A 70,862-nucleotide genomic window follows, 5' to 3' on the forward strand; every position below is an offset into this window, starting at 1 on the left:
TCTGTCTACCTTGCCCCCACCCAAATAAGGAAGAAATGAAATCTCTTATTAGTTCCAAGTATTAGGGCTTCTATCATGAAAAAAAATTTAATGCCCTGTAGAATTCAGAAGTAAAGATTTTGCTTAAAGAAATATATGTTAAATTATAACTTTACACAAATTTCCTTAAATACTAATATTGTTAAAATTTAAAACCTTTTAGTTACTTTTCAGAACGTATTCAGTCTTGCATTTCAGTCAGCTTGGACAATGAAAGTAGTGTTTTTTTATTTAACTTGTATCATGCACTGCCAGTGTTACAGTTTTTGTGGTGAAAATACTGGGTTGGGGAGGAGTGTATTTAGACTGAAACTGATGGAAGAAAATATTTCTGTTTAAGTGTATTTAAAAGTAGATTTATAAACCTGAATTTTGGGCTTAATGTAAATGACATCCCTCTAAACATTATATGCATCAGTAATCCATCCCATTTATCATTTGGGATTTACATGTCTCCTATTTGAGATCATCATGTATTTTGAATGTAGCTTTCCTTTTGGCATGCGCATTTGTTTCTTTGTTTTGTGCAAATGACTCAGTTGGGAAACCACACTGACTTTTCATGTCCTTTTTAATGCTTGTAATTCTTTGCTTTACATATCTCTCACTTCCTAAACTACTACTTGGGAGGATGTTATAGCTGTATATTTTGTAAGCTAAATCTAATGGTAAAATTAAAGATTTACAGGAGAAAATGTATTGGTCTGATTTAGGCATCACCCAAAAAAGCCCTAGGATCCTTGCTCTTTGTCGACTTCTGAAGACGGGAGGAAAATAAATAATTTGTTTAAATGAAAGACTTGAACATTTTTTTTACAGCAAACACCAAGCAGCTGTCTTATGATGATGTTGTAAATCAGTCAAGCCCAAGCAACTGTACTGTATATTGTGGTGGTGTTACTTCAGGACTAACAGGTATGGCATCTTTTAAATTTTGGGTTTTCCTCATAAAATGTATCTAAAAATCAGAAGTACTCCCTAATTTTGATTGTCTACCTTTTCTACACTGCAGAACAGCTAATGCGCCAGACCTTTTCTCCATTTGGGCAGATAATGGAAATTCGAGTCTTCCCAGATAAAGGGTACTCTTTTATACGGTAGGTTACATTTTGCTCACTTTTAAAAACGTTATTTTTACCTATCCCTTGAAAACACGTTAAGCACTGGTGTCAGAATGTTTCTAGTAGGAAACGAGCTTAGACAGACTTAGACTATCCTTCAGTGTCTACAGTTTAAACTATAGTCTCATCTGGTTTGTATGGTAATGTCGATCTGAGTTAACAAAGACATACTACTTTTCTTTTTATAATTTCATAGTTGTAAGTCTTGGATATGATTCCTGCAGATTCAGAATCATATTTTTAAATGCAATTTCTTAGATTCTTTTCAGACAGCACTGTAGATAATAAAAAATGCAGCTTAACACAATTTCACATTTTACCTTTCATATGTGCTACTTACTTTTTGCAGCTTGCTGTAGGTGAGACAGTGAAACTAGATAGGTCAGTTTTGCTTTCTGAATCTTCTGTACTACTACAATGCTGCAGTATTTGAGTTCCCTTGCAAAGACTAGTTTCTCCTGCAAACAATTATTTTCATTTTTTTTCTTCTTTTTGTAATCAAACTTGGAAACTCTTAAAACTTCTTTAAGTGCAGGCACACTTTTAGGTTGACAGTCTCCTTTTAAGTGTCTTGTCTGTAGGTGTATGGAAAGTGGGTTTATATTGATGTTCCTTTTGTATCTTAACAGGTTCAATTCTCATGAAAGTGCTGCACATGCAATTGTTTCTGTCAATGGAACTACTATAGAAGGGCATGTTGTGAAGTGCTATTGGGGTAAAGAAACACCAGATATGATCAATCCAGTCCAGCAGGTCAGAGAACAAACTTACACTAACTTGTAAGATGATGATTAATGTGATCTTATTAATGAAATTCTTAACAGATTTCTATCATGGAAATACATATTAGTTTCAAGGTGGTGGGTTGTAGATTTCAGGGTCACTTTGCACGTCACCTCCCAAATTAATTCTTTCTTCCATGATATCTGCCTTTTAAGATACTTGATCAAAATTAAACTGTTTGGAACTTGTGGAAACCTGCTTTGGTCAATGATAGAGAGTGGGAAGAACTTCACTTTTCTGTCAGAATTTCAACTTTGCTCTTTCCTGCAGTGCTCTCTGGAAGAGTTATCTCTAATATTCGACTGCTGTACTCCAGAGAATAATCAGCAAAATATGCGTGTGCAGGAGGTGGGGTGATTTTTCATATATATAGTGTTAAGAGGGAGTTGCCCAGCTAAATTTTATAATTTTTAAAATGAGGTATTAGAATATAAGCCCTCTTGAGTTCTTGATTAAAGGCTAGCTTGATAGGTAGGCGTTTCTGCATCAATAGATAAATATACTTGTGTGTAGTGTATTCAATATTTCAACTTTCTTTGCAGAATCAAATTGGATATCCACAGGCTTATGGCCAGTGGGGCCAGTGGTATGGAAATGCACAGCAAATTGGTCAGTACATGCCTAATGGTTGGCAAGTCCCTGCATATGGAATGTATGGACAGGCATGGAATCAGCAGGGATTTAAGTGAGTAGGCATGCTACTGATCTGTGTGCTATAAATAAATTGTGAAGAATGATGCTTCATTGGGGGAATCATCAGATGAATTTGGGATTCATTGAAGTACAAGGAAGTTGTACCATTGTAAACTGGTGTAAGAAGATCGGGTCCCATATCTATCTGAAAGTACAAGAGGAATTTTAGGTTGTCAGAATAATTACCATACTTGAAATATTTTCAGGGTGTAAGGGACTACTGTCCTTGCAAAAATGCCAAAACTACCTTTTAGAGTAGGGGGTGTATACGGCGGTGTCCTGGTTAAAGTAGTACTCTCTTTACTAATGGTCATCTTGAACTTCTTGTAAGTATAGGCACATTTTGTTCCTTTGTCCTAGCCAAGTTCTAACTCTGGTAATTACACTATGCCTACTTACAATTCCTTTTGAATTTTAAATTTAAATCAGTATTTAGTTATTTCAAACAGCTGCTATTACTTCCCAGTTGTGGATGTGATGTCTGTGCATGTGCACTCATGTACCTGAAAATTTGATTTCTTACGCAGAATACTTCAGAGTTTAAATGTTGGATCCATTAACCAGTAGTAAAACTCAGATATACTATAGTGACCTAAATCCATTTAGCTACCCCTTCTGAGGGGTCTGGTGGCAAGAAGCTACTTGAGCTCTACTCTTTCCTCCCCTCTGTTCCCATGCCAGCCCAGATATAACTACAGATGTTTATAAAACAATCTGGCCCTCTTTAAAATTCAGCTACATACAGCAGCAGTGAATTCCTGCGTGGATTTTTGTTTTTTTCACTTGCTGCCCTTAGTTGTCAACAGTTTTCCTCTTTTGCTTATACTTATATCTGCACTTTATAAACATTTAAGTAACGCCAGTCTAACTGACAAGTGTCAGGAGGGATTTTATTTCCACTGAACTTGTCTGTTTTCCCATCTGTAATGGGCCTGCATTTTTTTCAGAAGTGCTGAGCATCTATAGTTCCAATTGACTTCGGTGGTGCTTAGCATGTCTTAAAGTAAGGTCCTAAATGATTTGTCGAAAGCCATAACATCAGTGTCAGAGCTGGGGTTACCTGTAGGAATTTTTCTGTTTACTAGGCAAGATTATGTTGGCCAACACTTGGAAAGTATCTGATTAGCTTTCAGTGTAGTTCTTATCCTCTCCAATCTCTTCATGTAAATTCAGTCTTTTGGAACTATACATTTTCTGTAATCACCTCTCTTCCCCCTCCCTCCACAACAGTCAGACACAGTCTTCTGCCGCATGGATGGGTGCAAATTACGGAGTTCCACCACCGCAGGGGCAGAATGGAAGTGTGTTAACTAATCAAACTGGATATCGCATGGCAGGTTTCGAAACTCAGTGAGAGAAAAGGACTCTGGAACCTAACACCAGTGACTTGAGGCAACAAGGAGTGCTGTAAAGCCTTTGTTTACTTAGTTTTATCAAGTCAGTGCAAATGTCAGATACAGTGTATTTATTTAAAGAAATCATTTTAATCATGAAACTATTGGTCATCCACATTGTTTAAAAAAGCAAACAAACAGGAAAAACTAGATGCTGGATGTCTGCCAACTTTTGCCTTCTTTTCCTTCTTTTGATGTGTGTTTCTTAAGATCCTTGTTTGAAACACAACAAATGCAGGGATTACTGCCACTGTTAAATTGGGGCAGAAAATTGCACAAAGTCAAACTTTTTTTTTCTTTTGAAGTAATGTGCAGTTTTAGTTTGCATTCCTAATGGTTTAAAATGTATTATAAACAGTTGTACAAAAAAGCCAAAACTGTGTGAATTCTGAAGGTTCTTTACAATCTTCAGCCTGTGCACAAATTTGTTTTAAAAATAGCCTATTGTATAAAGTGTCCATCTCTCCACTTTTGTTTATACCAGGGTTTTCAAATATAAATTATTTTACATGATTTTGTATCTAGACATTTTTCAAACAGTTGTCTTTGCCTTATGTCATGAGGAAAGTGTGATGCTCAGCATAAAATTGTGTGCACAACTCTCAGATGGATCTAACTGAAGTCACATTGTGTTCTACGTGAGAAGGTGTCTAGAGAAATCCCTGTTGGATTTGTTCTATAGGATTTTTATCTTCAGAGATAAACTTTGATGTGTACTAGGGAATATAAAATCCTATTACAAATACCACAGTGTGACAAATTCCTAAGAACCAGCTTTTTTCTTTCAGTCTACATTTACACTTATCCATTATCATGTAAAATATTTTAGCAAACTAATATTTTGCACAAAAGTTAGAAAACTTTGTATGTTTCCTTATTTAAAGGTAGGATGCATTGTCCTTTCACGTGATTTATGCGTAAGATTTTTAAGGGGTTTTTTTTGGTCTTGCATGTGAATATCAAATATACACTTTGGTAGTCTTTGAATACAAAGTCATCCGCTCTTTTTTAAAGAAACTGTAAAAGACACAAAGTTGTATGTAGAAAACAAATCAGTCTTGCTGTTTACTGATAGTAAATTTTACTCAAATAGAGTAAGTTGACTTGATTTTAACATGTACAATTAGAGCTGTGAAAACTGTAGCATTGTATGTGTAAGCATCAGGCAGGGGGGTATGTGGAATGCTCCAGTTTAGCCTGAAGGACCAGCTGGGCAAAGCATTTTTAAATGTTCAAAGGCCAAAAAACTTTCTATCCTACCTCCTTGACCAGCCTTCAAAGAGCAAAAACTTCTTCATTGTGTAATGTTATTTATTATTCCTATTAAGCTTTGGCTTCTGGAGTTCCCATATTTCTTCTCTCCCCCCTTCCCTCCCCCCTAATCAGTTGCAGTTGGGCAACTCAGAGTATCAAGGGATTAAACTTCTGCTACATTTGACAGTCATGTGACAATGTATTTCCGGGTCCTGTATGAAGTAATAACAGAGGATAGTGGGGAGTGGGACAGGAATGAGGTAAGGCTCCCCTTCCCCCCAATTAAGGATATAATATTGGACTGTTTTAAAATTTTTTGAACATTTTTATTAGAAAATGGGAGGAGTGGGGAGAGGGGGAAGGCAGGCATAGAGCAAATCTCTTAGGAGATTGTGTTGGCCTGTATCTTGTAACCAATGTTCTATAAAGAGTGGAGGACCTGAGTCTTTGAGACTCCCTGGAGAACTTTTCTATGCAGCTGTTTTTAAAACTTGGCTTTAAAGATAGGTGACTACAAACCAACTTTTTTACTTGGAAGTGTTTTCCTCCCTGTAACTCTTGCAAATAGGACTCGCAACAAAAACGAAAAAACAGTTTAAAAGTGAAATGCTTCACAAAGTAGATCAGTATCTTAACTTCTATGGATTATTCTAGGTTAGGGCTCTATTCTGACTTTAATTATGCAAACATACATTTTTACTTTCTGCTTGACCAGCTGTGCTGTATCATATTTTGCCCAAAGAACATCCATATCTGTGAGTAGGCTCTGGAGTTTAGCTCAATGCTGTATTTGAATACAGATTTTAAAACCAATATATGCATAATGTGTATTTTTACCTCTTTTATTTTGACTGCATGAACAGCATCTGTCTAAATTTAAAAAATGTATCGTGATTCCTGTCATTAAAATGTACACATTACTGCTTGGTTTAATTAAAAGCAGAGTGGGGGAGGGCTGCTTGTGCTGATTGCTAAGAACTGAAATACCTCTTGAATTATAGGCTCCAAGAGACAGACACACCTTTTTTTTTAATGAAACAAATTGAGAGGTCACATGCAATATGGAAAATCTAATCTGTAGATATAAAGAGGTATCTTTTTCTTCTCTGAGGCCTAGAGTTGTGAAGAGTATTGTCAGAATGAGACACATCTTGAATTCTCATAATGCACTGGCTCTTTCCTTGCAATGGCCTTGGTGTAAACAGCTCTATAAAAAGCTTGCTAAATGTACATTACAGAAGTTACACCATTCTATTTGTTATCAACCAATGTTTAGAAGAAACCTACTAAGTGAAATAACTTGTGACATGCTCTCTCACAAGTCTTCTGTTGGGAACCAGAGAGGGCTGTAAATGATATTTGTATTAGTGTTTGTATCCCTTTTGTCCTCACCCACTCCACAAAACACCTAAAGCAATTTTGAGGTGACAATCATTTGAACACATTCCTCTGCCCTACCAGTGCTCTCCTTTCTTCCTCACCCTTTTTTGTTCTGAATATTTGCACTTTTGTCAGGCTTTGGTGTTTACAGAAATGACGCAGCTGCCTTGCTATGTAAGGTATGCGTTCTAGAATCCCAAACACACAACAGAAAAGGATAAAATGGCTTATTTCCAAGGTAGCAACCTGGACTGTTTTTGCATTAGCAGCCCACTTCATATTTGTATGAAACATTAAATTTCACTTGAATGAATGTATTTTGATATTTGTGGTTAGGGGTATAAGACTCAACTCCACAACTGGTGACTTTTTTTTTTTTTTTTTTTTTTTTTTAACTGTTAAGGATGTTAATAAAACTGTGTGAACTTGCATATTCCCAACCTTATCAGTTTTTTTTTATTTTGCTTGTCACAGTGGAGGTTCCAGTATTTCAGGGGAAAAGCAGGCACTAAGAGGATGCTTCCCTTATCATAAGCCTTATGTCAGAATGCAGTAAGGATGTATATACTGGCAGTGAGTGATTTTCCTGTTTCCTCCGAGGGAGATCATACTGGCTCTGAATTTGTTTGTGCTTAAAGGTGTAGCCCGGGTTCTGTGTTCATACATATAATTTTCATGATTTCATATTTGTGTTCCCTTTGGCCCAGCATGCCTGACCAGTACTCTTGTTACATGGCTCACCGATAGCTATATGCAGCATTTTAGTAATTCAGTACATCCTATGGGATGGAATTAAATTCTACTCTTCAAACAAAATATTTGTTTATGCAGTGATATTAGTAAAGCATGCTGCCCAATCCTTTAGGAGTGCCATACCAAAGGTGTGGTGAGCTTGATGTCACTTACACAACTTGTTAGCTTTTAGTTGGATTGTTCTCTCTTGTGAATCAATTAATGGTTTGTGCATGTGTCCAGGGTAGAGGTCATGGATAAACTAATTTAGGTATTTCTAGCATCCCAAGATGTCTTTTAGAGTCAGAAGTCTTCGAATAACCGGTTTGTCACTTACCTTCCTCTCCAAGTAACATAAAATCAGCTTATGAGCACTACTTACTAATTTTAATATAGAAAATCTATAATAGAATTTACATTAAAGCAATTAATAGTCTCTGCTTCTGTATTCACAAAAGATGCAATCCCCTTACCAATGTAAGTGGCATTGGCTGACAATGCTTAGCCCCTAGCATGCCCAAGCATCTACTGATGAGCTCTAACTGTTGTCACATACTAGGAGCCTGATCTGGCATTCCTTTTGCAGGCATAATTCCCGTTTGACAATAAGAATGGAGCCTGTGTTTCACTGTCACCAGACTAGAGTAGACTCTGCTAGGATCTAGCAAGTAAAATAGCTCATCAGCACCGCTGGCTAACAGGGATATATCATTGGCACACTATTTTAATAATTGGCAGTTAGGGGAATTAGAAGTAGGGATTTTTTCAACCTGAAACTTTTCTAACACCATAAGAACTTAGAGGCTCTTGATCATGCCTGGGTACTTTTTAAGTCTCAGGGCCATGTTCTGTTACCAACTTAATATAACTTAACTCTCATTCCAATCCTACACTTGCAGTAGTTTTGCCGCTCCCTGTAGGGTAAGTATGTAGCTGGATAATTGTTTCTTCATTTATCCACAGGAATTTTTGTGAATGACTTCCTATAACAATATACCTGAGGACCAGATCAAGACAGTGATGCATTGGAGACTTATACAGGAAAAACCCACATTCCCATGTAATGTTTACAATCTAAACACTGCACCATGGTGTTACTGCTTTAGAAAAGGTCACACTCTTGCCACCTCTCATGACTGTACCAGGAGTCTTGCTTTGTTTTTCTTGAAACTATAGCTCTTGGAATCCTCAGCTTTCATTGTGTGTGTGTGTGTGGGGGGGAATTCTAGCCCTCAGGGTTAGAGAAAAGCGTGACTGAGCTCTACCAGTAAGCTTCACAGTTAGATGTCAAATGAAAAGAACACCTTTTATTTTTAAGATATTAGTTTTAAGCTAACCTCATGATTTTTAGGGGTACCTGCCATGATTTTTGGGTAGTTGGGGTTGTCAATACTTGTGAATACCTAGGCCCAGATTCACAAAGTTCTTTAGGCTCCTTACTTCTGGTGAAATCAATAGAAGTTAGGAGCCTAAATGGTTTTGAAGATCTGGCCCTGAGTCCACTGTGAATGTGTAATTCACGAACACACAAACTCATTAAAAGCACACTTTCACTTTTCTTACTAAACGCAGGTGCAATCCTGGACTCGTTGGGGAAAGTTACATGGCTGTAAAGTGAATTTAAAGCCCCATGTCACTATAAGTGTGCCTATGTATATCCTTATTCAGATATGAGCATGTGGGGGTGGTCTTTAGTTCAACTGACCTTGAAAGGCAATTAAGCTAAGTTGCAAAAAGTCACTTATTCTGGAACAAGTGTTCATGCATGTTTTATAGAAGTAGATCTAGGTGGCTTAATTATGTTGAGACAGTATCATAAATGGTAAAAGATTTCTTGTTTAGACAAGCCCAAATACACATCTGCACACCCACTGTGACATAATTATTAATTCACACTCAACTACACTCCCACCTGTTAACTTACTGGCAAAGTTACCTCTATACTTAAGAGCATTACCACTGTAGCTGTTTGAGTGTCAGTATAGGTCAGGGGTTGCAGCCTTTCAGAAGTGCTGTGCCAAGTCTTCATTTATTCACTCTGAGTTAAGGTTTTGCATGCTAGTAATACATTTTAACGTTTTTAGAAGGTCTCTTTCTGTAAGTTTATAATATATTACTAAACTATTTATGTAAAATAAATAAGGCTTTTAAAATGTTTAAGAAGCTTCATTTAAAATTAAATTAAAATGCAGAGTCCTGGGGCAGTGTGCCATAGGTTGCCTATCCCTGTTATAGATGCTGTCAGGAGGGGTTCTCCGATTAGTACAAGTAATCCACCTCCCCCAAAGGTGGGAGCTAGTTTCATGAAAGAATTTTTCCATTGACCTAGCACTGTCTAAGCTGGTGGTATGCCTATGCATCTTGGGGGCGTGGATTTCACCCCGAGAGACATAGCTATGCCAGTGAACTTTATATCATAGCCCAGCTATCATTCGCATTAAGTATAGCCATGCTGCATCAATCCATTGAGCCCAGTATCCTATCTTCCTACTGTGGCCAGATGCTTCAGGGTCAGTGAACAGAACAGGACAATTTCTAGTGACCTTGTCTAGTCCCAGCCTCTGCTAGGTTTAGGGCAGGGGTTCTCAAACTGGGGGTTGTGAGGTTATTACATGGGGGGTGGGGGAGAGTCACGAGCTGTCAGCCTCCACTCTAAACCTTGTGTTGGCTCCAGCATTTATAGTGGTGTTAAATATATTAAAAGGTGTTTTTAATTCAGAAGGGTGGGGGTTTGCAGTCAGAGGCTTGCTATGCGAAAGGGGTCACCAGTAGAAAAGTTTGAGAACTGCTGGTTTAGGGATACTCTGGAGTTAGGTCCCTGATCATACTAGCTCATTGATCCTGTCATTTGCTAGTTACACTTGCACCCATTAACTCACGGGCATGCTAATTCACGCTCATTAACTAGATTAATTATACTCCCACGCATTACTGAGCTCTAGCCATAGCAGGCTCGCCTCAGCGCGTTAGTCAATTACAAGCGAGCTACCCTGCCAGCAGCTGCCGGGCGGAACTACACCTCCCGTCATGCTCAGCCTGCCTACCACGTGACGGAGGACCGCCCAATGGGGACTGCCGTTACAGCCGAGGCCCGCTGGCCGTTTGTAAGGAGCCATGGCGGAGGCCGCTCGCTGACTCCCCTCGCAGGCGGCCCGGCTGGGACCCGAGGCTCGGGGAGGCTGCCCAGGTAAGGGCGATGCGAGTCCGAAGTCTCGCTCAGAAGTGGCCCGGCTGTGGCCCCCCCGGAACAGGAAATGACATAAGGGAGGCCGAAGAGGATCCTGGGAAATAATGGGGGGTCCTTAGGCCCCTTTCTCCAGACCCTGGTGTTGGGAGGGGTGATGACATCAGAATGTGTTATGGATGCTATTGCAAGCACCCTCCTTACACCACTGCGGCACGTGCACTAATGTGACATCAGCGACGCTGTCGCTGTGACAGAACCAGGGTAACCGTGGTGCTACGGCGCATGCATCCATGTGATGTCATCGATGTCGCTGTGACACAACCGGGGTAACCATGGTGCTACGGTGCATATGTCCATGTGATGTCATCGATGTCGCTGTGACACAACTGGGGTAACCATGGTGCTGCGGCCCATGCGCCTGTGTGATGTCATCAGTGCCATAGTGACACAGAAGTGTAACCATGGTGCTGTGATACTGCTTGTGTGATGTCATTAATGTCACTGTGACACTGGTGTAGCCATGGTGCTGTGACACACATACCCGTGTGACATTATGCTGTATCATCTCTGCAGTCACTGTGACACCACAGTGTAAAGATGCTGCAGTGCATGTGGCTGCGTTTGGTAGACCAAGTGATGCCATGAAGTCACCATGGTATGACATCAGTGTCACATCACGGTGTTTGGCCTCTTGATGCGATGATGTAGAGGTGCATATGACCAGATTGTGGGTCCTTTATTATCTTCATGGCATCATTGTATTGTGATGTCGTATTATTTGGCATAGTGAGGGCATGAAGCCTTGAAGACAATTTGCATCTTTATGGTAACTTCACAACAGCTCTGTGCATTTTTGCTACATTGTAAACGTCAAAACACTTGGGAAATCGCAAATCTTTGTATCATGATGTGGTATTACCATGAAATGCCACTATTGGGTCAACCTGTGCTGTAATGTGACATCCTCCAACCATCAGTGGCTGTGACTAACCAAGGGTTTTGGGGGCAGGAGAACTGGCAAAACTTGCTCATTTTTATTTAAAGTGATGCAGATCTGTGACAGTTTTAGTACGGATAGACAAATCACCTGTGGTCGCTTTAAGCATTGTGGTGTCTAACCTTAATTTGAGCACCTGCCAAATGATAGGGTTTTAAAAACACCGGGAGCCTTGTCTACATTAATGTCTTTACTGTTAACACCAGCACTCCCAGTGTTAGCAACAGTCAGGGTTTTTTTTTGTTTGTTGTTGTTGTTGCCAGAAATGCTAGGGTGGCCATTGACTTACCATGACGTTATGATACAGCATTCTACACAACAGCTTCTTCAATATTTGGTAATGTGATGGTGCAGAGGTTGTTATATAACAATATTGTTGCCTCACGTTCATGTAATCAATTCATAGTGGCAGAGCAAAAGGAACTTTATCCTGAAGAATGCTGGATCAGGATATCATGTGCTTTAACTCATCTGATGTACCAACCACCCTTTTGTATTAGAGGCTGGATGCAAGCTGCTTCATGATTAGGCTAAACAGGGACAGCCCTCAGGCTCCTGGCATATTGACAGTGCAGCAAAATTTGGACTCATTTAATTTAGGAAGATCTAAAAGCTGTTAATGATTTGGATCAATCTGTTCAGTCTAGCTTGTAAATTATCTTTTTATTTTATTCAAGCCCTGTGTGACTAAGGAAGGAAAGACACCTAGCAAACAACTGCATTCAGACACACTGCTTACACAGTACTGCTGTGCTCTTCCTCTGCATCTGTTCAATATAAATCAAGGAACAAAGACCAAATAATCCTTCCAAAGAATCTTTCAAACTATATGATATTTTCTCCAGTATTTTCTGAGCTCTTATTATCTCTGTGTATTAGCTACATGCTGTTTTTTTTTGTTTTTTTACATGGAAATAACAAAAGAGAGAGATTCCTCTGAATCTGTAACATTATAAGATTACTTTACCAGAGCCAAGTTTGTACATGTTTGGTAGCTATTCTTCAAAGTTCCATAACTTCTCATTCAGTCCTTGGTGAATGTGTCATATTGCCAGCCTTATTCCATTAAAATCGTTCCTCACCCCATCTCTTTGAATGCCCACAAATGAGTTGACAATATTACCATACAAGTAAAAACAAAAATCCAACTTATTTCTTCATCTGGTTCCCAGTGTTGACTCTGTCTTGCGTAGATTGGAAGCTCATTGACTCAGGAAATGGCTTTATTTTTGGGTCTCATCTTTTGTCATAGAATCATAGACTATCAGGGTTGGAAAGGACCTCAGGAGGTCATCTAGTCCAACCCTCTCCTCTAAGCAGGACCAATCCCCAACTAAATCATCCACATGCACATTGCTGGCACTGAATGGACAAATAATAACACTTATGACAAGGTCCACATCCTGTGAAATAAATTGACATCATCCTTTGCTCCATCATAAGATAGTTCTGAGCACAAATAGGTGAATGGGTCTCAGTGCACAGAGTTTGTGTAGTTAGCGAGGACTCAGTTCAATTTCCCACCTACAAAACATTGTAAGAAAACTGAAATCTGCCAAAGTTCATTGGGCTATTGCTAATGGTCTCAGTAAGGACTTTGTTCTCTGACCTAGTCATTTTGGCTATATTTAGACTTGAAACAATGAGATTTTTTTTGGTAACTATCAGTTAATGTCGATTTCACTGTGCACTGAAGTCAATACAAAAATATATTCATTGATGATCAAAATGTACAGATAGGCAAAGTAAGAAAAGAACTATTTGAGACTTACTAGAGTTTGACTTAAGGGTATTTACTTTGTGTATTTTGACATATGACGTTGACTGTTTGTGTTTAACGGTTATAAAACTTTAACTTTTAATCTCAACAGTTACTGTCATTAAATCATTTTGGTCTTCCCCCCCACCACATAATTTCCTGCAACTGTGACAATTTAAATAGATAAAAATTCAAAAAGCTTGCAATGAATCATTGATATTACCAGTCAAAATTATAAATAAAATTTGATTCTGCCTAGCCTAGTTTATTTCATTTTCTATAGTAAAAGCCATTAGATCACTTGGTCCTCTCATTTTTTTGCCAAAGTCCTAGCACACATAATTCATTTAAATCCTAGCCTTATACATTCTACTCCTGGATGTCCAGTGTGTTCCAGAGGTCACTTTCTGCTGCATTAATTGTAGATGCAGGTTTCACCCTCCGTTCAGCTCTGCTCTGTTGTGCTCGCACAGCAACAGCATGACAGTCTGCCACCAACAGATCAAATGGAATTTCTTCATTATGACATCTAAAATGTAGAGGGTAGACACTGGTCAGAATTCCAGGAAGACTTGAAAGCATCAGATCTCACCTTTTCCCATCCCCCTCAGACACAGAGCCCACATGAGACATTCTTAGCTGAAGATGTGAGTACAACTTATGGCCTATGTTGCTTTTCCTCTGAAGGAAGCATCACCAGTGTTATTGGGTGACATTGTGGTGGTGTTGGTGGAGGCAGAGATGGACTTATAAGCCTGTTGTATATAATGTTGGCTTTTTTGTCTGCACCTCCCAGCATACTGGGAACTCCAGCTGTAATGACCACAGATTATATATAAAATGAAATATGGAAAATAGTTGATCACCCCATATCTTCACCTTCAGGGCTCTGCACAACTGTTCCCTCATCTCACTGATTTTTTAAATCTCGTTTTCCTGCTCTCATATTCACCTTATCTTTCATGTCATACCCCTATTCACTCCTACACATGGGACTGACTCACACTCTCTTAATAACCGCTAAGGACGTACCCTTACATTTCTAACTGCCTTTCCTCCTCCCAATTCAGTTTGCCATTGACTACTTCTTGCAAGCCACATGAGGAACTCTCATTGTCAGCCCCACGCAGGCAGGGGAAGCTACCATCATGGCAGGAGGCCAGCTGTCATACAGAGAACCAGTGCACGACACACTCTGCAGCAGTGGGGAGCGAGCAGGTTTTGGCAAAGAGCAAACTCTTACACTTCAAAAGCTGCTGGGAGATTGTTAATGTCCATGCAGAGGAGAAAGGAGATTTTATATATATTTAAAAGACACATTAAAAAGACCCCTTATAACAAGCTGTATAGAAGTCAGTGTTTCTGTCTTAGAAGAGCTGAGACAACTCTGCCCACATTTGACACCTGGGCCCAGATCATCAAAGATATTTAGATACACCTCTACCCCAATATAACGTGACCTGATATAACACGAATTCGGAGATAACGCAGTAAAGCAGCGCTCCGGGTGGGCGAGGCTGTGCGCTCCGGCAGATCAAAGCAAGTTCGATATTATACAGTTTCACCTATAACATGGTAAGATTTTTTGACGCCAGAGGACAGCGTTATATTGGGGTAGAGGTGTATCTACCTGCATTACAATCCCATTTAGACGCCTATATACTTTTGAGGGGCCTGATGCTTAGAGTACTATCCAGATTGCTAGCAAGGGGTCAAGACTCTGATCCTTGCAGCCTTAACTCTGAGTTGTCTTGTGGGGCCTGATTTGCTTCTAACACTGTTTTACGCTGGTGTAATTCCATTGACATTGATGGAGATAAACCTGATTTACACCCGGATGGGGGAGGCTCTGTGTCTTTAGCAGACCTACTTCTGAGTTAGGGCTGAAAGATGAGATCCCTACATAGTAAGAATATCATAGCAATGCCATTCTGATCAGAGTTTTAAGTTCAGAGCTTGTCTACACACAGAAGTTACACTACTTTCATTACACGGGTATAGATAATACAGTACCACCCTCCTCATGTGGATGCATTTATACCAGTATAAAAATGCTTATACTGGTGTAGCTTTTTCCCATATGGGACAGAGGGAACAGGAGTCAGCTATATTGGTATAAGGCACCTTTATGTTAATGTAAGACCGGGTATAATTGATAAAACTCACACACCTCTAATAAAAATAATTATACCGGTATAAAATGGTGTGTAGACCAGGCCTCAAGGTGGGTGGAGTAGTAGTAGGGATATATAGGCTCCTTTGTTTTCAGTTTAAACTGGTTTTTACTGAAAAAATCTTGGTTTTTTTTCCGGATTTTTACCCTACTTTTGTATCATTCAAATGTATAGAAAGTAACTTGCTTTATTAGGAAAATAGATATGTCGCACGCATTGCATCATATTATGATAATACATTAGTCTGTGTGTATATTCCAAGCATCCTGTGGTAGTAACGCTAGAAGATACACACAATAAACAAACAGGCACCCATGCAAGCCCTGAAGTGCCTGCGCATCTGAACATACCAATGAATTTCACGCCGACCACAGACACATTTCAAGCTGTTAGCAGGGAACAGATTAAAGATCTGACCCACTAAAATGGGAAGAAAATGAAAATTGGTATCAGAATGTGTTTCAGCACACAAGGAAAGTTAAAAACAAAAAACAGGAGGAAAGGATGAAGTGAAGTGTATGCACTACAAATCATGTGGCTCAATTCTTAAATGTCAGTATTTATTGGCTAATAGTTCTGTGTTTACAACAGCAAACTGTTTATTCCAATGAAAAGTTTTATTTGAAGATTAGAGCGATATTGTTTTCTTAAACTCAAAGGAGAAATTGTGTTTTGAGTTCTGTTTTAGTTCTGCAGAAAACCACATTAAATTCCATTCATCAAAGTATTAATCTACTGCATACTTTTCCCCCGATCCTTCCATCCACTCAGAAAAATTATTAATAGTTTTTTCCACCCATTTTCACCTCTTTTTTGTTGTAGTAAAAACACCAATAAATTCCCAGGGAAAATTAAATAAAATAAAAACAAAAATGAAGGGCCCTATTGAGATGGTAAGTGTCTTTGAACTTCTCTTTCTCCTGGCCTGAAGAGATTTAAAATAACGTATAGTCTGAACATGATGCCGTGTGTGAGACAGAGAGAGAGCATTGTCTCCCCGGAGCTTTCTTTGAAAGAGCTCCCATCATCACCTCCAGCTAAAGAAGCACTAGGATCAATCGGTCACCACTATTTTAACCAACGTGACTGAGATTTTCAGAGCTGCCTAAGGGATTTGGACACCCAGTGCTCAAGGAAATGGAGGGGAATAGGGCATCCAGATCCCTGACATGGCTTTGAAAACAGCACCCCACCTTCAGTGCTGCTCTTAGGGTTAGATGACATGGTGAGGAACATGCTGGTGGCTGCCCCTCTTCACGCAGTCCAAGTCTCTCAGCTTGGAAAGTGGCTATGTATGCATGAGACTGACTGCATCCTTGGGGCCCCTTTGTAGATTTAGTCCTAAATTCTTTTCAGTTCTTTGATTAAGAGAAGCTGTGATGAACAACACAGGTAAGGACACTCTTTGAAATATAATTTTTAATTCTTGGATTCTGTTTCTAGCTTTGCCACTGACCCGCCGTGTGATTTTGGGCAAAAAAATCACTTCCCCTCTCTCTCTGCCTCTGTTTCCCACCTTTTGTCTGCTTTGTCTGTTGATCTGCCGAGGAAAGGGGCTGTCTCTCACTATGTGTTTATACAGCTCCTAGCACACTGGGGCATTGAGCTCCATTGCAGCCTCTAGGTGCAATTGTCATACAAATAGTAATAATATGAGCAGCTAGGGAGCGAAGCAGGAGATCCAGTTTGATTGACTTCTTGACTTCCCTGATGTTTCAGGCTCCCTGGAGGATGGACCCGAACTCAGTGAGGACTAAAGTCCCAGCCTTCTTATCAGACTTGGGAAAAGCTACGCTCAGGGGAATAAGGAAATGTCCCCGCTGTGGCACTTATAACGGCACCAGAGGGCTGAGCTGCAAGAACAAAACCTGCGGGACGATTTTTCGCTACGGCGCTCGGAAGCAGCCTGGCGTCGACGCTGTGAAGATCATCACGGGCTCGGATCTGCAGATCTACTCGGTACGGCAGAGAGACCGGGGGCCAGACTACCGGTGCTTTGTGGAGCTGGGGGTTTCAGAGACAACCATCCAGACTGTGGATGGAACCATCATCACGCAGCTCAGCTCCGGACGCTGCTACGTCCCATCATGTTTGAAGGCAGCCACTCAAGGCGTGGTGGAAAACCAGTGCCAGCACATCAAGCTGGCTGTGAACTGTCAGACCGAGGCCACCCCTTTGACCTTGAAAAGCTCCATCTTAAACTCTATGCAGGCCTCCCCCGAAACTAAGCAAACCATCTGGCAGCTGGCAACAGAGCCCACCGGCCCCCTGGTTCAAAGGATTACCAAGAACATCCTGGTAGTGAAGTGCAAGGCCAGTCAGAAGCACAGCTTGGGGTATCTCCATGCCTCCTTTGCTCAGAAGATGAGCAATAAGAATGTGCCAGAGCACAGGTTTCTCTGCTCCTGCCAGACTCTGAAATCCAGCAAGGCCAGCTCTGCCAAGGAAGAGGCTGCCCAGAGATGTATTCACTTCTTCGCCTGCATCTCTGCCTTTGCCAGCGACGAGACTCTGGCGCAGGAGTTCTCGGACTTCCTCAGTTACGATTCCAACGGTAAGCGGGGCTAGGGCTGGGGTGGACCTGCAGGGAGGTTTAGAATGACGAAGCGAGTGAAAGAAGATGGCGGGGCAGGTGGGGGAAATGAGAGAGCGCAGGGTTTGGTCAGCAGTATTCCAACTGATGGGGAGTGTCTGCACAGGGGTGGATTGCCTGAACGCTACTGTCCATTCCCCTATTTGATGACTGCTAAACCATGCTGGCTGCAGAGCATTTCTGTCTCCGGCTCAGAAAACAAATGTGGCCTGCAGCAGATCAGAACCACAGGGGGCTGTCGCCCCCTTCCCAGGCTTGATTACCTACCTCAGGGGTAGGCAACCGAAGGCGGCACGCGAGCTAATTTTCAGTGGCACTCGCACTGCCCAGGTCCTGGCCACTGGCCCGGGGAGCTCTGCAGTTTTATTTAATTTTAAATGAAACTTCTTAAACATTTTTAAAACCTTATTTACTTTACATACAACAGTAATTTAGTTATACATCATAGACTTTTATAGAAAGAGCCCTTCTAAAAACTCTCCAATGTATTACTGGCACGCCAAACCTTAAATTAGAGTGAATAAATGAAGACTCAGCACAGCACTTCTGAAAGGTTGCCAACCCCTGACCTACCTCGTCCCCATGTACGTAACTTACTTTAGAAGAGAAAGCAGAAACCTTACATGGGTGGTCTGGGTGGGAGTACTGAGTCAGAGGCAGTGGCACAGTGGATCATTGCTGGCTGGCTTCCTTTCTGCTGGGCTGTCTTATGTGGAAGAAAATCAAGAACCTAGGAGTGGGAGGCAGATGAGTGTTTCTCTTGGGGTAGCTAAACTGGGAGGGAGCGTCTCTCCATTCAAGGATTACGGGTACACAAGTCTAATGGGCTTTAAAGGGTTTTTTTGGGTAGGGAGGTGGATTTGGGCCTGTAAGTGGTGTACATTAAGAGATGACTTGTCTAATCAACCCTGCTTAAATACGGCACTATGCTGTTTTGGCCAATGCTTCTAACTATATAGTCACTAGAACATAGTATAAAAGTGGATATATGTTTGTATTTGTATTTTGGAGGTAATCTACATCAAGTGGCCTTTGGACTAATAAAAAAACACTTATGTGGAAGCTGAGTAAACTAATTATTTCCAACATCTAGCTAATCCAGATTGGCTACGTGAACATTAAGGGCTTGATTTTGCTTGCTATTTAGGGACCTAAAGATAGATCATGGGAGTTAGGCACCACGGTGCTCTTTAAAATTTCAGTTGGCATCTAGCATAAATACCCTTACTAAATGTAGGTCCCTAAATACCTTTCAGAATGTTGGCCCTACGGGACTAATTCTGGTTTATGCCAGTGTAATTAAGATCAGGAACAAAACTACGCATTGGCGCTACACAAGTGTAAATTATTATCTGTATTGGGGAGCAGGGGAGAGCCCCCATCACGGATCAAGGTCGCATTGTGCTAGGTGGTGTGAAATTGGTGTATGATCGGAACCAGGCTCTAACTGGCCAAACTCTATTAACATGCATTAACGCTGCTGCTGACTTGCTGCGTGACCCTAGGTAAGTCACTTAACCCGTCAGTGCCTCACTTTCCCCATCTATAAAATAGAACTGATCATACCTAGGAACTTTGGGGGCTTAAGTGATTAGTGAAGTGGTTTGAGATCTTTGGGTGAGAAGTGCAAAGTATTATGGTTTTGTTCAGCCATTATCATGTCCATTTTCACCACCATTTTGCCAACATGTACATACTGGGCCTGGTTAATCTCTCATGTAACACCGTTTAACCTGGTGGGACTACCCCATGAGAGGAATTGGCCTATTGAGTTCATTCCCTCTTAAATTACAAAGCAATCCCTTCAGCCGTATTTTGGAAATCTGCTAACCCTGGTGCAAGCAGGTACAGTTCCTACTGAAGTCAGAGTTGTACCTGTTTGCTCTGGAAATGAATGAATCTTGCCTTGAATGCAGTAGCTGTTGTGCCGGCCATACAGAGGTGTGTTGTGGTTTGATATTAGTTAGGATCACTAATATGGAAGCAAAAGCTGCTGCACAGAGAAGGAATGGAGACCCAAGCTTACGCTGACATCTTACCTAGGGTTACCTAGGGAGGTGGGGGAATTTCCTTCCTTAGAGGTTTTTAAGGCCTGGCTTGAGAGAGCCCTGACTGGGATGATTTAGTTGGGGATTGGTCCTGCTTTGAGCAGGGGGTTGGACTAGATGACCTCCTGAGGTCCCTTCCAACCCTGATATTCTATGATTCTAATCCATGTCTGCATTCCTTTTGATTTGCCCCTCCACCGTCACCCCCCGCCACCTCTAACATCCTAGCATTTCCTTAGTAGCAAGTGTTATTGTTAAAATGGCAAAATGCTTTTAGTTATGATTCCTTCCCCTCCATCCCTCACCCTATTTTCACTTTTAACTTGTCAAACAATTCCCTTTTGGGGATGATCAAAGTTGTTTTTGTTTGTTTGTTTTAATTCTAACAGTCATGTACACATGGGAAGGAAGCTCTTTTCTCACTCTAAAAGCAGTTACATATTTTTTTCACACCTGTAACTCAAGGTAGCTGGACTCTGGATATGTGGCTTATTGGCAGTCCGAGATCCTTACTTGTGTGGTGAGTAAGGATTTGCAGAAACAGGCCCCTTATTAACATGGAGAGAGAGAAGTGAACATTTGAAAATACAGACTAAGTTTAGATCTTGCGCTTTCAGGTAAGGAACCTCACACGTGGGTAGCCCCACTGAGTTTAGTTGGATTATGCACGTCTGTCAATTTAAGCATACACATACGTGTTTGCAGGATGGTGGCCGGGATGTTGCATTAACCTCGCGCTTAATTATAATTGCTTAGTTATAAAGACTCAGTGGTTGTTTTTTCCAGGTCTTAAAGGGATCAGAGTGCCCCAGTTAGTTTGCCATCCTGAATCCACCATGCAGGCTGGCGAGCCCACTGCTTCCAAGCCAAAAAAGAGGAAAAAAGATGAAGCATCTGGTAAGGGACCATTTCAGTTCTTTAATAGGGGTTTCAGTGGGTATCTGTAGATTTGACCAGGTCATTGCTGATCAGGAGGACCATTTGAATCTTCTAACCGGCGTGTGATTTTTTAATGGGATTCAATGAAACTAGATGTTTCCTCTGTCTTGTCTCTGAGTGCACTTAGAGTGCTGGCTGTTAGAGGTGGAAAGCACTTTGTCAATTCCATCCCTGTGCAAGGATGGAGCCCCTGGGGATCTCAGTTGTTAAACTTGACGATCAGACGCTACTATTCTAGCTCTGCAGGTTACAAAAAGTGTGTCGCTAAAGCTTGGAAACTAAAGCTTTTTTAAATTGAACCTAAGGTACACAAGGAAATAGTCCACTCCTGGCTCAAGATCCAGCCAACTGCAATCTGAGGAAAAGTGGACTGAAAAAGCCAGCTGTTGCGTCTTCACTAAAAAGGCAAGGTAAGTTTCATTTCTGCGGTCTCTTTCGCTCAGCCATAAGAGCACCAGAAATACAAAAATACCTAGTGTGTGGGGGAAAAAATCCTGCAAACCAAGGGCCAGATCCTTAGCTGTGGTAAATTAACATAGCTCTATAGCAGTCAGTGGAGCCTTGGATATTTACACCAGCTGGTGATTTGGCTCAAAATTGTTATAACCCATGTGAACAGGGCTGGTGCAAGGATGTTTCGCGCCCTAGGCAAAACTTCCACCTTGAGCCCTCCCTGAGCTCTGCGGTGGCTCCTGCCCCCCCTTCCCCTGCACTGAGGCACCCCCCCGTGGCAGCTCCCCCTCCGCCCTGAGACGCCCCCCCTCCGGGACCTCCTCCCCCCGCCCCAGCTTCCCCCTGCTCCGTGCACGAGCACAAGCACCCTGAGCACACTGTCGCTGCTTCACTTCTCCCGCCTCCCAGGCTTGTGGCGCCTAAGCTGATTGGCACCGCAAGCCTGGGAGGCGGGAGAAGTGAAGCAGCTCACCCCTGCTTCGCCTCCTCTCTGAGCATGCCATCGCCGCTTCACTAAGCCAGTCAGCTTAGGTGCCACAAGCCTGGGAGGCAGGAGAAGTGAAGCAGCCAGGGCATGCTCGGGGAGGACGTGGGGCAGGGGTGAGCTGGGGTGGGGAGTTCCCTTGTGTGCCGCCCCTCGCCCCTTACTTGCTGCAGGCAGCCCTCCCCGTGCTCCCCTTCCCCAGCTCCCTCCGCCTAAATGCTGGCGGCGACCGGGGCGGCCAAAGGTCCGGCCGCCGCAGTCACTGCCAAAGAAAATGGTGCCCCCCAAATCCCCTAGGTGGCCTAAATGGTTGCACTGGCCCTGGCTAGTTCTACATCTAGGGAAATGCATCCTAGATGGAGCTACTGTAAGGTGGGTGCAAAACTGGTTGGGAAACTGTTCCCAGAGAGTCATTATCAGTGATTCACAGTCATGCTGGAAGGGTATAATGAGTGGGGTCCTGCAGAGATCAGTTCTGGGTCCAGTTCTGTCAATATTTTCATCAATGATTTAGATAATGGCATAGAGAGTACACTTATGAAGTTTGTGGATGATACCAAGCTGGAAGGGGTTGCAAGTGCATTGGAGGATAGGATTAAAATTCAAAATGATCTGGAGAAATGGTCTGAAGTAAATAGGATGAAATTAATTAAGGACAAAGGCAAAGTACTCCATTTAGGAAGGAAGAATCAGTTGCACACATACAAAATGGCAAATGACTGCCTAGGAAGGAGTACTGCAGAAAGGGATCTGCGGGACATAGTGGATCACAAGCTAAATATGATATGAGTCCACAGTGTAACAGTGTTGCAAAAAAAGCAAACATCATTCTGGGATGTATTAGCATGAGTGTTGTAAGCAAGACATGAGAAGTAATTCTTCCGCTCTACTCCATGCTGATTAGGCCTCAACTGGAGTATTGTGTCCAGTTCTGGGTGCCACATTTCAGTAAATATATGGACAAACTGGAGAAACTCCAGAAGAGAGCAACAAAAATGTTAAAGGTCTAGAAAACATGACTTATGAGGGAAGATTGAAAAAATTGAGTTTGTTTAGTCTGGAAAAGAGAAGACTGAGAGAGGACATGATAACAGTTTTCAAGTACATAAAAGGTTGTTACAAGGAGGAGGGATAAATATTGTTTTTCTTAACCTCTGAGGATAGGACAATGGGCTTACATTGCAGCAAGGAAGGTTTAGGGTGGACATCAGGAAAAACTTCCTAACTGTCAGAGTGGTTAAGCACTAGAATAAATTGCCTAAGGAGGTTGTGGAATCTCTGTCATTGGAGATTTTTAAGAGCAGGTTAGACAAACACCTATCAGGGATAGTCTAGATAATACTTAGTTCTTCCAGGAGTGCAAGGAACTGGATTAGACCTCTCAAGGTCCCTTCCAGTCCTATGATTCTACACAGTGGACTTAGATTCAGTATTGCAACAGTTGACATTTAGGCACTCTGCCACCCAGTGGACTCCACGGCCCTTAGTTAGGTACCCAGGCTCCCTGTACAATTCACAAGGAGAGTTTAGTGCCTGGGAGAGATATTAATGGAAGGCAGCAAGCTGATCAGGGAGAGGCTTAAGCTAACCATTAAGAAATGTCTATGTCCCACCCCCTCAAAGGGAGTTGGATGTCTCCTTCCACTCAAGATTCACAGTTATGAACCAAGGCAGTCCTTTGTAGCGAAAAACTGAGGGGGAAGAGGAGTGCCCTGCCACATACTCAGCACTCAAATACGTATCCTTACCATTCATTCATTGGGCCAGAGAGTGAAAAATTACTCGATAGCCTGCTAGTTAGGGCACTGATGTGGGGGACCCAGATTCAAGTTCTTATTGCTTTTTCAATGCATATTTAACTGTTTCATGCAAAGTTATACAGCTTCAATGGGAGACACTGAGAGAGCTCCAACCCTAGAATACCCCGTAGCCCATTGGTTGGGAGTAGATCTGGTGCAAACACTTGTTCTCACCCATCTTGGGTGAATGCTCTAACAACTCTTCAGCTTTGCCTTGTGCAGGGCCCAATCCTGTAAGCATGTTCTTAGGCAGCCTCTGAGGATGTTCAACAGCCAGCTTACAATTCCTGCTCAGCTGATACAATTTTAATCTCTGGGACAGCCTCTGGAAGTTCCAGGATTCCTGTCCTGAGGGTCAGGTTCAGGAGTTTGGTACCCTGGTAGAGGAAGGGATCACGGCAGCCAGATGTCCCCTGCAGAAGGCATGGGACTCAGCGGCAAGGGTGGTCTTAGTGGTGGTGGTGATGAGTCGCAGCTCCTGGGTCCAGATGGCAGGCCTATCGCAGGAGAGGCAGGCCTCAATTCAAGATCCCCCTTTGATGGAGTAGGGCTCTTCTCCGATCAAACGGATGCCAGGCTACGTGGATAGAAGGACACTAAGGCCACCCTTCACTCGTTGGGCATGCATACCCTGCAGTCTCTCAGAAAGCCATTCTGGCCTTTGCTGCCATCGAGGCCTTGTGGCAAGCCCGGCAAGGATCTTCAAGGAGAAAGGTCACCGGGTTTAGCCATCACCGTCCTTCCCCCTCTCGCTCGCTAGCCCAGCCTGGATCCACTAAGCACCATGTCTGTGTGTATGTGTAAAAGTGATTGTTTTGAGGGTGCACTCGAGAGTGATGCTCCAGTCAGCCGGCTGGANCTCCTTACTTGCTGCAGGCGGCCCTCCCCATGCCCCCCTGCCCCAGCTCCTTCCGCCTAAATGCCGGCGGTGACCAGGGCAGCCGAAGATCCAACCACCGCGGTCGCCGCCGAAGAAAATGCCACCCCCCAAATCCTAGCGCCAGTCGCCTAATAGGTTGCACCAGCCCTGCATGTGAAAGAAACATTATGGGCCTGATTCTCCTCTCGCCTATGCTGGTGTAACTCCAGTGGAATAACTCCAGGTTTGCAATGAAGTGAGATGAAAATCAGACCCTATATCACTACGCTTTCTTATTGCAACTGATGGTTCCGTGCCGCTCTCCTGCATATTGGCAAAACTATACACTTGAATAACAGTGTCTGTCTGAAAGATGGTGCTGACTCTCTCGTGTAGCTGCTTGGGTTTGTGCCTTGTCATACCGAGTTTAAAAAAAACCAAACGTAGCGGGGTTAGTGTTGTGTTTATAGAAAATAAAAAAATTGTTGAAGATGAAACTGAACCGTTTGGCCAAATGGGAATAGAAAACTGACTTGAGCTTTTATTCTGGCCTTTGGCATTGTCTTTGGCCATGGCTACATTGAAGAGTTGCAGCGCTGGTGGTGGGTTTATAGCGCTGCAACTTATTCTGCGTCCACACTTGCAAGGCACAGCCAGCGCTGCAACTCCCTGCAACTAACTATTTCAGTGCTGGTGATGGAGCGCTGCTCGTCAAGTGTGGCCACCAAAAGCGCTGTTATTGGCCTCCAGGGTATTAGGAGGTATCCCAGAATGCCTGTTTGCAACAAACCGGAAGAGTGGCTGAACTCACGGGCTCCCCGGAGCTGCTTATCTAAAAAACAAACACAGCTCCTGTTTGCTCGAGCGAGCAAATGGAGGCAGGCAGGGGAATTGCTTTGGAATGTTCACAGCTGTTTGCTTGAAGAGAAGAGCCACACGGTGGAGGGGGAGAGGGGAGTCCGTGCTGAGCAGCTGCTTATGTGGTCTGAAGGCTATTTAGGAGTGCATAATTTGCATTTAGTGAATGAGAGAGGGGTGGGGGAAGGGGTTGAAACTTTTGAAATGATTGAAGGTTGGTGCTGTGTATCTTCCAGTCCTTAGAACTTGCAAGGCAGGGAGCTGACAACAGTGTCAGCTCCAAAAATCCACTCTCTCTGTCTCCCCTACGCTCCCTGTCACACTCCACCCCACCCTCCTCTTTTGAAAAGCACGTTGCAGCCACTTGAACACTGGGATAGCTGCCCACAATGCACCACTCCCAACAGCGCTGCAAATGCTGCAAATGTGGCCACAGTGCAGCGCTGGTAGGTGTCAGTGTGGCCACACTGCAGTGCTGTCCCTACACAGCTGTATGAAGACAGCTGTAACTCCCAGCGCTGTACAGCTGCAAGTGTAGCCATACCGTTTGTGTCATCTCCCAGCTGCATGTCTGTGTGAGATGATTCTTTACCAGAATCAGTGAACAGAGGCATTTTACAACCACACGGTGGCAAATATTTGTGCAAAAAGACAAGCCAAGTTCTGTCTCCTGATCTTCTAAAGTCTGGGGGCCTGATTCTCCTCTCCTTTACTCTTGAGTTACTGCATCAAAGCCAGAAGAATTACACCAATGTATTCTATGTAACAGAGAGCCAACGCTGTCGTTCTGGCTGGGGACATGCCAAGTGCAAACGGCACTAACTCAAATAACTCCTGGCTTTCTTTGGGTTATTTATACATGTATATTTTAGAACTGTTTATTTACCTCTCATTTTAGGATCGTTTATTTCTCTCTATATTTAGGATTATTTCTGTTTACCATGATAGAGAGTTAAGGCTCAATCCAATTCCCATGGAAACCTGTGAGACATTAATGGCATTTGGATCAGGGTCTTAATAAATAGGAAAAGAAAATATTTATTTTATCATTTTCCTTATTCACCTGAAATTCATGATTGCCAGAGGTTTGTTAGATTTTTCTTAGCACTCTGGCTCTTTCCTAGAAAATGTAATGAGAGAAAAGACCGAACAAATCAGTTTTCCTTGTCTCTGCTTAAAAGCAGTTACTGCAATCTCTGACTCCCTCTTGTATCTCATCAGCTCTCAGCTGAAAATATCTTTGTTCCTTGTCTGTGCAGCTTACTCTTTCCTATTTGGGGGCCTGATCCTGCTTCAGTTCAATGGGATTATGAGCAGAAGTAAGAGGAGTTTGCCCATTTTTGACCCGATCGGCCCGTTAGAATTCAGGGCCCTGGGAATGTTCCAGCTGGAAATAGACATTGATGGAGTCTAGTGTTTTCACTGATGTAATCTTGTGTATTCACAAGGGATGAACAGCGTCCTGCTCCTGTGAATGCAAGAGGAACCAAGAACAAAAGGAGCAGTTTCTTAGCTTATAGTCCTCAAGCCTCTTGGGCCAACACTAGACCCAAAAGGGTCACGCTGTTCATAGAGGCTCCTACTTGGTTATCTTGCTTTTTGCCTCTGCGCTTGTCTGTTCTCAGTTTGTGTGTGTTACGCACACCCACCCACCCACCCTACTCGAAACAATACTCAGCCAAAATAGGAGTTACTGGGCAGGTTTACACACACTTTTTGTCATAGGTGGAGGCTTATGATTACAGTTGTGTTTACTGAAGTGTGAATTTGCACCTATCAGTCTCAATGGGGTTTTAATTCAACCGTGGCAGGGTTTCTCCCAGCTCATAACAGGTGCTTACCCTTTACTGAAAGTGCTTTCAACTCTGGATTGGATACAGCAATTTGTTTAATAGCACACAGTGACACTACGCAGCCATTTAGGACAAGAAGCAAAAAGCACTGTAGCCAATTGACGTTTCAGGGAGGATTTAGTTGAGCAAAATGTAATGATGTCCCCAATCCTGCAAAGACTTACACGCTTGTCTAACTTTATGCACTGTGTATAGTTCCACTGAATTCAGTACAATTTCTCACAGCATGTAAAATGAACCACATGCACAAGTCTGTGCCGGTTTGAGTTCCGACTCTCATTTTGGGATATAGTTGATATGAAAGTTCATACGCAATATGAAAGGCCTGATTTTTTCTGTGGAGTGGAGCACCTGCAGCTCCCATTGAGTTGAGCTCGGCACTTCTGAAAGTCAGGTGTCAAGTTGCAGGTGTGTGTGTGTGTGTGTGTGTGTGTGAGTTACACAAACACTTGGCTGTACATGCCAACTGTCAGACCCCAATGACTTTTAATAGTAGAGCTGAGTGAATAATGGCTTTTTAGGCTGGGGGCTGCCCCAAAAAATCTGAAAAAGAAATCTGGTTTGATTGGAGCCAAAGTCAGGGGCGGCTCCAGGCCCCAGCACGCCAAGCACGTGCTTGGGGCGGCTTGCCTGCGGAGAGTCCGCTGGTCCCGCAGCTTCGGCGGACCCTCCCCAGGCAAGCTGCGCCTGCCTGCCGTGCTTCGGGTGGCAAAATGCCTAGAGCCATCCCTGGCCAAAGTGAATTTTTTCCTCAAATTGACCCAAAATGTCTTGAGTTCTTTGTTTCATTTTGGGTGTTTTCCACCTTTTTTTAAAGTTTGTTTGTTTTTTTAAAGCCGACAACATTTTGATTTTAAATTCAATCTTGAAATGAACCTGTTGAAACAGAATGTTTCTGAATTTTCTTCCCCAGCCGAAGCTATTCATCAAATTCAACCCCAATTCAGAAATAGTTTTGGATCCTGAAAAAAAATAATTTCAGCAAAAAAACAATTAGTCAAAAAACATTCACTCAACTGTAATTATTACCCCCTGAAAATGGGATGCATACTGAATACAATGTCGTCTTCATCATAGCAGAAATGTTGCTGTTCCTTGCTCTCACATACTCTGCACCCTATATTTCTGCTTTGCATTTCGTGAAGGGCGTCAAGTTCTGGAAACTGTCTGATAACTGTAATGCTGAATATACTTTGGTATATATGTATGCACACAGAGAGCTTCTGGTGTGAATCCAGCATGTATGTGGCCTTTCATTGCTCATTGTTTCCTTTGGGAACCGCATTGGGGAAGTGAAGAACGCTCATCTTCTCTGTTTAAAGAGAGCAATTGTATTTAATGAAGGGTTTCCTTTTCTTTTAGCCTGTAATCAGCTGCTGGATGAGTCACAGGTGACTTTGTCCTTCCAAGAATGGCTGGCCAGCGTCACCGAACGCATCCATCAAACCATGCATTACCAATTTGATGGTGAGTGTTGTCTGGGAGCCACCTCGTGAGAGCCTAGAATCTTGTCTTCTTGCTGCTTCATTCTTACAGCAGCAACAGTAGTTAAGCAGCGTAAGTTGTGATCAGCTTTAAATATCTGCTGGGTCAAAGGGAGAAGAGCATGTGGCTGGGGTGGGGCAAGCGTTTCATTCAATTTGGGTGTTTTCTTCAGTCTTGATTTTTCTCTGCAGTGAGTCTCAAACTTTCCAGACGACTGTACCCCTTTCGGGAGTCTGATTCGTTTTGTGTACCGCAAGTTCCACCTCACTTTAAAACGACTTGCCTACAAAATCAGACGCAAAAATACAAAAGTGTCAGCGCCACACTAGTACTGAAACATTGCTGACTTTCTCCTTTTTACCATAGAACTACAAATCAGCTGGAATATAAATATTGTACTTACATGTCAGTATGGTACTTGAGCCTGTGTTTCACTTGGGAGCCTTGTCTGAAGCCGGAGCCTTGTGTGGCAGGGCTGAAGCCCGAGCCCTGCTGCCCAGGGCTGAAGCATGTAATGTAGCTTCATGGGGGTCCCTGTGGCACAAGGCCCTGGGCAATTGCCTTGCTTGCCACCCCCTAACACCAGCCTTGCACTTGCGATTCCCCTAAACCCATCCTGTGACACCCCCCCTCCCGGGAGTCACAGTCCCCTGGACACTGAGCTAGATGAGTTGAGTACCCCCTAGAAAACCTCTGTGTACCCCTAGTTGAGAACCACGGCTGTAAACATCAAATATGGTCTGAATTGTTGCATGAGGCTTTGTTAGGGTGACAAGATGTCCTGATTTTTGGGTCTTTTTCTTATATAGGCTCATATTACCCCCACCCCCATCCTGATTTTTCACACTTGCTGTCTGGTTACCTGAGGCTTTGTGCTGGCCTTCTGCACTGGGATGAGTTTTGCCCTTAAGGCTAGATTGTGTCTTTAGGTGCATTAACTGCAGGATGCATTGTTCCGTGGAGACATCTCTGACACACTGTTCCTCCCCTGTCCTCCTCTTGTTCTGGAAGGTATGTCTGGAATAAAGAACACTGCTGCAGTCCTTACAAGGGTGCATTTAGCTGTTCCTCTGACACCTGGCAGTGCGATTGGGGCGGGTGAAGATGAGCTGAAGCTCCATCCAGTCCTAGCTCTTCTCTGTCCTCTCCCCACCCATGGGATCACAGGGATATGCTCTGCACCTAACTTGGACCCAAAATCTGGGTATCCTTTATTGGCTGTGCAGGGCAGCGAGTGGTCCGCTCAGGAAGCACTAGGGACAATCTAACCATTCATGATTTGGGATCTTAGACATTATGATCTTTGGAAACCAAAGATTTTCCAGTACTGAGGAAATTCAAGTTTGGGGAACGCCAACCTTATCGCTGATTTTCTTCCTGAAAAGTCTGGGTGGGGTTGGGTGAAAGATCTGCTTCAGCTCAGTTTTTATAAGACAGTTCACTGGCTGAATAACTTCCTCTGGCCAGCAAGAGTTCTAGATTTTTTAAACCAAAAATCCTTTACTGGCACATCATTTGTAGTCTGTACAGCTCCATTGTTGCCAATGCACCCTGGGTAGTCAGGGTCTGCTGCAGCAAATGTTAATGAGAACTAGATCACTTCAGTATATAGTGCATGTCATTCGGATAGGTCTCAAAGTCCTTTACAAACCTTTGCTGTTCACGCTTGGTACGTGGGTTCATAAGTGGTGTTAGAAGCATGCTACAGACGGATATAAAAGCCGGTCGATAGAAGGTCATTGTAGTTGGTTATAAGCAACATTTTGGACTCTGCAGTTATTGATTAACTGTTTATTACACCTTTGTTAACTCTTTGTAAAGGGAATCTTATTGTAAAGTGGGACCCACTCACTGATCCTCAGTGTAGACTGAAATCAGTGGACTTGCTGATTTACACTTGCTGAAGATCTGCCCTCGTAACCATGAATCATTTAACCTACTGAAAGTGGACGTGGCAGCTTCATTAATAGCACACAGCAATGCTACACTGCCATTTAGGGCAAGAAGCAAAAAGCTCCATAGCCCATTGAAATTGCAGTAGCAATTTAGTTAGGCAAAATGTAATTCTCCAAGTAGGAATTTGGCCAGTACCCCCTAATTCCATGCTCAGACACTGGTTTGATACTGACGCAGAGGGTATGTTCCTTCCTGCAGCACCTAGTGTTAGCTGGGGAGGTCTGCCATCCAGTTACTGACTGGGCCTGACCCTGCTTAGCTTGTGAGATCTGACAAGACCTTAAAGGGAAAACAAAACTGATCATCTCTTGTGCTAGTGAAACCAAATCCTTGTAGAAGCACTTAAGAATATTTATTCATATCCTGTCCCGTACCACCTGTTTTCAGTCAAACTGCTCCTTTTTTTAACCTCTTGGTTTAATGTGCAGGCAAACCAGAGCCACTGGTGTTCCATATACCGCAGTCTTTCTTTGATGCCCTGCAGCAGAGGATTTCCATAGGAAGCACAAAGAAACGGCTGCCTAATTCCACTACAGGTACAAGATCTTATGATCTCATAAGCACAAAGTTTTGGAAATCTGAACATTGGGAAATCTCTGATGGTTTCCATGCAGAAATCTGTTTAGTTTAGTGTTTTTAGGCCCTACATAGGGAGTGTGAGTATAAAAGCTATGGGTGAGGTTGGGTGTACACTGTTGGCCGGGTTACAATGCATGATGGTTCCTTCAGGTTACAAAGAAAATGAAAGGACCGCTGGCTATCTCTGGGGATTGGTGGTGGGATATGGAGCCATTGGATATAGAACAGCAGTGGCCCTACATCTGTAATATGGTCTTCCTGTTCACAGCTTTTGTCCAGAAAGATGCCCTGCCCTTGGGTACCTTCTCCAAATACACCTGGCACATTACCAACATCTTGCAGGTCAAGCAAATATTTGACACTCCTGAGGTAAGGCCTGTTTGTTCTCCTCGTTCCTCTCTAAAGACCAAGCATGGAGCCCAGTTGGTTAGGTCAGCAGGCTGGAGAGGAGACAGGGCAGAGTTAGATACTGCTCCGGCAAACACACGCATTGAGTTCAACGGGGCTACTCACCTGGGTAAAGTCAGATCTACGCAACCAAGTTTTATCCGCATGGCTTTGTCATGTAGCATCCTGAAACCCCCCTATGTAGACTCAGCTTATACCAGCAAGTGTCTTTTTGCTGGTATAGGTTGTGTCATTCAGGCAGGGGAGGTGGCTTAAGTATACCTGGAAAAGGACTGCATCTCCACTAGAGGGTGCTGCTGGTTTCGTTATACTGGCAAAGCCTTGGTAGTGCAGACAAGCCTGTAGAGCAGTGGTCCCTAACTTTTTCGTCTGGCAGGTGCCAGATGAAGGACCGTGGCGGCGGTGGAGCACCTGCCGAAATGCTGCCGAATTTCTGCAGCATTTCGGCGGTGATGCCTCTCGATGACATCACTTGTCGGCGGCAAGCAGCATCATCGAGAGGCGTTGCTGCCGAAATGCCGCAGAAATTCGGGGGCAACGCCTCTCGATGACGCCGCTTGTCAGTGGCAAGCGGCGTCATTGAGCGGCATTGCCGCCAAAATGCCGCCAAAAGCTCCACCGCCGGCCAGGACGCGGGTGCATTTAGATGCGGCGCCCACGGGTTCTGCACTGGGGACCCCTGCCATAGAGTTTGCTGAATTAGGGCCCTTGATTTCTTCACAACAGAGTGATTCTGAGCTGGAAATTCTGCAGTCAGCGGAAAGCATTGTTTGGCAGAGTTCCTTCGGTGGGAACATTTGAGCAGGGATCAGGCAAGCATAGTCCAGCCTCAGCTAGAGGGACTAACTCATCACCCCAGCTGCAAAGGCTTTGATGGTGGTGTGCGGGGGGTTCTCTCTTCTTTGTTCTGGAGCTCTGGGCAGGGACTGTAAGCTCAGATGGGCTTCTTCGCCCCCACTCTTCTCTTTCTGGGGCTGTAGAGGTGGTTAGCAGGCGGGTGTGAATCTGTACGCCCCCACTCTGCCTTGTTCCTGAGCATCTGCAGGTTAAGGGACAGTGCCAAATACAGGTTGGTGATGGTTGACGGCCACTAAAGCTCTATGCTGATCTTCTGTGCCTGGCTTCTGTTGCAAGATGCCCTTGGAAATCACACGCAGCTTCATCCAGAACCGGGATGGGACCTACGAGCTGTTTAAGTGCCCGAAGGTTGAAGTGGAGAGCATCGCGGAGACGTACGGGCGCCTGGAAAAGCAGCCGATTCTCCGGCCCTTGGAACTCAAAACTTTCCTCAAAGTTGGTAAGTTTATAACGGAGGGAAGAAGAGTGAACTCAACCCAAGCAGCTGTTACCTCCTGACTGGTTTCTACCACTCTTGTTTGAGAAAAGAGAGAACTGTCATCCAGTGGTCTGAGCACAGGGGGGTCGGGGGGGAAACAGACGGGACACCTGGGTTCATTTATGTGTGAGAAGTCCTTAGTTCTGGCCATACTGGATCAAACCAGTTGTCCATCTAGCCCAGTGGCCGGGGTCCGATGCTTCAGGGAGTGAACAGAATGGGGCAATTTCCCAGCTCTACCACTGACTCTGTAGGTGAAATTCACATCCTTTCAAGATCTATGCGCCACTTATTTCCACTAGTGTCCAGGCCTTGTGCTGATAAACTTCACCCTGCCTGAATCTGAGCGAGTCGCCTCACCTCTCTGTGTCCCCAGCCCTCGACGGGGCTAATGATGCTTTGTCCTCCTGTGTAAATGTGTTGGATGAAATCAAGTGCCAAGTACTGTCAGCTCCACCACTTGTTTCATCGTCCTGTTAAAGACCTCTGCGAAAACCCTTTCGTTGCAAAATGGGGATGGTTTTACAGCATGGTAGTACATAGAGGCCCCACTGTGTTTGGTGCTGTATAATCATGTCCTGAGACAGGCCCCACCCAAAAATCTTACGGACAAGACAACGGCTGGAAGCAAGCAAGCGTTATTCTAACGAAGGGGCAGGGCATTGAGTCTCAGGTGACAAGATTTAATTTTGTGGCAGAAGTGGCCAGAAATTCTGGTTTGAGCCTGTGTTTGTGGGGTTCATTTTTTAAGCAATCTTCATTATTATGGCACAGTTAATGCCACTTGGGCAGCCTGGGTGTGCCCACAGATTGGGTACTTGGACAACTAAGTGACTGGCTATGCCTACACATACTCAGCCTTAATTTTCAGCCTAGGTTTAACCAGCCCTGTCTGGGAGGTCATTTTATTACCTCCGTCTAATACACGGTTAGCGTGATACGGCTGAAATGCTACCTCCTCTTGCTTCTTCTCCTGCAGGCAACACATCACCTGATCAAAAGGAACCGACCCCTTTCACTATTGAGTGGATCCCGGATATTTTACCCCAGTCCAAGATTGGTGAGCTGAGGATTAAGTTTGAATATGGCCATCACAGGAATGGACATACCACTGAATACCAGGAGCAACGCCCTTCACTAGAACAGACTCTGGAGCTGACACCTCTAACCACCATCACCTTTCCTTGACCTAACACCCAGCCCCTCTCCCCGCTAAGTTTGCACAGCCCTGCTCCGTGGTCTCTCTGCACTATTAGCATTGAGCTTGTTCGGGGTTCCGTACTGAACTGCTCTGTAAAGCTGATGTTTTCTGATTTCTAAATAGCCACCGGACTGACCCTAGAAGAAAGACAGCTCACCTGCTCTATAAATAGCATGCTTTGATGCTGCTTCACATGTAGTCTTCACTCAAACTGTCTTGTATTCGGAACACACCTCTGCGTTCCCAGTCACCAGGATGCATTCAAACCTTTGGGGTGTAGTTCCTTTCCATCACTTCCCCCTGGAAAACAGACTTATCTACAGCTCACAGCTGGGAGAAGACAGTATATTACGAAGGGAGCTAGATCCTTGTATTACTACATGAACCTTCATGGCATAGTCTGATTTTATGCCATATGTTAAAATATTTTTTTTAAACAAAGCACACTGGAAAATGGTGCTGCTTTTTGATTTCAACCTCTTTTGGTGGGAGGAAGGCAGTTTTAAAAGGAGATAAACCCCCGTAATAGGGTCCCTTTGTCCATTCTGTCTCTGGACTTACAAAAATGCTGTTAGCCAATCATGCCTGTGACGGCCGGGCAAACTTGGCTACAGAAGGGCTCGTAAGACTTGGTTCAGAGAGCAGCAGCCGCACCAAGCAATACACTGCATGGCACAGCCGCTGCTTTTTCTTCTGCTGCCAGTTTTAGGCCCTAATCCCAAGGCTGTTCATGGCTGAGTCTTTCCACAGCCTTCAGTGGGCTTTGGATCAGGCCCCTCTTCCAAGTCCTGGTCATGTGTTTCCTGTTCAACAACAGCTCGGGTGTGTGCAAAACACTCAAGCGTGCTGACCAAGAGAGGCAGGATCAAATCAAACAGGAAGTATTCAGTGGCTGTAGGAGGTTTAGGTTCACTTCTGCCTTCTGGCCTCAGTGCTGGGCTAGGAGGCAATCTGATGTGAGAACTGCCTTAATCCTTTGTTGAATCTGTTCCACTTTCACTACAGATTAACTGGGCCAACATACCCTACTGAAGCCCCCCATGGTGTGGGGGTTAGGGTGCTCAGCTAGCATGTGGGAGACCCTTATTCAAATCCCTCGTCTGCCTGCTCAGAGGATCTCTAGCTAATGAGGTAATAGCCATTTTACAGGGCCTTTTGTTCATTTTAATTAAAGATTAATTGCAGCTGGCTGCAACCCCCCCCCCACCTCTTTGTCCACCATGATCAGGCTACACTCTCAGGTTGTGGCAGACCCCAGTGCACTCCCCTGCTCTTTTGAGGGGTGTGAACTGGAGGCTCCCACCTCCTGGGGAGAGTCAGAGGGGGATGATCCCTGTCCAGATTCCCTCCCTGTCCCAAGAAGACAGTGGCCTCCTGAGCAAGGGGCCGGGTGGGGGTGTTCAGACAAGGATGGCCCATCTCAAAGGACAGTCACCAAGGAGGCAGGAAATCCCTGTGGAAACCTCTGCTGAACAGGCAGCTGGGGGATTTGAACCAGGATCTCCTACAACCCAGTTGAGTATCCTAATCACATCTAGAGAGTGGGGATTGTGTTGGCCCAAATCACATTTAATTAATGTGAAACAGCTTCCACAGGAAAGAGGGAGGTCACCTGCCCCCCCCCCCCCCCCATCAGTCTAACAAAAAGATGAAGGTATACAAACACCAGAGCATATTTGGACCCACCTCTCCCACACCCTGGCTACTGGACTGTAGGGGAAGCTGCAGGTAGTTGCTGGCCCAAGTAACATTAATTAAAGTGGAACAGCTTCCACAGGCAAGAGCACACGAGCTGAAAGTTCAAGGCACACCCACCACAGCTGCATTCAACACCTGCCCTGCTTAACACGGGGAGGGAAGTTGAATCTGCAGCTCCTAGAACTGAAGCACCTATTGGTTTTGCTGTCATTCAAACAATAGCTAATTAATATGGAACAGCTTCCAAAGGCAAAAGCAAGGGAGCTCTCCATCCCTATACACCATACACCTGGGCAGCTGGAGCCCCTGTTCAGAGTCCTTCATGAGAAGTAGAAGGCAGATTTGAACCCACTGGGGCTGCTACTTAGGTGAGCCCCTATCTCCTGCATTATACCGGGAGAGACGGGTTTTTGTCAGCCCAATAAGATTGCGTTAGTATAACAACTTCAGCAGGGCGGGAACCCCAAACTGGTACTGTAATGGAAGTGTCCATGAGCCGGTGGAGTGATCGGGCTTAGTTCATAAAACCTGCCAGAGCATTCAGTGCTTCCACTGTGTTTTCATCCTGTGCTTTCTCCACATCTTCAAATGCTTCCGTGCATGTTTGTGCTTTCTCCCAAGATGTCTCTTTTCATCTACTGGGACATCATTGTCCATGGAATCACCAAGTGCCAGCCATTTCAATCAATTTATCAACACATTTATACATTTGTGGACTTTAATGCCATGGTTAGATGGTTCCCTCTTAGAGCATGGCTGATGACTGGAGCACTACAGAGGCTACCTTTCACAAAGATGTCTTCAAACCCACTGTCTTGCATCACATTGCAGTGAATTTCATGTGTGATAGAGGCACAATGCTTGCCTCCCATCTCGAGGTGGTATTGTCCGTTTCATCAACCATGCTTTGCAGGAGATTGCTTTATCATAGATGACACAGGTCCAATCTCGGCCCAGAGAGTGGACCATAGCCTGAAAATATTTCCTCATGGTGTACACTGTATTAACATGAGTTGCTGGTGCAGGAATCGTTGAGCAGTAGCCAATATTTATAAAATAGCAGACAGACAACGTCTCAAATCATTATGACAAATAATGGCCAATATGTTGATGTAATACGTGGTACAAAGAGGCTCCTGTCATGTGACTACAGACTTTTGTTTAAATGAAGGCAAAGAAGTACAAGGAAATGCATAAAATCTGTGACTTGGGCCTAAACGGGTCCCAAACTTTCCAAAACACTACTATTTTAGGTACATAGTTGCATTATCAATTATATTTAGAAGCTTTCTGCCAATTTTGGTCAAAATTAGCCAATGTTGCTTCCAGTTATGGCCCTTTTTGTGATTTTATGATTTTTCCACGTTGGATGCCAGATAACCTTTAAACTTTGTGATAGGGGAAAACTGCACCACTTCCAGCATCTCCATCCACCCTCGTGATGACCACCAGCTCTGTGCCTAATGTGTGACCGCAATGACATTTTTCTAGCTGATGGGTTACCCTAACTCATTAATAAGCCTCTTTTTTAAATCTGGATGTAGGCTAAAAGGTTAATGCTGGGTGCTTGAGAAGGGGGAGTTGCCTTTTTGTATTTGCCCAAACTCTGTCCTCCTTGCCATGTAAACAAGGCTAATTCCTGCATTTGTCACAAATCAGACCCCTTCAAAGCAACTCCTCAAGCTCTAGGCCTTGTTCTGGACCCAGTTAAGTCCAACAAAGCTGTTCCTGGCTTCTAAAGAAGCCGACTCTGTGTGATCTACACAAGGAAGAAGGGAAGCAGCTTCAGCTGCGTACTTAGCCCTGGTTGGAGCTGGACTTCCCACAGGACATTTTGCATTAGGGCACCGTGAGAAAGGCTGGGCTCCTGGCCTCTGACTTAAGAGGTGGAGGAAAGCTACAGCCTTCAGGATCAAGTAAGTAGGACCCTGTAATGGGGCAGCTGCCCTATTCCGAGAATTTAGGCTGCAGCAGGCCAGTGGGCCTGTGCAGATGAGCAGCCAATCAGGGCCCGGCTCAGCCCTATATAAAGGCTGCCTAGGAAGGGAGCAGTCAGTCTGTCCCAGACCTTCATGGGGGAGGGTCTGTCTCCAGAGAGGGGGAGACTAGCACCTAGGACAGCAGAAGGGAACTCCAGCCTGGTGTCTGCCAGACTGCAGGCCCTGAGGGTAAGGGCCTAGCAGGTGTGATGAGCCGAAGGGGAAGCAGCCCAGGGATGTGGAGAGGAGAAGGGCAGGATGGCTGCCACTAGAGGGTCCCTGGGTTGGGACCCAGAGTAGTGGGTGGGTCTGGGTCCCTCCCTTCACCTTTGCCTTACACCTGGCTGACAGTAGTGGCCGTCTTGGGCTGAACCAATCCCCTGCCAAGAGGGGTGTGACTTTGGGGGTGCAGTTGTGCACATTGGCTGGGGCTCAGAGACAGCTGATTGACACCCCCTCAGAAGGGGGCGAGGATGGACTAAGGGGGCACTGCTGGAGGGCAGTGGCTCAAAGAGGATGCCGCAAGTTGAGAGCGACGCGGGCTCAGATGCCAACCAAGGGCGAGACACCACAAGGAGAGGGCACTCCACTGGACTGAGCTAATTCCCGGAGTCACCAGTGGGAGGTGCTGTGGTGGTGAGTCCCAACACTGTTACAGACTCCCATCTTTCAAAGGGTGTCCTTGAGGAGCAGAGTTGGGGTAACTTTTCAACTTTAGACCAGACACAGAGTGAATTATCTTTACCCCACAAGAGGGCACTAACAGACAGGGCTGAAGGGCAACCTAGAGAGAGGTTTTTGTACATCCCTTATAATTAAGGAACAAATAACTTCTCAATTTAAAACAAACTGCCTGGTGAGAACAATGTCACAGTAACAAATTGAAGTAGCTGGAGAGGAAGTTTAAATGTGAGATCTCAGCTAAAGAGATCGCATCTTCAAAGCCCTGTACAAAGTATTATATATTGCTACGTGTTAGCTATCTAAATGAATCCTTCCCTTTCCAATTCAATGTGAAACAGCCATGATAACTAATTATATGCAAGTTATTTCAGCTAGGTCTATAGGAAGGTTTCATCTGACATCTTTCTGTTTTGTTTTCATTCTAACCACACACAGAGCTTTACACTTCTAGAATATACATCCAAATTTACACTACATCCGTTCAACACACATAACGGTCATCATCTGGCAAACAAACTGAATGGACAACATTAAGCAGGGGCTTAGTGTACCATACCACCTGAGGTATGTGAACTTGTGTATCTTAAAAACACAAATCATAGACCTTTAAGGTCAGAAGGGACCATTATGGTCACCTAGTCTGACCTCCTGCACAACGCAGGCCACAAAATCTCATCCACCCACTCCTGTATCAAACCCCTGACCTATGTCTGAGCTACTGAAGTCCTCAAATCATGGTTTAAAGACCTCAAGGTGCAGAGAATCCTCCAGCAAGTGACCCGTGCCCCATGCTGCAGAGGAAGGCGAAAAACCCAAATACACATAAATCTAATGTACATTAAAAGGTTTAAGTCTCTCCAAGTTAATACTGGGCCTGACCATACATTCACTGAAGTCCACTGCAAAACTGTTGCTCCCAGTGATCTGTCAAGGTCAGCTTGCTGTACTGTGCAGTTCATCAGGACAGGCTGACTTTTATGCATATGCATACAGTGAACTAGCCTGTTTGCTGGGCACGTGAAGGGAAAGGGTGCTCCCCAAACGATAAGCAACATGCAGTGAAAACTGTGACTTGTCTCCAGCAGACATTCACCTGTGCATCCAGGGCTATCCAGCACAAGGGCTATACCTCGCTTTAGTCCCATTTAATCGGGAGTAAGGGGGCAGAACAAAATGGGACTGAAGTGATCGGGTTGGTCTTCAGTACAGGAGTGAATTCTGCCCACAGTAAAAAAAAGTCTGTGACTCCAATTGATAGGAATATTCCAGTTGCTATGACTTCCCCCCCACAGCAAACTAACTGATTTATAACATGGCAGTGCAGAATATAGCAGAAGCATTTACATTGCTGAAGGTTTTTAGAACAGGAGACTACAAATCCCATGTTGCATCAAGTTAAAGGCACGTTGGTACAGTCTTATGTTTAACAAAACCCCAGTATGTTCAGTATGGTGCAAGTCCCCTGAAAAATGAACACATGAACTCAGGAATGCTAAATGCTGTCATTGAGCAGCTGGTTTTTATTGTGTTACTGAAAGAAAATCAGGGGAACATTACAGAAGCGTCTGATCCTTTACTCCCATATCTAGAAACTGTCTGCAGAGAACAAATAGCTTATCAAGATTCCCCCCTTACCCTTTGCTGAGCAAATATTTAAAATCACTCTTGTAAAATTCTCCTCCATTCTCACATCATTTAAAATGGGAAATAAAACGTAATTAGTTTTAGCCCCAGTGTACAGGTAGGCAAGTAGATTTTAGTTTACCTTGCCTAGTACGTTTTCATAAGGATTTTGAGAGGCTGATATGGATCATTTTAAAAGCTTGCCAATACATGCAGTTGATTTACTGGGAACTGGATCTTCCAGGATTGACTTGCTATTTCTTGTCACTGAATGGGAAGTGTTTGTGTGTCTCCAACCTGGAATAAAAGACAAATACATCCTAAGTAAATAATTATCACAATCATTCAGAATATTCCATATAGAAGCTTTTTCAAGAAGCAAAACAGTGCAGGTAGCCAGCCACCTCTTCTATACATGTGATAGGAATAGCCAAAATAGGGAATTTTACTGGAATTCAAACCTTTAATTTAAAATGCATTAACCCATGAATTTAATTAAAAGAAACACAAACTAAGCCCATCCCTCTCTGGATTTGCGGGTGCGTTCTGTTCCGTCAGGCGCCCATCCTGCAACTGGATCTGCTAGTGATACCTTGCACCAGCAGAGGTGTTTAAACCCAGAATCTCTCCAACTAAAGGATGAGCCAATTCTGCTTTTTAGCTCCTGTTGCATTCAAAGACTTAAGGGCCTTGATCCTGCTCCCAATTAAGTCAATAGAAAAACTCCCATTAGCTTCCCTTGTGCAGTATCAATCTCTAACGACGAAAAGAGGCTCAACTTAGTGGGCCACCAAGTAGGGTGACCAGATGTCCTGATTTTATAGGGACAGTCCTGATTTTTGGGTCTTTTTCTTATATAGACTCCTATTACCCGCCACCCCTGTCCCGATTTTTCATATTTGCTGTCTGGTCACCCTACTGCCAACAGAGTTTGGTTGTGAAATCCCTGCCCTTCTTGCAGCATGGCTGAGTGGAGTGGGACACAGGAGATGTGGGTTTTGCTTGGATCACTCTGAAGCAAGTCACTTTGGACTAGATTCACAAAGCTCCAGGCTGAGAATTCCACTTGTTGGCAGGGCCCCATGGGGAGGTGGGGTTTAGATTTTGGAATGCTTAAGTACCTTCATGAATCTGGACCTCTCAGATCTACTGCTGAAAAGTGTTAATATAAGGAGCTAGATTTTATTAGATGGTAGAGGGGACCCAGTAGGGAAAAGGCTGAGAACCTACGCCTTAGCTGGTCAGCATTTTTCACCAAAAATGCTGCCTTCCCAATTAAAAATGGCTTTTTGATCAAAATGAAAATGTAATTTGATTGAAAATTTTCAGCTGTTGAAAACCAGTTTTCTTTTTGGGGGCCATTCCCTGTTTTCAGTGGAAACAGGGAAGAGAAGGAAGGCGAATTTTTTTCCCCAATTTTCCTATAGTCAAAAGACAAGTTCTGTAGCAAGGTTTTCAGGGTGGGGGTCATTTTGTTCATATTTTCAGACAGACAAACACAGCTTTATATTTTAACCAGCTCTATAGCAGATTGAAACATCTCTGGGGACCAGCCACTAGAGAGCATCAAATCCATATTCTCCTAGCTTGGGTTATGCTTCTACTGACCCCGGCCCTCCACCCAGGTGAAATCTTTGGGTCCCATGTTGGCCTCTCCAATTTCAGGAGATTTTGGACTAGATTTTATTTGCAAGCCCTGCCACAAGGGAAGATTTGATTGTCTGTATTGCACGGGGGCCAAGCCTACCGTCAGTGCTTAAATAAACACTAGCAATACTCCGCGCGTATTACACTCGAACGTCAATGTGCTGCTCAAACCTTTGTGATGTATCCCTTGCCTCTGAATGGGTTAGCATCAGAGAGGAAACAGCTCCCTTTATAACAGGTGAGACCCACACTGGCTTGGGAACAACCCCACCTGAAGCTAACGGGGACAATCCCTGCTGGGTTTGGTCCCTTACCTACTTCACTGGGGGTTAATGAATGTTGGGAAGGTGCTTTGAGATCCTTAAAGAGTAGATGCTACTGAATATGTACCACCTGTCTGCCTCGAGCCCTGTGGGTGAAAAGCAAAGGATCATGATCCCCATTTTTCACTGAGGGAAACTGAGGCAGAGAGTGGGACGTGACTGGCCCCAGGTCACCCAGCAGGCCAGAGGCAAAGCTAGAAATAGAAGGTCTCCTGCATCCCCGTCCAGTGCACTGGCCCCTGGGCCACATGACTGACAGCACCCACTGCTTTCTGGCCTGCAGCTTCCCTGTGTAATATTGTTAACTGGGCTCTGAAGGCTTCAGCACAGTTGCACGTGGCTGTTTTTTTGTTTGTTTTTTTTGGTTAGACGAGCCTGTTTCACTCACTCACCCCAGCAAGTTCCATTTAATAAATCGCGTGTTGCAGTTTAGTCCTTCCAGCATCTGGATTTCTTTGTGTGTCAGGTGAAAGTCGTATACCTACACAGAAGAAACAGCCTTTGACTCTAAGCCCAGGTTCCCAGGTCTGCCAGGAGACGCAAGTCCACAGCAAAGCATGGAAGACGCGGGCAGATATTCTGTAAGGCTGGGAAATGCAGCCCTTGGAGTCTGAGTGGTACCAGGAGGCTGGATATGGGGAATGGCAGGGTGTGGGCGTGGGACTTCCCCAGTGTGCACACGGGAGGTTACTGTGTGGCAAGCTGCTGTGCTAAAACTCACCCTCTGCCTAGCCCTGCAGCAGACAGGCCCAGACATTTTGCGTGTCTCTCTCTGAGGCTAAGGGCAGATCTTCTGTTGTGGGGGCCCGGCTCTGAGGATTTGTTTAGCACAGCTTTACCAAATGGGCATGGCCACTCACTCAACTCCTCAGTGAAAGGACAAAAATCCCACCCCAGATGTCTGGGCCACAATCTATTCCCACAGCTGCTTCCCTGGCCTGGACGTGTTTTCATCCAGATTGTCACAGCTGGAGCCGGGACAAGAATCACTCTGACGGCTTCCAAAAAACTCTGTTAACAAGCTTCCCAGGTACTGCGTCACGCTACCTCTCACAAGGGGGAGGGGGGCCTGTGCATGCCAACCCAGGCTGTTTAACAGTCAGACCTCGCTCTGTGTTGTCTTCTACAAGGAGAAAACCCACTTAGGTTTCCAAGCTGAGGGCCTACAAGCATATCCCTGAACAGAGGGGCTAACCCTCAGGCTAGCAATACTTAAGCGTCCCTTGAACTAGCCATTCAAATCCTGCTGGGTACAGCTCGGCTTTGGTACGAGTCCCCAGCCGTCGCTTGTGTGAAGCGTCTCACCCTGCTCTGGTGACAGTAACACTTCAGCCATTCGCCAGGAGCGGAAGAGGGCTCCCGGCTTGCTAGCCATTCCCGTTACCTCTGCGTTCTCCACGATGCGGGCCGGGGTGATGCTTTTCGGGATGGTGGCGATGCCCCTCTGAATGTGGAAGCGGATGAGAACCTGCAGAGAGAGCAGGAGCTGGTGAGCCAGGACACGTGGCTGGTGCGGTGGCCAGGGGGAGCACAGCCAGCGTGAAGAGAAAGAGAGACCCATTTTTCCACACTCCACCCACAACTCCCCACCTCCTGTGTAGCTTAGATAGGGTGTTGCACGTCTATACAGAGAAACACCACTAGGGCCAGTGCTGTCCCCCGCCTCACCTGAGCGCTGGTCTTTCCATGCTTCTGAGCGATCTCATTCACTGTGGGATTCTCCAGGAGAGGCACAGGGCTGTTCTCCCCCGAAGGGCTAAGGGAAGGAATTTGGAGAGTCCTAAACAACGGCTGCTGTTCTCGGAGAACAGGCAGCACTTTGCAAACAGGAGGCTGGTGGGGAGTCGCCTTCACAACACCGCTGGGAGGCAGCAAAGCCTCCTGCTGCTGGTTGGAGAAACAGGGAAGGGAAGGAACTGAGGGATTCTGTCACTCCCCCTGAGTCAGCGACAGCCTCGACAAACACGAACACCGGCTGCTAATTACAGCCAGGGCCCCTCCCTGGCCCAGCTCACTCAGCTTCTCCCCTGCTTTGTCACCATGCAGCGGGGCTGCACCCCAGAACTCATCATGCAGAGGGACCCCTGTTATGTTGGCCAGGCTCTTGATAAAGATAAAAGAATCCAGTAAATGCTATTGAGCCAAGCTACTCCACCCATGTCAGTGAAATCAAACTGGAGTGACAGCAGACTCTGGGCCAGTTAGCCTAGTGAAGATCTCAGCCAGACCTTGGCTGGGTGGGCCAGGGTTACCAGCCACGAAGGCAGAGGACCCAGCTTGTATCTCAGAGCCACCCCAGGCTACAGAAACACCTTCCAGGTCTCCAGCTCACACTCACTCCATTTGCCAGACAGTCAGCACAGAGCCCTGCGATGCCAGTTCAGGGCAAAACTGCCCCTTTTTGCTACAGCTGTGTGCTGTGGGCATCTACTGTCCCCAGAAGGTGCTGTCTGAGTCATGGAATCATAGAATATCAGGGTTGGAAGAGACCTCAGGAGGTCATCTAGTCCAACCCCCTGCTCAAAGCAGGACCAATTCCCATCTAAATCATCCCAGCCAGGGCTTTGTCAAGCCTGACCTTAAAAACCTCTAAGGATGGAGATTCCACCACCTCCTTAGGTAACCCATTCCAGTGCTTCACCACCCTCCTAGTGAAATAGTGTTTCCTAATATCCAACCTAGACCTCCCCCACTGCAACTTGAGACCATTGATCCTTGTTCTGTTATCTGCCCCACTGAGAACAGCCGAGCTCCATCTTCTTTGGAACCCCCCTTCAGGTAGTTGAAAGCAGCTATCAACCCCCCGTTCATTTTTCTCTTCTGCAGACTAAACAATCCCAGTCCCCTCAGCCTTTCCTCATAAATCATGTGCTTCAGCCCCCTAATCATTTTTGTTGCCCTCCGCTGGACTCTTCCCAATTTTTCCACATCCTTCTTGTAGTGTGGGGACCAAAACTGGACACAATACTCCAGATGAGGCTTCACCAGTGCCGAATGGAGGGGAATAATCACTTCCCTCAATCTGCTGGCAATGCCCGTACTTATACAGCCCAAAATGCCGTTAGCCTTCTTGGCAACAAGGGCACACTGTTGACTCATATCCAGCTTCTCGTCCACTGTAACCCCTACTCCTTTTCTGCAGAACTGCTGCTTAGCCAGTCACCAGCATCGACTGTGGAGCAGCAAGACCCCCACCCCTTTTACCTCCCCCTCTTCTCTGATTAGCTCACTGGCCATTCTCCCTTTACAGGTGACTTTTGGAGCACGGTTCCGCTCTGAGAAACCATCATCATTGGAGTCTGTGACTCCAGATCACACACGTACCGTGTTCCTCTAATGCCGCGCAAACCTTGCCCCGCTATCCAAGGACCACCCTGGCTTCCTTCCGGCGCCCACGCTCACAAGGTAGTTGCTCCTTCTGGAATGAAGGCGGAGGTTCCCCCAGGGATACCCGAGCCAGACTGGAATCCGGCTCCCTGGTGGGGGGAAACGCTGATCTCTGAGTGTTAACAAGCAGGCAGGACTGACAACAGCACCGCCTGGGTCCTGTGTGTATTCACCCTCCAGCATAGCCTACTGCTTTAGATCTACCCTCCAAGGCCACATGTTAGGGGTGACTCACCAGGGCAGGGCTGGGCAGCCGAAGGGACTGTATGCAATGAGGACAATCCCCTTAGACTTGCAGTACTCCACCAGCTGGGGCTGGGTCAGGTAGGGATGCAGCTCCACCTGGTGGAGAAACAGTTATTGTATCTCATGCCCCCGTCCCATTGCCTCAAGGTGCTCAGGAGTGGGTTCTGAAGTGCCGGGAAGTCCTTCCCTAGGAGGGACGAGTGCAGCTTTCATTGGAAAGCCCAAAGCTGGAGCCTGGTTTGCTGAATATTAGGAGCCTCCACAGCCCAGGGTCAGATGAGCCTCCCTCCTGCCCTGGGCAAGTCTTCTCTTCTCTGCCCAATCCCACATGCCTCTCCCAGCATGCTGGACCGAGCATCAGATGCAGCCTCCTTCCTCCATACCCTGGCCTAAGAGAGGGGAAGCAAGGCTCAGGCTGCAGATTTCTGCCAGATCATAGAATATCAAGGTTGGAAGGGACTTCAGGGGGTATCTAGTCCAACCCCCTGCTCAAAGCAGGACCGACACCAACTAAATCATCCCAGCCAGGGCTTTGTCAAGCTTGACCTTAAAAACCTCTACGGAAGGAGATTCCACCACTTCCCTAGGGAACCCATTCCAGTGCTTCACCACCCTCCTAGTGGACCAGGACCTAGTGGATCAGGCCCGATCAATCCCCCTTCACAGCATTCCCCAGGGCCGCCTCCTGCAGCGTTACCTATTGGCCAGTGACAGCGGCTGGCTTGGAGAAGGGACACATGACTGGCTGCAGGAAGACAGAACCTAATTGATTAGGCCAGTGATTCTCAGCCTTCTCTACACCATGCCCTGCCCCCTACGTTAAGAGGCAGCTTGGCCTAGTTAGGAGCAATTCGGAGCCATGAGACTTGGGCTTTAACTTCCCCCTCTCCATGATTGTTTCCCCTTTGCCCGGTTTGTCTATTTGGACCGCTGGCTTTTCAGTGCAGGGACTCTCTCACTGAGCACAGTGGGGTCCCAAGCTTGGTTGGGCTCTGTGCTTCTGGGATACAAAGAAGCCCTTTTGGGGGGCAAGCCCTCAAAGAAGGAGCACAACCTCTCTGGCTCTGCCCAAGCTGTGAACCCAGCACTCAAAAGTCTGCTTAGCACAATACAGCAGATGACACAGCGGCAGCTTCCCAATTACTATTTGCAACTATAAGCAGCCCGATGCAAAGGTAGCATAAGCACTCCTCGGAGCGGAGACACCATTGCTACAGGCAGAGCAGGTGAGAGAGACAAGCTTTTGAGCTGCACAGAGCTGAAGGAGACTCACTCGCCTTGTCTCTCTCATATTCGGGGACCAGCCTAGACCACCATGGCAAACGACACCATACAGGTGTAACTCATATGCTGCCCGATCACAAGCCTTTACCTGGTTGGCGGCAGGTTTGATCCTGCACACGGACAGCAGCCTCTCCAGCTGGGAGACATTGAAGTTGGAAACTCCCACCGATTTCACCAGGCCTTCGTCCACCAGCTTCTCCATCGTCTGCCAGGAAAACAAAGAGGTGCTGGATGATTTAGTTGGGGATTGGTCCTGCTTTGAGCAGGGGGTTGGACTAGATACTTCCTGAGGTCCCTTCCAACCCTGATATTCTATGATTCTATGCAGCAGGTCACGGGCTGGGCCTGCACAGCTGTGGAAACGCAGGGGGCTGCTGGAATAACGGGCGACTGACAATGCATTGGCTGGCTTTGCCAGGGTGCTGGAATGCTTGCAGCTGCCACCGGCTTCACCCGGAGCTGTGGGTGCTCAGCACCTGTGTCAAAGCCCACCAACTCCTTAGGGGCGTCGACCCAGATCCTCCAACGGAGTGAGGCACTGGTGCCTGTATACCTTCGAGGAGGTGGGCCCAGGCGCATGCAACAGGCCCAGCGATTGGTGCTCTCACGTGCCACAGAAGATCCTGGCCTGGTGCTTACGTTGGCAGAAGAGGGTCCTGATCATCCTTGGACATTAGGAAAAAGTTCCTAACTGTCAGGGTGGTTAAACACTGGAATAAATTGCCTAGGGAGGCTGTGGAATCTCCATTTCTGGAGATATTTAAGAGTAGGTTAGATAAATGTCTATCAGGGATGGTCTAGACAGTATTTGGTGCTGCCATGAGGGCAGGGGACTGGACTCAATGACCTCTCGAGGTCCCTTCCAGTCCTAGAGTCTATGAATCTATGAATCCTTCCCACCCTTCTGTCCTCCACGCCCACCCAGAGTAGGTGTGCAGCTCCTGGTACAACTGTGATCAATTGGATTCAAGTGGCTAATCTCCATCTCTCCACGTACTTAGGTTGGGCCGTCAGGCAGTGCCGAGAATGGAGCGCTTTAAAATGCAGCCTCTGCCTCAGGCACCCGCACAGCACAGCTTTGCCACGCAAGCTGCAGTGATGTGCCCGAATTCGGCCTTCTGCACACGCCCAGAACAACTGAGGTGAAAGGGAGCTGACTGGAATCGGAGCTCTACTTCCCATTTGGAACGGGTTTAAAAATATTTCCGTCAGCACGTGAGCACGGCCTGTCTCCTCCCGTGATGCATTAGCTCCTCTTGGAGCCTTTGTACATTTTAAATGAGGCCATTTCATTATCTTCAGCCAGACTAAAAACCTGCCCTGGCTCGTACCACTTGCTACGGCAGCGGGCGCGTTCAGCCTGTCTCTCGGTCTCTTATAGCCAGACAGCAGAGGCTGCTGACGTGAAATATATGTGAGGAACGCGAGCCAGCCATGGAGATCGTTACGACTGGAGGGGGATGAGCAGCGTAGGCTGCTCTTTCCTCACCGCTCACTGTGTGCTATGGGAGAGCCTGTCGAAGCTAATGAGAGTCTTTACACTGGCTGCAAAGGGCTTTGGATCAGGCCCTGTGTGCTTATGGCATCCATCAATGGTGCATGTCACTCAGGCACGCAGGAGGTGGAAATCAGGGCTTCCCCTGGTAAGGGACCCCTTCAAGGAACCCTAGAGAGACTCCCTCCATCCTAAATATCTCCATGTGGCTCAGGTGCCATATCCCATTGCTACTGCGCCTTTAGCTCATGCGGTAGCTGTTAGGATATAGATATTCAGGCCTGTATGCAAAGGCCTGTACTTTAAGAATTTAGGTGTATTCTTATCACTTAGCTAGTTATAGAGGTATAAAAGAAAGAATTTAGGTGTATTCTTATCACTTAGCTAGTTATAGAGGTATAAAAGAAAGAATCAAAGATCACTGTCTGTATAATGGCCTTCTCTTACTGTGACAGGCTAAGACGTAGTTAGGCAGCCATAAGCTGGGAAGTGTATGGTCACATCCTCACATTCCAAATTAGTCACATTGAAATAAGGTGCTATTGGACTGTTAGGAATATCAGGACAGGATTGTATTCCTATCACCTCCAGAGAAAGGGAAGAGCCTAGAAGATGTAAAAGGAAACTTAGTTTAATAGCATCCTGTCTGGCAAGAACTCACTTATCAATAGACACGGCTGGAAAACCCTTATGGCTGTATAGATGTAATTGTGAAATCCTCACTTCTGTATTGTTTTGTATGTTTATTTGCATGGTCTCTGTCTGGTTCTGTGATTGTTTCTGTCTGCTGTATAATTAATTTTGGGTATAAACCAATTAAGGTGGTGGGATATAATTGGTTAAATAACCATGTTAGAATATGTTAGGGTTGGTTAGTTAAATTTCAGTAAAATGATTGGTTAAGGTATAGCTAAGCAAAACTCAGGTTTTACTATATAGTCTGCAGTCAATCAGAAAGGGGGTGGGGGAGGAATGGGAACGGGGATGGGGGAATTAAAATCATGTCTTGCTAAAGGGGAAAATGGAAACAGGGGATGGGAACAGGAACAGGGACACAGGCAAAGCTCAGTGGTGTCAGAGCAGGGAAGGGGGACACTAAGGAAGGAAACTGGAATCATGGTTGCTGGAAGTTCACCCCAATAAACATCGAATTGTTTGTGCCTTTGGACTTTGAGTATTGTTCCTCTCTGTTCATGCGAGAAGGACCAGGGAAGTGAAAGGGTGACGGAATAAGCCTCCTAACAGTAGCAGCTCAGGCTGCGGTGTAAAGTCCCAGGTTCTGTTCTGCTGATGAGCCCCAAAGAACATCATTGCACTTGGCCTGATGTGATGCCTCTTACCCTCCAGGTGTCCACGTAGTCCACATCCGACTGTAGAAGCAACCCGTCCTTTTGAGGCATGAGCTCCCCACTGATATTCTGCAGGGGAACAGATCAAGAGCCACTTTCTAGGGGGAAGCATCCCATGTGCACCTCTGGAACTGCTGAGAGTACTGGCCTGACTTGCCAAGAATTAACGAGTGGCAAGGCATCAAACACCCCAGCTAGCCCATCCATCCCCGGGGAATGCCCAGCACCTCTGTCAGAGTTATTGCAATAGGAGGAAGTGCTAAAGAAAGGCAGGGACACTGGATTTTTTTAGCTGGATGATGCAGCATCAGTGAGGTCTGCATGGGCCTTTTCTAGAAGTGAATATCCCAGCCTGTTTGCTTGACCCTGCTCCCACTATTTCAGTCATGGGGAGGCAGTCCAGGCTCCTGAGCTCAAAGGAGAATGAGGCTGGGTCATGACTTGGATAGGAGACTCACCTGCTCTGGTGTTGCTGAGTCAGTGCACATCCATTTCAGCAGTAAGTGTAATTACCCCAATAGAGTTTAGTCCCGCTGTTCTTACAAGTCCCCTTCCTCTTACCAAAATTGCCAAGAGACCCTCACTGATCATGCCTGGTGAGGATGATTCTATGTTCCATCCAGAAGACCCATCTACAGTATCACACTGCCCAACACCCAATTACCCTCGATTTTTCCTACAGTTCAACTGGATCCTCTCATTTTCTTCATTTCCCAGCCTAGATTATTTTGCTGTTAAATAGTTGCTGTGTGGCAGCGTTCTAGCTGCTTATCCTTTATTTGTCTCCCATGGGCACTTTGTGACTACATGAGCCAAGTTCTCTGTTGGTTTATGCCATCCAGCCATGGAAGTCAGACAATGGGGCCCAGTTATTCCTTGTTTCTAAAGCCCTTGTAGCTACTTGGATGGAAGGTGCAACAGAACCTTTATCTTATCACCATAATATCTGAGCACCTCACGCACCTGTGAGGCAGGACAGTGCTGTTAGTTCCATGTGACACAGGAAGAACTGAGGGCAAGGTCTATCAAGTGACTCGCCCAAGGTCGCGTTTTAAGTCTGTGGTTAAACTGGGAGTTGAACCTAGTAATCCTGAGTCCCAGCTTTGCATGTTAGCCACTAGAACATGCTTCCTAGAAATGCAAAAGGAAACCAGACAACACACTCAGAGGCTATCGACCTGCCGCGGAGGGACAACCCATACTTCCTTGTTTTGCCTCTTGACAATTAAAAATAGAAACCCAGTTCTGTCCTGCACTGACTCATTGCCATGTAAACTGCTGTGTGGCTAGGGGGAAGAAAGGGAAATAAATGCCATCGGCTAAGAGAGAATCCACCTTACCGGAAAGCCCATTGGAGAGTGCATGAGATAGAGATCCAGGTAATCCAGGTTCAGCATCATCAGGCTTTTCAGGAAAGCCGGCTTCACATCCTGCGGGGCGTGGAAGCTGTTCCACAGCTGCCCAGAGAAGATAGTTGCATTATTAGTTGTATTCCAGGAGCACCTAACCAAAATGAGGGTCCTTTATGCTGGGCACTATAGAGAGAGGCAGTACGTGCTCTGCAGAGCTCAGTCTAAATAGAAGAGACAGACCCAGGGTGGGAGAAGAAACGTGGAGGGGAGGGGAATTACTCCAGGTCACACAGCGGGTCAGTGGCAGAGTTAGGGATAGAGCCCAGGTTTCCAGACTCCCAATCGACTGTCTGTTCTATGGGACCAGGCTGCCTCTGTGATATGGGGGCATGGTTAGACAAAGAGTAGGAGAACGGGAGTATAATGAGCTGTATTGATGGGGAACCGAGGCACAGAGAGAGGGAGGGTGTGACAGAGCCAGGAACCAAAGCCAGATCTCCTGAATCCCAGGCCAGTGGCTTCACCCCAGCACCATCCTTCCTCTCTAAGAGCAAAACCGACATCCCTTTCCCCAGCATTTTACTCTATACAAATGATGTGTTCCCCCCGGGCCTTAGAGCAACAAGTCAAATGTTGCTCTTCATTCCATGTCCCTGCTCCTATTGGTCTGCTCTTCTCAGCAAGAAACCAGGAGGAGGAGCCAGCACTATGTGACCAATCAGCTCTCAGGTACACCCAGCTTGGGAATCTTTTCTATTTAGCATTCCATTGCCGCTTATTGTTTGTTGTGGGCACCTACCGTGGGCCTTTGTTACTTGCATCATAAACAGTCTGAGATAATATCATAAGTATAGCTTAGTCTTGAGAAAAGACGTCTGAGGGCGGCCTGATACCAGTCTTGAAATATGTGAAGGGCGGTAATAAAGAGGACTGGTTTCAGAGTAGCAGCCATGTTAGTCTGTATCCACAAAAAGAACAGGAGTCCTTATGGCACCTTAGAGACTAACAAATTTATTTGAGCATAAGATTCCGTGGGCTACAGCCCGCTTCATCGGATGCATGTAGTGGAAAATAAAGTAGGAAGATATATATCAGAGAACATGAAACAATGGGTGTTATCATACACACTCTAATGAGAGTTACTAGCAGGAGAGAGAAAAACTTTTTGTAGTGGTAATCAAAATGCTTCATTTGCAGCAGTTGACAAGAAGTTGTGAGGAACAGTGGGGGGGGGGGAAATAAACATGGGGAAATAGTTTTACTTTGTGTAATGACCCATCCACTCCCAGTCTTTATTTAAGCCTAATTTAATGGTGTCTGTTTTGCAAATTAATTCCAATTCAGCAGTCTCTCGTTGGAGTCTGTTTTTGAAGTTTTTTTGTTGTAATATTGCAACTTCTAGGTCTATAATTGAATGGCTAGGGAGATTGAAGTGTTCTCCAACTGGTTTTTGAATGTTATAATTCTTGACTTCTGATTTGTGTCCATTCATTCTTTTACGTAGAGACTGTCCGGTTTGGCCAATGCACATGGCAGAGGGACATTGCTGACACATGATGGCATATATCACATTGGTAGATGTGCCGGTGAATGAGCCTCTGATAGTGTGGCTGATGTGATTAGGTCCTATGATGGTATCCCCTGAATAGATATGTGACAGAGTTGGCAACGGGCTTTGTTGCAAGGATAGCTTCCTGGGTTAGTGTTTTTGTTGTGTGGTTGCTGGTGAGTATTTGCTTCAGGTTTGGGGGCTGCCTGTAAGCAAGGACTGGCCTGTCTCCCAAGATCTGTGAGAATGATGGATCGTCCTTCAGGATAGGTTGTAGATCCTTGATAATGCACTGGAGAGGTTTTAGTTGGGGGCTGAAGGTGATGGCTAGTGGCATTCTGTTACTTTCTTTGTTGGGCCTGTCCTGTAGTAGGTGTTCTGGGTACTCTTCTGAATCTGTTTCTTCACTTCAGCAGGTAGTTTATTGTATTTGTAAGAACGCTTGATAGAGATCTTGTAGGTGTTTGTCTCTGTCTGAGGGATTGGAGCAAATGCGATTGTATCATAGAGCTTGGCTGTAGACAATGGATTGAGTGGTGTGGTCTGGATGAAAGCTGGAGGCATGTAGGTAAGAGGACTGTGATCAATTGTTCTTCATGTTCATTGGAGGTAGGACAAAAAGTAATGGGTTAAACTATTGGCAGAGGGGATTTAGGTTAGATATTAGGAAAACCTTTCTAACTCTATGTAGTTAAGCTCTGGAACAGGCTTCCAAGGAAGGTCGTGAAATCCCCTTGCTGGAGGTTTTTAAGACCAGGTTGGACAAAACTGGTCAGGGATAGTCAAGGTTTACCTGGTCCTGCTTCAGTGTAAGGGACTGGACTTGATGACTTCTTGGGGTCCCTTCCAGGCTGACATCTGATATTTCTGTGATTCTATAGTAGCTATGGGTGTGCTCCACAAAAGTGAGATGTTTGTGTATATGTAGATAGTACTAACTCCATTAACTATCGAATGGCATATAAGAACATGTAGCACTACTGGGCAAAAAATGGAATTTGAATCCTGTGGAGAATTCCAATGAATTGTTATTTCTAGTAGGGTGAAAATTCTGAAAATTTTCTATTTGGAAACATTGAAACTTTGCATTTTGCTAAGGTCAAAATAATACAGTCTGGAACCACACAAAAATATGCAAGTGGAAGTTAAATGAAACAAGAAAGTCAAAACGATATGCGTCGACATTTTTCCATCACAATTTCACCAAAATTGAGATGTTTCTGCAGAATGGTTTTAGATGTCAACAAAATTGTATTTTCCAGCTGAAACCTGTTCCATTGTCCATTTTTGATCATTTCTGATAAGTTAGAAAGTTTAATAAAATTGTTCTGCACTGGGAGTGGCAGCTTTTTGACAATTGTGTTTCAATCCACAAGGCATACAGCACAGCCAACATCAAGCCTTCATGAGTCATAGAATCACAGACTATCAGGGTTGAAAGCGACCTCAGGAGGTCATCTAGTCCAAGCCCCTGCTCAAAGCAGGCCCTCCAGAATCCATGAGATTGGCTTAAAAACCATAGGGTCTTATTTGCCTTCTGGCCTTTAGAGGGTCTCATTTTGCAGCTTCTGTGAATAACCAAGAGGGCTAGGAAATTGTTTTTTATTTAGCAGAGGCTGAAATGTTCACCCTATCGTGAATCCCGGAGCAGAGGCCATGAGAAAAAACAACAACCCAGTATCCCAAGTCTTGGGGTAGCTTAGAAAGAATTGGCAATCCTGGGCTTCTGTTTGGAAGGAAAATGGGGCTCACCTTGCTCACCACATAAAGCTCATCTCTCTTCAGCCTCCCTTCTCCGAACTTCTTTTGAAAGGCTGCTCCGATCTCGGCCTCGTTCTGGTAGAAATAAGCACAGTCGACGTGCTGATATCCAGCATCTAAAGCTACCTCCACGGCTTCCTGAACGGCCCCCGGGGGAGACTGCAAAGAAAGCAATAGACGCATCACCGCTTGCTATCTAATCTTCCCCAGAGCCATGCTCCTGGGGCGAACGAGCTACACTGATTTACACCAGCTCAATAGCTTGGGACCTGTCAAGCCAAACCCAGGGCCAGGCCTTGTCCACAATTGGGCAGGAGATACCCGCAGGGAACGGCTAGGTGCTGCAAACTCCACACGTGGTGCTCGTCCTTCCAAGTCGGTGTTAAACCAAGGCCCCAGCATGGCGCTAGGGGGCGTTATGGTGCCCACGATGCCACCTTTCAGCTACGGTGCATAGTGGCACTCCAGCCCACATTTGGTTGTTAAAAGGGTCCCACGGCACCCTGGGCAAAAGAGCTTCAGCTGCAACTTTGCAAAGCCAAGCCTCATGAAATATTTTGTTGCCTTGGAGACTAAAAGGGCTTTGGGTACATGCATAGACGGGAGTAACAAGGTCGTCCTTTGCTGCACCGGTCCCTGGAGGCTCATACGCCAAAACTACCAACAGCCATAGGCTCAAAGGCATTTCAAACATTAGTTTCGACGTGCTTTTGCCATTCATGGGTTTGCAATAAACATCCACGCACATCTAATAGGCTAAGAGTCTTTGCCTCTCTCTTTGCTACCAGCCCCAGCAAAGCCTTCGAGAATTATCACGTTCTCTCTTGAACAAAGAGTCTGATCCTACTTCCATTGAATTCAATGGATCTCTTGCCACTAACTTCCCGGGATGTTTACAAGGTCGAGTTAATGCTCAGGCAGATTCATCTGCTCTGTCACCCAGCCGCACCCTGGCTGTGTGGGGAACACAGCTGCTGAGAGCCCTCTCTGTACCAAGCCTGCTTTAATTAAAGCATTTACCCAAAAGTGGAGGCCGGCATGCCCCTCCCTGCAAAGAACACAGAGACAAAGAGCAAACGCGGCATCCAAGCCAAACTGATTATCCGACACGTATGCACGGTTGTTCCTGCCTTGGAACAAAGGGAAAGCAGGTGGGGAGAAGTATAGACCCAGCAGGAGTTACGCCACGAGGCAGGATCCCTGGGGTGGATTGAACACAGCTGCACCCACCCCTGGTAGTGCCAGTGCTCTCTTGTTCTTGAAAGCGATCAGTGTTTAATCTGCTCTTGCTATCGGTTGATCAGTACATGAGAGAGCCTGTAGTTGGGTGGGCTCCCTGCCTCCCTCTCCCATCTAGCCAAAACATTGCTCCCACCCGCTCACCAGCATCTTGCTTTGCATCTCTACTTCCAGATCCTCTTGCTTTCAAGACTTTGCATGCACCTGCGGCTCTGTTCTCCCAATGTCCTGCTCTTCTCTCTAGCTGTCCTCTCCCATCTCCCGCACTCTCGCGTGCCAACGCTGGGCTTTAGATCTCAGGCCCTGGTTGGAAATTCTCCCCCTCTCATCCCAAAATACTGATTCAACAAGATCAGGGCTTGCGCCATGGGTGACATGGTGCGTTGGTGCAGATGACACCCGCCCTGTACCTCTCCCGTGAGGCTGACAGAGAACATCCCATATCCAAGGCTGCCAACGCAGCAGTCTTTCATCAGAATTCAATTCCCATCAAAGACATCTTTGAAAGGAGATTAAGGTAGACAATTACCTCTCCTAGCGCTTTCTCGATTCTCCTCAGTGTAGCTGGCAGCAGATGCCTGAGACAAGGCTGAGAAAGCCATGGGGCACCACATGAGTGTTCCGTGTCCCAGGGAAGATTATTAAAGGATTAAACCGACAATGATTATTTAATTGCACAACAAAGCAAATGAATCCCGACTGGCCTCAATGGGACACCGCTTTTCTCCACAACAAACGGAGCTCTGCCCTGGCATGGAGACATGAAAACCGCCTTGGGGATCCAGGATCCTTTGTGAAAGTAAGGACCAGAGCAGGGAAGCAGCTACATCTATCCTGTGGCCCCAGTAGCCCAGCGGGCTACAAAAAGGACCAGTTTTGCTGGCTGCTTTCTACACTTCAGTAGACAACATATCCTAACGGAACAACTCACATTGACTTCAGTGGACTTTGGGTCAGCTGTTTGAAGTTTGTTGTGTTTTGTTTTAAATGCCTTTGGGATGAAATGGAGATGTTTGCAAGAAAAAACCCCACTGTTGTCAAATTTGTTGACCAACAAAAACAGCGGGATTAAAAAAAAAATCAAAATCCAAAAAACGTCAGTGAAAAACATTTGGTTGGTTGGTTGGTTGATTTTAGTTTTTTCATAGATCATAATATCCAAGTATTTGCCAACAGGTCTACTCTGGCAAAAAAGTTTCAGAACAAAAGGAGTGTGGGCCCAGTGGAATTGGTCCCCCCCCAGCGCCCTACGGTCCCTTCTTTCTTAGGTTCCCAGTGATTCCCACTGAGGATTGGTCCTGCTTTGAGCAGGGGGTTGGACTAGATGACCTCCTGAGGTCCTTCCAACCCTGATGTTCTACGATTCTATGCACCCTGCCCGCTCACACCCCATATGAGCCACTTTGGCTGTCAGGATTGCCAGAGTTGTAGGAACACCTTGGCCATCTCCCCCTTGTACTTAACTGTTAAAAAAAATAATCAGCATTTACTGCATTGATTACTGCAATGAGAACAAACAGAGGACAGCGCTTCTCAGCACTGGCAAGCCAGCACTTTACATAGGTGTTATGCATTTTTTCTGCAACTCCCATTCTCTTTCTTAGGACCACTGAAGTCAATGGGAGTTTAAACATTAGACTTCAGTTGGTTTAGAGTGGTCCTCGAATGAGTATCTGCCTGCTGTAAATCGACTGCCAGGGAACTCAAAATACTGTTATGTGGAGGATGTTAATTATCTTTGATCTACATAAAATCACAGCTCTGGTTAAAGCCAAAGCATGTGTAAAGCACCTTTCTTCCAGGCTCAAGAGAAGGAGCAATTAAGCCCCTTTATGTCACGAGATACATGGCAACAGTAGAAGCCACCACCCAAGTCAATGGCAAGATCAGAAGGTGAGCCATGTGGACTTCCCTGTTTGCAAACACAGAGGCTAGGCCCAGGGGTGCATGCATGTGTATGTGTGTCAGCAAGAGAAACAGTTGTGTGGGGGAGCAGAGAGAGAGCTCCTTGTGGCCTGGAATTGCTGGAGAGGTAGGCTTGGAAACTGAAAGCCAGGAAACTGCTTGCTGTTTGTTTCTATTGTGTTCAGGGAAACAAGCAAACTGTGTGTGTGCCTTCTTTGTAAACAAAACAGGATCCAACCAAACAAATAACTATCATTAGTTTCTTTTCCTAACCGAAAGAGACTTGTCAAACCCTGAAAATTTCCACCCTGCGAGGACCAAGGGGGCAATGGTACTTAACATGTTTGTAGTCTAGTCTAGTGTCTAGTATGGACAATCCCCACACATCTAATCAAGGCTCTGCATGTTTGTGGTTTACCTGGTGCTATGTCTTCACTGCAAGAAGAGGTGCATTTACGCAGAGATCGCTACTTCAATGTAAATTCCAAGTAGAGACAAGGCACAGGGCTTTATTTTTTTACCCCAATGTAGTAAGCTCCTGATAGATTAAGGGTGGGGAACAGGATTGACCCCAACTAGCTACATGGAGATAAAAGCTACTACTGCCTTGTCTCCAATAGGATTTTGCTTCAAGAGCGCTATCTCGAGGGATCAGCTGACAGTAAACTACAACCACATGCCACCCGCATCAAGTGTGAGGGAAACATCCTGACTAGTATTTACAAATGCGTTCTGTACCTCAAACGAGTCAGTGACCCTGAGCTTGAAAAAGTCTAGCAAAGATGTGACTGAGAATGGCAGTGTCTGTAGCGCAAGGAATTAGTAACGAGTTATAAATAAATAAGATTGCATTGCCCAGATTCTGAACTGCCCCTTGGAAAAGACCCAGAAATACCCAACTGCAGTCCAGAATGCTGCTGCCTTCCCTGCCTGGTAATACAACGGCGGATCCTCATCAAACCTCTAGCATATCTGCGAGGAAGGGACAGCTCTTGCCGTTGGGCTGTGAGAGAGCCTGTGTTGCCAGAGCTGACATGAGTCTGCTGTCAGAAAAGACAGTGAGATGCCACGCAGGGTTTAAACTCTATTTGAACTTCACCAATAGCACTGAAATTCAGTTTGTGCCAGTCTCTAATGCCCCTTGGTCATAAGGCCCTTGGGCTTCTGGGTTTGTGTTCACTCTTGTTTTGGCAACTTTGATTTTAAACACACAAAGGGAGAGGACTGGAGGAAACGGGCTAAGATTATGTTGAACCAAAGGCTGATGTGTTCATGTTGGCTCTGTCGGAGTTCCAGGAGCCCAGTGGGACGCAAAACTCGGCATGGTCTGGATCAGTGGTTCTGCTTTCGGCCTGTCTCTGTGCTAAGCTTCAGCTTCATTCAAACCAGAGTCCCCTGCCTGACAAATCAGTTGCTTTCGATTCAAGCCACCTTGGTTTAGATTTGGTCTAGAGGCCTCATCCAGAAAGGGGCCATGTGCCCCTTGGAACATACTCTGCACCCTCAACTCACTGTGAGGGATGAGCTCACTGCAGGCTCAGGCCCTGAATTGTTGATCCCAGCATGTGTGGAGCACCCGCAAGTAGGGTGACCAGACAGCAAGTGTGAAAAATCGGGACGGAGGTGGGGATGAGAGTGGGGGAGGTAATAGGAGCCTATATAAGAAAGAGACCCAAAAATCAGGACTGTCCCGATAAAATCAGGATGTCTGGTCACCTTACCCACAAGCCTCACTGACTTCAATGGAGTCGAGGGCACTTAGGGCTAGATTCACAGTAGGCCTAGGTAGCGAATTGCTAGGTGCCAGGTCTCCTCACGCATCGCATGGTGAAAGTTGGGCACCTTACCCAGGGGTTCTCAGAAGCGAACGTGCTGAGCAGGGAGCAGCCTACAGATGCTCAGAGTGAAATGCAGAGGAAAAGGAGAGGCCCCAGATCCACAAAGCGAGCCAGGTGCCTAACTCCCATTGGTCTAGGTCTCAGGCACTTGAGTGACAGGTCAGAGGGTGGGGTCTCTCTCCACTCTGGATCCTCAGCTGTGAACCCTCTCTGGGAGTTAAATGCCTAAACCAGCTGAGCCCTTTCTCAAGAAAAGACAAAGAGAGAAAAGCTCCCCCCCACACGCATCCATATCACAGGGTGCTCACAGGGTAGATGGGAAAGCCAGGTTAAAGCCCTTACTCCAGATTGAGCAGTGCAGAGCTTCAAATCTGGGTCTCCTACATGCCCGGTGAGTGTCCTGGCCACTGGGTTACTGGATACTGATTGACACAGACACACACTGCTGCCTGACTGGCTTGTGTGTGAGTCTGGTGTGCTTGGAGCAGATCTACTGGATTTGGACCTGCAGGCGAGATTGGCTGAGGGACTCCTAACTGGAGAATCCCACTGGGGTTTAGGCATGAGCGCGGGCTCCGAGCAGCTTTTTAGCCCTGGAGTGGCATCAGGATGTAGCTGCCTTTGCAAATGCCACTGGCAGAAATGTAGGCACCTCCAGGGTTAGGTGGCAGCTGAGCCGTGATTTTGTGAAGGTCTGTGGTGCCGAACTGTTGGCCTTTGGCACCTAAAGAGACACTCAGGCACCTAAGTACCTTTGTGAAACCAGCCCTGTGCCGGAGAACTCAAGATCTTGCTGGTTTGTGCCCTAGAGGAGAGTTACCCATCACGGATCTCTCAAAGGAGCTACTCATGCATTGGCTTTTGGGGTGGGGGGCACGTGGCTGAACAGACTCCCCAGAGGAGGAATTTGCCACTCTCAATATTTCTCAAATTTCAGTAAAGAAGGGGGAGTATGCCATATCCCTTCGTCTGGGGCAGCCACTGGAAATCCAAACACTGTGTGCCACCAGAGAGCCGCTACTCAGATCCAACTGGCTGGGCTAACTTAGATGATCCTGAATGACTGACGAGGAGACACAGGATGGAAGTTAGCCAAAGTTGGGATGTAAACTCACCAAGACGCAACTTGCTACGGGGAGAGAGGGGAGCAAATCGAAGTGAGGCGGGGACAGCAGCATTTACTCATTAGCTTTGTTGCTTTTCCTTGTGCCAGCCTCCCAGTCCTGGCAGGGGCTGGACACAAACCCAGCAATCATGGGGCAGAAACACCTTCCTTGAGCTGATTTTCACTGGTGTAATGTTGTTACTACTGGCTCCGCACTTAGTGGAACAAGCCGCAGGCGATTTCAGTGCTGCACATTAAGCAACTCAGATATGGAGTTAATTGTAACAGAGCACATCTTGTACCACTGACAGATTAGATACTTTTCTGGTCCCCACCACTGTAAGGTGTGGGCACCTCCCAACTTGTCATTTTTTTAGCCTCACAACCTCCCCGTGAGGGAGGGCAGTGCTATTACTCCCACTGTACAGATGGGGGAAACTGAGGCAGAGAGGCTAAGCCAACTTGCCCAAGTTCTCACAGGATGTTTGCAGCAGAGCAGGCTGGACCTAGGTCTGCCATGACCCATGCTAACCACTGCCCCTCCTCTTCCTCATTATAGTGAATCAAATTTCCAGCTAAATGTATTAAGGGCCACATATCTAAGTGTTGCCAAGAAAAGACCCCAAGCCACACAGTTTGGATCTGTCTCCAAAACTTGTGGATGGTGGATTTGGGATTTTAGTGTGAGCCAATAGCTAGTGGGAAAATGCAAAGTTTGAGACAAGATAGAACAATGGTCCAATACAGAATGGATCTTCCCACGTATCCCAAATTGCCTCTAGGACCTGAGCTTCTGCTCTATTAACTAAAGCTATTTGGGAAGTGGGATCCATCCCCAGTGAACGTTTGGATTTTTAACTCAGAAAAATCAAACAGCCACCAAAATTGAAGATTTTCTACCAAAACCTAAAAGTTTTCTGGCAATTTTTCTCCAATATTCTCTTTTTTTTTTTTTGGAGGGAGGTTGTGGGACTTTTTCAGCTAAACACCGTTAGCAAAACCATTTGGTTTTCTGCCAGAATGATTGGTTTTCCAACAAAAAAGTTCAAAATTTTTTTTTCAAATCTGTTTTCTAGACACTTTTCATGCAATTTCTCACTTTGTCCAAACCACAATTTTTCATCAAAGCAAAGATTCAATAAAAGATTTCCAATGGCTCTCAAACCCTGCTAAGCGTGTGTAGCACCGTTCTGCCCTTTTATTGGGCGCCAGGCTGGGTGCTGGGCAAATCAGAACAAGACTCTTCAGGCCTGGATACCAGCTGCCACGTGCGATACGTGGCCTGCTTCTTTGACATCTAATCCCAGCCCACGCGCTCTCTCGTGGACGGCTCTCTGCCCCTTCTTCTGCATGCCACATAGAGCACAGAGGTGTGACAAGATTCAAGACCCCTCTACAAACATGTAGATGCCACATTCTTGTTTTAAGAGAACCATCCTGTAGCTGACTATGCCCAGGAGTTACATGCCATGCACTAGGCTTTAAATTTGCATCCAATGGATGCTCTGCACACCCAAGTGCACAGAAATTCAGGAAGGCTAGGGTGACCAGATGTCCTGATTTTTATAGGGACAGTCCCAATTTTTTGATGCTTTGTCTTATATAGGTGCCTATCACCTCCCACCTCCGTCCCGATTTTTCACATTTGCTGTCTCGTCAGGCTAAGAGCAAAATGGGTTCTGTCCTATGGTGATTTGTTTCTGTTAGATTATGGGAATGTTCAGAAAGACATGCAGAGATGGAGAAAGACACACGTATAGGGATAACATTGGTTTGTTACACTGGAGCATTCCCAGATCTTAGCATTCCCTGGTTAGCTCTCCAACACATCAACGCTATTGGGTGGTAGTGATGGGGGCAATTAGAAGCCCCCCTGTGTCAGAATCCCAGCACTTAACACCTTGAGTTTTGCAGCGTTTGGATCCCAGAATTGGATCCAGCAGTACGGAATCATCTCCAAAACGGAACATTCTGAAACATGGCTGGTGGGAGCTGTGGTCACTCAGCCCATATGAAAATCACACGGTTTAAAGTGGCATTGAAATATCATTAGCGCTGTGCCATAATGTTTGTCGTCTCCATCCACATGCCCACAAACTCGGTATTTTTACCATATAATTATACAATAAATTAATTGGAATATAAATATTGTACTTACATTTCAGCTTATAGCATATAGAGCCTGGGGCGGCTCTATGTATTTTTCCACCCCAAGCACAGCAGTGAGGCAGCCTTCGGTGGCATGCCTGCAGGCGGTTCCCTGGCAATGCGGATTTGGCGGCTTGCCTGCGGTCCTGTGTCTTTGGTGTACCCGCCGCCGAATTGCCGCCGAAACTGTGGGACCAGTGGACCTCCTGCAGGCATGCCGCCGAAGGCAGCCTGACTGCCGCCCTCACAGCAACCGGCAGAGCGTCCCCCGTGGCTTGCCACCTCAGACACGCGCTTGGTGTGCTAGTGCCTGGAGCCACCCCGTATAAACAAGTTGTTGTCTGTATAACATTTTAGTTTGTACTGACTTCACTAGTGCTTTTTATGTAGCTTGTTGTAAAACGAGGCAGATATCAGAGCCCTGGCTGGGATGATTTAGTTGGGGATTGGTCCTGCTTTGAGCAGGGGGTTGGACTAGATGACCTCCTGAGGTCCCTTCCAACCCTGATATTCTACGGTTCTATGAGTTGATCTACCCTCGGAAGACCTCCGTGTACCCGCAGGATTATGTGTACCACCCCTGGTTGAGAACCACTGCAAAACAAGCAGACTCTTCCACTGCCCTCCAGTCAAAATTTAACCTCCAAGAGAATCTGCTTTGAAAACACAATTGCCAAAACAAATGGATACCAAAATAAAGTGTCCAATTTCCAGGAAGCTCTCCACTCCAGTAATGCTTTTGTCGCCTTTCAAAAAATAATTTTAATTACAAGCATAGCAAATGCATTCCTAACCACATTGTTAATTTGCCAGGTCACTGTAGAAAAATAAAATACTTAGAGTACAATCAAAGGCTGAATCTTTAAAAACCAAAGTAAAATGTGCTAAGGAGTACTTTATACAATTGCTTGAATGAGGTCATTTCATAAGCTAGTCACATTTATAACTCCTGAAGAAACAAGTTTTAGACAAATTAAAACTCATCCCTACCACCCTCACCCTCCCAAAAAGAAAGGACACCTTGCCTAGTGGTTAAAGCACTGAACTGTTATTTGTGAGTTCTATCCCTGGCCGTGCGATCTTGAGCAAGTCATTCTGGTCAGCTCCTCCTTTGCAAATGGAGAAAATGCTTCCTTTGCCCGTCTTATCTAGTTATGCTCTGGTCCTGTGAACGGTGGGCTCCCGTACCCAATACAGACCCACGAGGAAGCCGCTAGTGCTCTGCCCATGCATAGTTGGTTGCAAGATCGGGACCTTAGATTGTAAAATCTTTGGAACAAGAAGTGTTTAATATAGCCCCAAGCGTGGACAAAGACTCTACATGCTACCATAATCCAAATAATTATTATAATCCTTGAACAGCCCATCAGCAACAAAGTTCTAAATCTTACTAACCTTTTTGATAAGTCATCTGCTCCCTTGGGATTAAGAGAGATGTGGCAAACACTTCTGCGGGGTTATTATAGTGCATACATTTCAGTGTATAAAGTGAATTCTAGGGGTAGTGGAAGATGATGTATTTCAGGGCCTCATCTTGCAACCACAGAATTGGGCCCAAAATAGTATACAAGCTAAAAATAAAGAAAGAGGAGGAGATAACATGGCTCACTTGACACTGGGGACATCTGCCTTTCCCCTGCAGATGAGACTCTCCTTTTGAGAAAATGACAAAGCCGAATTCTGTATACCGGGCATCTTGCTGAATTCCCAGCCATCGTCTGACATGGCTACATGTCTTTTGACAGACTCCCTGCTTTTGTCAAATGTCGTCTGGTTCCCACATTTAGGAATGGAAGGCAGGAGGGAGGTTGATGCGATACTGACCAGCATACTGCGCCAGTGGTTAGTTAGCCAACCCCATAGCTTTTTGCAGACTGTAAGCTTTTATTTTTAAAACAGTCTAACCCCTTATAGTTGAAACTTTCCCCAACCTGGTCTACCACAGTGCTGACTTCCTGAGTCTTCAGGAAGCAATATTTCTAAAGCAGTAGTTTCAAGAGGTGTGGATGCCCCATTCAACTAAATTGTGGGTTAATGCTGAAGCTTACTGACTAACTAAAATGCCAGTTTGCTCCTTATTTCAGTGCTGTCCATTTCAGCAGAAGCCTCCACCTATTTTGGGAGAAGGGGTGTTGTTTCAGCGGCACCATTTTCTCCTTCCCCTTCTGACTACTGATAACAGGTGTAGCGAGGCAGTGGAATACCCCACAGCCCCGCTGAAGGACAAGTCTCTCCTAGCACCAACCTGGGCAGAGCCAGTGGATCCTGCGCCTGCCCTCTAGAGGTCACGGCACAGGACAGGAAGCAGAAAAGCCCAACTGCAGAGCTCACTTGAAAGCCAGCCGCCGGAGAGGCCAGATGCCTCTGGCCTAGTTCCGGGTTGAGGAACGCCGGCAGGCTGCAGCCGACCCAAGGACTGGCCAGGCCAGCCGAGCCTACCCATGGCTAGCTACCCAGAGGAGCAGTCGAGCCTACCCTTCACTAGTTACCTGGAGGAACCAATGGTGCTGGAAACCTCCAAGGACACCGCCCTAACCCCAGGTACCTTATGAAGGGGAATCCGGAAGTAGCCCGGGGGCAGTTGACCCTGGTCTGGCCGCAGCTCTGCCAGAACCAATGTCAGTGTGTCATGGTCAGGATCCCCACTAACAAAGCAGCGAGTCTTCTGCCGCTGCTAGGGCCCTAGGCTGGGACACAGTGGAGTGGGTGGGCCTGCATCTCCCCTGCCACCCAACTCACGGGTGGCCGTCTCCCCCTCGCACTAGATGCTCAGAACCCTGAGCTCCTGCCTGTTTACTGGCCCGCCCTGACCCAGGGCCTGGGCCCATAGCGAACTATTGTGAGGCAGTGGGAAAACACACAGCCCCACAGAGGGACGAGCCTCGGCCGAGCCCCTCTACAGCAGGGTTCTTTCGGTAGGTGCTACACAAGAGATTTCAATGAGAAGTCTGTATAGCTTGTTGGAAGACTATTGTGTCTTAGAGCAATGCTGGGTTTGTGGTGCAAGCTCTCATGGGCACCGTGGTCGGGAAATTTAAATGGATTGAGCTACAAGAGACCATGTGAACTTGAATTATTTTCATGTAATTAACTTTTTTTTAAAAAAAAAATCCAGTGCACCCTGAAAATCTCCAGTTAAACAGATGGTCTTATCTTGCCTGTCTGACTAAGAGACGGTCACACAGCGCCCGCTGCTTGCTACCCAGCGTGGTGCCAGACAAGCCAGGCGCCGAGTGAACACCCAGTGTTCCAACATGAACAGCAGGGGAAAGAGGACTTTGGGTTCCCTTGTTAGAGATAATATTTTGTACTGTAAGAACCCTGTTTGGCCAGAGATCTCCGGCAGCTTTACATCCATTTGATATGCAATTGTTTGCTGTTATTTAATAGCTAGCAGACAATTAGAATGACTTAATTGCCTCTTAAAGGCACAAATCTGCTTTAATGGGAGCGGTTCCCAGACTCTCCCCTGCCCCCGGAACAAACTCTCCCTGCAATATTGACTTGCCAGATCCAGAGCTGCAGACTTTCGCAGCACAACCGTTAACGTGGAGGAGAATTGCCCAGGTAAAGATCGCCAGCTCAGGCCGTGACTGTACATACATGCCGTGTAAATGGATTAACCTGGGAACGAGAACTGTCAACTGTTTTCCTTCGCTTTTGTCGGTCTGATTCTGACCTACACAAAGGCCATTTTGCATCACGCTGGCAGGGTAAGGCGGCCTGGCAGTGGCAGTGAATATTGACACTGAATTCCCAGCCCCTTGGTATGGCCAGAGTTACACAAAGTGGCCTGTAAGACTCTGCCTTCCTCACCAAGCTTGGGAATCACCAGCCCCACCCAGAGTCTCTTGCCAGACAAGGTGTTATCTTCCACACCTAAGCCAAACACACACAAACAGTTCCTCAGCCCACCCTGGGCTACAGCTCCCAGGAGAATTCTCCCATTGACTCTCTCTGTCCCAGCGTCAGGGCCTATTGCTGGGTACTTCCTTGCCCTTTTCATTGAGCACCATGTCCCATGGCTCTCTCCCTGCAGGACCTTTCTGCCCCATAGTTACCTCTCTCCCTTCCTTAGGGACAGTCTGGCTCTTTTATATAGTTCCAGCTGCTGCCCCACCCTCTTAATTGGGAGCCCTTGTTCTAACACAGATGTGCTGGACCTGCCTCGTTTAAAGGGGCTGGCCACCTTGTGACATGGCTTTAGTGTTTAGAGGCCTTTAGGGGTTTCGATTTTTAAGCTTCCCGTTGCTTTCATACAGATTTCCACCCTCACTCTATGCACACTCAAGTGATCAGTCTCAGGAATTAAAGAACAATTAGAAGAGCATAAATGGAGGATTTAAAAAAAACAAACAAACCCAACAATCACCCTGTCTAGTCCAGCCACCTGTGGGGCCCAGGCTGTTCAGAAGGCTTGCTACGGATGTATTTCCACAGCGCTTTTCTCCCTTCGGCTTTCAGTTGCTCACCAGAGCATCAGATACACCTCACCAGAAACTCCACTGTGCCCCAAGTGCGGAACATTCCAATGAGATTAACTTTGGGTGGGCGCCTAGTTCCCTGGGAGCCAGGACACTACCGAAGTTTTCTTAGTCTGGAAAGAAAATGAGAGCAGAGAATTGCTGCTATGGAGCTTACCTGCCAGGTCCCTAGGCCAAGTAAAGGCATGCTTCCCCCAGAGGGCAGCGTTACCGCCTTCGAACTCATCACCACGCTTTCAATATTTCAATCTCAGTGCTCCAGTCTCTCACATGGAGCCACCCTTTCAGGCACTGGAGTTTTTATGCATCTGCTAACACAGCCTGGACATGCCCACAGGTCCGGGGATAAAATGACGACACCCTCATAGTCATTGGTTATCTTAGCAACCAATGGGAAAGCTTAAGGATATTTTGTGGCCTTGAGAGTCTTGGAATGAAAGTCTTTATAGGAGCAGCTAAGTAAACAAAATTCTGTCCTGCAAAAAAAAAACAAAAACCTCCTCCAGAAGCATCCAACCAGGGAGGTGTTTAAATGTAAACAGATGCTTAAGTACTGCCCTGAATAGGGATATGTTCCTGAATCCTTACTACTACCTTTCTGAGGCTCACCCTTCACTGACTCAAGAGATTTTCTGTTACCTATTGTTATTTTAGGTTTATACTCCTCAACCTTCCAAGGCCCAAAGGTGTGGGGGGACAAAGACCCAAAATGTGGGATGTCAATAATTATTCATTTACATAGACTGTACGCTCTTCAGGACTGGGCCTGTCTTCAGTTGCTTTGCATCCCTTTGTGAGATACAGAAACCAACAAAGGAACTTCAAGGGGCATAAAAATGGGACCCTAGAACAACATGTTAGGGGCAGAAGAAGGGGTACGTGGGACAAGTTGGTTCTGCATAGGCTTTGAGGTAAGTGTTGGGGAACAGCTAAAGCACCTGGGACCTAACTGACTAAGCACCTCAAAATCAACAGGAGAAATTGCTGACAAGGTTGTTTTTTTAGGGTAACTGATGTCTGATTTACAAGCATAATTGCTAAACTTTGAGCAAAAAACCTATATTAGGGAAAAAAAAATGAAAATATGCTGACAGTACGGCAGACTGTTTTCCAGAACTTTTCTACTTAAATAAGAAAAAAGAATGGTTATGCTAATGAATAATTTAGAGTGTGTAATAAACTACAGCACTAAAAATGGAAAATTGCTGATTGAATGGTAAATTGAACAGTTAAAAATAAATGCCACATTTTGTTAGTTCTCCACTATGTGTTCAATTTCAGCTCCATGTACCATACAGACTTTGCCAGGGGGGTTGGCAGTCATCTCTGCTTTGGATTCACTTATTTCTTAATGTTGAGATGAAATATTTTTATTTTCCTTTAGGTTATCAAGGTTTTTTCTTTATTTTTTTTAATGAATGCTCTTAGGAAGAATGGCCTAGTAGTTGGGGGCACTAGAGTAGGATTTGGGAGACCTGTGTAGCTGTTTAGAAGCTTGTGCAGAAGGCTTTGTTAACTGCCAGCCTTCCTGCATGTGCACCCAGACTCCCTTAATTAGAAGCTGGAAGCTCATAAAATGATCAGCAGTGAGTTGTATCAGGTGTGCACACTGGCAGTCATTTTGAACACCAGTCTGAGCTAACCTAGCCTATGCAGAAGATAGAGCTGCAGGGGACAGCCCAGAGCAAGTCTGTGGAGTGAATCTCAATAGAGTTTCCTGTAATGTTACAGGTTAGTTGGACCTTATTTGTCTGCAGCCTTTATATGTTAAGGTATCTGTAAAGTCCTTCTTCTCACGAAGGAAAATAAGTACTTTTTTATATTGCAATAGGGTTATAGTTAAGGGGCTTAGGGAAGTTTGCTACTATCCTAAAAGGCTGTTGCCTTACTCTGCTTATTTAAGAAACAAGTTTAGAATTAAGTAAATAGAGAAGATGTACTTGTGTGGAATATATATTAAGAAGCAATGCATGGCCCTGCACCCAGACTAGTAAATCACCATTTGAGTTCAGCCTAGCCCTGGAGGTAGGAGATAGAGCTGCTGGGGTAACCCGGGGTGAATCTGTGGTTTGGATCTCAGGACAGTTTCCTGGAATTTTACAGATGTCAGTGGGATTGAGACTGGAGAAACAACCATAAAGGATGAATTGTAGACTGGAGGCCAAATGTCTTTGTGAGCAGTAGTACAACAATGACGCAGAGGACTAGTCTGCGCTAGAATCACCAGAGTGGCACAGCTGTTCTGCTGCTCGTGCACTGACACAGCACCACCCACACTGGCACTTAGGTTGGTATAACTTGCATCGCTTGGGGGCTGGCTTTTTGACACCCCTAAGCAACTTAAGTCATACCCATGTAAGTGCCAGTGTGTACAAGCCCAAAGACCCCTTGTGCACCTAGCAGTTACAGTAATTGTCAGCTTTTCTTATTTAAAGTGGTGTGTGCACTCAGTATTGTGGATGCTGAAACAATTAAGTGGTACATCTAAACGTTTTATGTAACTGCTAACATAATACCCAAATTGAGCTTATGTGAAAGCAGAAGGTCTCTGATTGCCAGAAGCCCCAATCCCTGTACGTACTTTGTGTGTGTAAATAAATCTTTAAAAATGGGGGTTAGGCCGTATGTTTTGTTATGTTTTTCATTTTAAAGGAAAAAAACAAATCTTGAGTTCTTGATGTTAGTCTAGGCAGGTAGTGTTGTAAGTCCTGTGCTGTCGAGGTTTAATGTTGAAGTGTTTATTGAGAAGGAAGAAATTTGAAGCTGCTAATTGTGTGTCAGACTCTTTTTCTGGTAAAGACTGGTACTGGATTCTTAGAAGGAAAAAAAGTGTATTCTGTTAAAGTGTTCTGTTTTTAGTACTGAGAGAGTTGCTACAGAAAATCCACCTGTAGTCTCTCCCAAGGATGTGAATTCATGGTGTGTGCAAATACTTTGTCCAAGAAATTCTGTAGCATAGAATTGGTAAATAGGCGTATTCCCCTAGGTGTAAGTTACATATGCATAAATGCTTGACAGGCTATGGTCTCTTTTTAGGTGTTCTGATGAGGATGGGAATTCCCACCCCCACCCTGCCCCGAGCATGCCCTCCTGAACATATGTACAATTCTAGGACCAGCTTCAAATGGAAATTTATTTAGGGTTCTTTAGTGATCTCACTGTAGCTTATTGGGGAAAAAGTAACATGTTTGGTAAGTGAATTTATTATTTCAGTGTTTTATGGGGCAAGTGGGGGATATGTGAAATTTGAATTTTGGATGAATATTTACATCAAAATTTTTAAATAAAAAAATGCTAACCAGCTCTATTGCTGGTTGGAAAAACAGAGGCAAACACTTTTCAAAGCTGATATTTCCCCCTCCCTCCAAACTTCAACCAAAACAAAAACCCACTGTTTGTAAA

At 45.6% G+C, this 70,862-nt stretch overlaps 3 protein-coding genes across 6 annotated transcripts in view; 2 read left to right on the top strand and 1 right to left on the bottom strand.

The window, feature by feature from the left end:
- Window positions 1-6,204, top strand: part of TIA1 (TIA1 cytotoxic granule associated RNA binding protein) — a 33,129-nt gene extending 26,925 nt beyond the window's left edge. For all 3 annotated transcript variants that reach the window (XM_032764838.2, XM_032764844.2, XM_032764853.2), the window contains 5 exons: window positions 859-954; window positions 1,052-1,136; window positions 1,790-1,913; window positions 2,486-2,628; window positions 3,867-6,204. In XM_032764838.2, the coding sequence (XP_032620729.1) occupies window positions 859-954; window positions 1,052-1,136; window positions 1,790-1,913; window positions 2,486-2,628; window positions 3,867-3,990 (572 nt within the window). In that variant the 3' untranslated portion in view covers window positions 3,991-6,204. The remainder of the gene's footprint in view (window positions 1-858; window positions 955-1,051; window positions 1,137-1,789; window positions 1,914-2,485; window positions 2,629-3,866) is intronic.
- Window positions 6,205-10,466: 4,262 nt separating this feature from the next.
- On the top strand, window positions 10,467-34,821 carry C2H2orf42 (chromosome 2 C2orf42 homolog). 2 transcript variants are annotated; one of them, XM_075062742.1, is made up of 9 exons: window positions 10,467-10,583; window positions 17,233-18,067; window positions 20,941-21,051; window positions 21,399-21,503; window positions 28,762-28,866; window positions 31,269-31,376; window positions 31,688-31,788; window positions 32,962-33,124; window positions 34,143-34,821. In XM_075062742.1, the coding sequence occupies exons 2-9, from the start codon at window positions 17,245-17,247 to the stop codon at window positions 34,349-34,351; spliced, it is 1,725 nt and encodes a 574-aa protein (XP_074918843.1). In that variant the 5' UTR covers window positions 10,467-10,583; window positions 17,233-17,244; the 3' UTR covers window positions 34,352-34,821. The 2 variants fall into 2 exon arrangements, with proteins under 2 accessions (XP_074918843.1, XP_032620764.1); XM_032764873.2 differs by lacking the exon at window positions 10,467-10,583 and having other exon boundaries at window positions 17,224-18,067.
- A 5,781-nt stretch (window positions 34,822-40,602) lies between these two features.
- LOC116816060 (aldo-keto reductase 1B-like) lies at window positions 40,603-54,924 on the bottom strand. The gene is made up of 9 exons (XM_075063394.1): window positions 54,733-54,924; window positions 51,420-51,536; window positions 50,071-50,148; window positions 47,324-47,440; window positions 45,941-46,047; window positions 43,987-44,074; window positions 43,703-43,786; window positions 42,711-42,799; window positions 40,603-40,645 (listed from the first exon to the last, which is right to left on the bottom strand). Exons 1-9 carry the CDS (start codon window positions 54,922-54,924, stop codon window positions 40,603-40,605), a joined length of 915 nt encoding a protein of 304 aa, XP_074919495.1.
- Between the last annotated feature and the right edge of the window lie 15,938 nt (window positions 54,925-70,862).

Source organism: Chelonoidis abingdonii, chromosome 2, assembly GCF_003597395.2.
Source record: "Chelonoidis abingdonii isolate Lonesome George chromosome 2, CheloAbing_2.0, whole genome shotgun sequence".
Lineage (NCBI taxonomy): Eukaryota > Metazoa > Chordata > Testudines > Testudinidae > Chelonoidis > Chelonoidis abingdonii.

Coding starts and splice junctions, on each gene's coding strand:
- C2H2orf42 (XM_032764873.2), top strand. CDS start 17,224: ATGTTTCAGGCTCCCTGGAGGATGGACCCGAACTCAGTGAGGACTAAA. Junction 28,867..31,268: donor CATGCATTACCAATTTGATG/GTGAGTGTTGTC, acceptor TTTAATGTGCAG/GCAAACCAGAGCCACTGGTG. Junction 31,789..32,961: donor AAATATTTGACACTCCTGAG/GTAAGGCCTGTT, acceptor TTCTGTTGCAAG/ATGCCCTTGGAAATCACACG.
- LOC116816060 (XM_075063394.1), bottom strand. CDS start 54,924: ATGCGTCTATTGCTTTCTTTGCAGTCTCCCCCGGGGGCCGTTCAGGAA. Junction 43,787..43,986: donor ATGGAAAGACCAGCGCTCAG/GTGAGGCGGGGG, acceptor CTCTCTCTGCAG/GTTCTCATCCGCTTCCACAT. Junction 42,800..43,702: donor GCATCGTGGAGAACGCAGAG/GTAACGGGAATG, acceptor TCTTCTGTGTAG/GTATACGACTTTCACCTGAC.